This window comes from Dama dama, chromosome 21 (assembly GCF_033118175.1).
Source record: "Dama dama isolate Ldn47 chromosome 21, ASM3311817v1, whole genome shotgun sequence".
Taxonomy (NCBI): domain Eukaryota; kingdom Metazoa; phylum Chordata; class Mammalia; order Artiodactyla; family Cervidae; genus Dama; species Dama dama.
Window position 1 is genome coordinate 42,956,662 of NC_083701.1, and position 72,089 is coordinate 43,028,750.

At 38.2% G+C, this 72,089-nt stretch overlaps 1 protein-coding gene across 1 annotated transcript; it reads left to right on the forward strand.

Annotated features, from left to right (window-relative positions):
- Window positions 1–3,121: 3,121 nt before the first annotated feature.
- On the forward strand, window positions 3,122–34,757 carry ZBTB10 (zinc finger and BTB domain containing 10). The gene is made up of 6 exons (XM_061123548.1): window positions 3,122–4,072; window positions 13,621–14,509; window positions 25,867–25,965; window positions 29,040–29,216; window positions 29,417–29,589; window positions 29,834–34,757. Exons 1-6 carry the CDS (start codon window positions 3,122–3,124, stop codon window positions 30,137–30,139), a joined length of 2,595 nt encoding a protein of 864 aa, XP_060979531.1. The 3' UTR covers window positions 30,140–34,757.
- The last annotated feature ends 37,332 nt before the right edge of the window (window positions 34,758–72,089 follow it).

Below are 72,089 nucleotides of genomic sequence, written 5' to 3' on the forward strand. Positions count from 1 at the left end.
TGTTAAGTACTAGGCAAATAAGATGAAAACAACAACAAAGATATGAGTTTAACAGTTTGGGAATGGAAAAAATCTTTAAAGCCGAAATAAAAAATTCTTAAGAACATTTACTTCCCATCATCTTAACCCTGGATAGGCGATTAACTTCAGTAATTCTTCCCTCTTTTTCTGGAGAAGGGAGTGAGAGTTAAAACTGAATAAATAATGTATTTATTTGCAAGTGCCTGGAATTTTAAAAAAATGCATTAAGGACAAAGCACAGCATTATTATAACATTCTTCCATATAGTACATAATACATACAGCCAAGTGGGCAGAACCCTCTCATTTCTCCAACATACAAATTAGGTCATCAGAGATTCCACTGTCCTAAGTTTTCCAACAACTAAAACAAAGCAGGACACATTTTTTTTTTAATCCACAAACTCTACCAATCTAAGGACCTATATTGCAGTTTCAGGCTGTTTATCATTGGTGACCAGGTGACAACATGGATGTGTAGCAATCTGATCATTACTAACAAAATAACTAAAAGCCAAAATCTCTTTGTGGCAGGTTAGTACTATCATTCTTTACATTAAAATTACATTTCATCTATAAGGTAGAACTAACAATTTTTGTTTGACATACAACACTGTTCATTCATTACAGATACTAAAATTACAGTGAATTAAGTAAAAGTTGATATGAATAAATCTATACAATATATGGGTATGGCTGTGCATGAGTTTAGTCCATTCAAAAATATTAAGGCAAATAGTATTTTATAATATGTCTGGGATAACCTTTTTTTTAAGGTTAATCTTGAAAAAATACCATATTCCATATTCCACATGATATATTCAAAGTTTAAAATGCTGTTTATTTTAAAAATAGAAATTATTGAAGAGAACAGAATCATAAAACTAGAAAGCCTAAATATTGTAACACATGTTGTAACACATGTTCTTTATTAAATACATATAACTTTCCATTAATATATAACATAAAAGATTAAAGCCTTTAACACATGATAATCTATAACCTTGGAGTTGTGTTTTTCTCATTTTTCCCCATGCACATCCTGACATACATTAATGTAAAACGTAACATGTCCTTTTTTTCCCTACTCAATAATTATCTTGAACTTATTTTGAATGTTTGTGATTAACTTTTTAATATACAGTTTCAATTTCTGTAATTTACTGAGTTATTTATTTTTACGGTTACATATACTGTTTCATTTAGTCCTCTTAACATATTTATTAAAAGAGTAAAAAGCTCCTCCATAGTTTGAGAATATCTTTTTTTAATCCGAAATAACTTTGAATAAAAATGATTTGATTTGTTTCACATTACTTTTTTTAAACTTGTTTTTTAAATTTTATTTCACGTTTCAAAGAGTAAAATGAATCTCTACACTTCAGAATTTGCTAAATTTAGCATATTAAAAAATATTTTAAAATACGAGTATAAGGGCTCCAAATTGGAAAATCTTTTTCTGAACAAGTAGACTACGATTATTATTGTAAGAGTTTCATTTCCAGCTCCATCTGTTCTTCTAATCACTCTAAATTCCATGTGCAGTGTAAACAGTTAAAAAAAAAATAAAAAAACCCAAAGTCTTAAAAATCAATTCTTGCCTTAACACACACGCTCTTCAGAGTCGCACGCAGCGTCTGTGTGAGCCGACTCCTCCCCACTCTCGGGGAAAACCCTGCCTAATATTTATAACGTTCTGACACACTGTAATACTCACAAGGTGGTTGTAGAAGTATAAACACGACTGGAGCTCTCTGATTGGCTGCTGGTGATGTAACACCCATGTCAATACTTCCCACTGAACGCACGTGTTCGACCTTTTATTTAAATTTCCATTTCATCACAGCAATAAGACACTCGGGGCGGTGCATTTTCTGTGAAATGATTATCGCCCAGAGGTGCTGCATCGAATACACAATGCAGCAGAGGAGAAGGTGCCCGCGGTTGTAACCTCCTCGCGCGAAAGGTACAGCCTGGTCCAGTCTTTGTGAAGGAACAAAAATAAGTTCACTTCCTCGGGCACCGTTACCCCCCACCCCCACCCACCCCACCTCAGCAAATGACAAGGCTGGAGCGCAGCTCCCACCGCACAGTTATTTCTCAAAGTCCCAGGTGAACTCGTGGCGAGGGAAGGAAAATGTGCGTCCCGGGCGCGGGTAGGTGCGTGCGGGCAGCGGGGAGGCGGCCAGACCTGACACTCGCCAGCTGTTTGTCCTCCGCGGAGCCCGGCCCCGGCCGCACACGCCCGCCCCCTCCCCGAGACCCCCCAGCCCGCCGCCCGGCCTTTTGTCCCCCGCCCCTCGGCCGACTTCCTTCCCCCGCGGCCGCACCCCCGCCCCCAGGCCGGAGGCGCGGCCCGGCCCCTTTCCCGGTCCCCAGGCGCCCCCACCCCACCCCAGCCCAGCCCCAAGCCCAGCCCCCTCCCCCCGCCCGGCCCCCACCCTTTCCCCCTCCAGCGGTTACTGCTACCCCGGTGCATTGTGGGCGCACGGTCCGTTGTTCATTTGCCATTCGACCTCCGCCAGGGCCTGGTCGGACGGAAACGCTCCGCCGGCTTTATTGTCGGTTCGTTATGTGGCGGAGCCCGGCAGTTTAACGTGCCTCTCGCCCTCAGCGCTTCGGAAGCCGGCAGCCGCGTCGGGACTCCTCGGCGCGCCGGAGGAAGGATATCTTGTTTGGAGGGTCGGTGTGTGCGCGCGGCTTTAAAGAGGGGGCAGCGGAGGGTCTCCCCTCACTCCGCCTCTCAACTTCGAAGGCCCCACGCGCGCCGGCTCGCTGCTCACCTCTCCGCCGCCCGCCCCCCCCGTTCTCCGCGCGGGACGCTGCCCGGAGCGCCGCGGGGCGGGGGTGGAGGACGAGGAGGCGGCCGGAGGCGGCGGCCCGGCGGGCGGCGGCGGCGGCGGCGGCGGACGCGTGAGGCAGCCCCGGGGAGAGAGCGCGAGCCGGGCGTCCGGGCGGGAGGGTGAGGCCGAGCCCCGCGAGACCGGAACGCCCGCGGTGGGGGCGGGAGCAAAGCGGAGGGGGAGCGGCGGGGAGCGCGCGGGACGCGGCCCGAGGCCGGGCGCGAGCCGGGGCACCGGGCGGCGGCGGCGGCGCGCGCCATGTCGTTCAGTGAAATGAACCGCAGGACGCTGGCGTTCCGAGGAGGCGGGTTGGTCACCGCCAGCGGCGGCGGCGGCTCCGCGAACAATAACGTTGGCGGGGAGGCCTCGGCTTGGCCCCAGCAGCCCCAGCCAAGACAGCCCCCGCCGCCAGCGCCGCAGCCGCTCAATGGGCGGGGGGCCGACGAGGAAGTGGAATTGGAGGGCCTGGAGACCCAAGACCTGGAGGCCTCCGCCGAGGAAACCAAGGAGTTGCTGCTCCCCCAAGACGCGGGCGGCCCCACCTCGCTGGGCGGCGGTGGCGCCGGGGGCCCCCTGCTAGCGGAAAGGAACCGTCGGACTCTGGCCTTTCGAGGCGGCGGCGGCGGCGGGGGGCTCGGCAACAATGGCAGTAGCCGCGGCCGCCCCGAGACCTCGGCGTGGCCCCTGAGGCATTTCAATGGGCGAGGGCCGGCGGCCGTGGAGCTGGAGCTGGACGCGCTGGAGGGGAAGGAGTTGATGCCGGACGGCGCGTCCCTGAGCGACAGCACTGAAGACGAAGAGGAGGGGGCGAGCCTGGGCGACGGCAGCGGGGCGGAAGGAGGCAGCTGCGGCAGCAGCAGGCGGTCGGGCGGCGATGGCGGGGACGAAGCGGAGGGCAGCGGTGTGGGAGCTGGAGAAGGAGAGACTGTCCAGCACTTCCCGCTCGCGCGGCCCAAGTCCCTAATGCAGAAGCTCCACTGCTCCTTCCAGACCTCCTGGCTCAAAGATTTTCCCTGGCTGCGCTATTCCAAGGATACTGGCCTTATGTCTTGCGGCTGGTGCCAAAAGCCCCCCGAGGACGGAGGAAGCGGGGATCTGCCCCCAGTGGGGCACGACGAGCTTTCGCGAGGGACCCGCAACTACAAGAAAACCCTCCTTCTGAGGCACCACGTCTCTACCGAGCACAAACTCCACGAAGCCAACGCCCAGGTACGATATATGTTGCTCCTGCTTTTTCAGATCTTTGGGGGAAAGGTTTATCAGTTAAAACTCACTCTGCTGGGTGAAGACATCTTTTCTGTTGGGAGAGAGGTGTAGGGAGCTTAGGCGTGGGGGGTTCAAAAGCCTGGGAATAAGTTTTCAAAAGTTAACCGGGGGAGTTGGGGGGAGGGGAAGGAATGACAATTTTCTAATCGTAGCGCTGAATTTGATTTAATTTTTTTCATGACTCAGATTTTTTTGCCCGTCAGACTGAATCAGAAGGAAAGTTTAATAAGCGAGATTGAAGGTTTTAACCCTGTAAGATTGGCTTTGTGGTTAGAATGTTATTAGCTGTGATTTTAGAAAAGCTGCTTTAATGTTGGTAGTCTTTTAACGTGGTGTTGGAAGTCAAATCTGGTAACTTTGAAGAATTAAACTCTTTCCTTAACCTTTGACGCTACCCCTTTTAGGAGAACATCCAACCGAGAAAATTCTTTTTATCATGTCAGAATAACGTGAAATATGAGAGTAGTATGTAAATGTAGAGGAAACTCTTTGGATAAGACTTCGTGAATGATTATACTAAATTCATCTCCTTAAACTTTTTGTTGAACTTCTCTTTCCAAAGGTATGCTTTTGGTAAATTGTGGTAGTTTTTACTTGCTTCCTTCTCTCCAGATTTCTGTGCTGAGATTTTCTGTAATCCCCTTTTTCAAAGAGTTTTCATATAAATGTGGTTTACTTTAAACTTAGGATATTTGAAATGCTGAATGTAAAGTTATTTCTACCAACTAGTTGATTCGAACTGGTAGAGAATGTATTTACCAAAATCATAAGTTCTTAGTTATAAAACAGGTAAACGGTACTTCAGTTCTTAGATCTTGTCTTAGTATTTCTGGACTAAAGATAATAGTCTTATCATTTTGATAATCTCTTTTCAAGCCAAGCAGATGTTAATCAGTCCTCTTAAGACAACCTGTGGTTGTGGTTGGAATTCATTCTTTTGTATCGGTAGCCAGGCGTTGATTTCAGAAAGTCACCTTTGAGATACTAGTCCCTTTGTGTGTTGGAGTGATCTTGCTGTTTAGAACACTTTTAGTGGAATTAATTAGGCAGTATCTAATAACCCTGTAGCCCAGAAATTTCTCAGAAGTTGAGACTTTAACGTTAAAGCATAGGGTTGTTTTTCTCAGGTGGGTAATGGTAACAGTTTTTGCACAACTTTTAGTTGCCTAAGCCCTACAAGGAAGGTCATTTAAAGATGTAAGGCCCGGAAAGGTTAAGTAAATTGTCCCAAGTCTTACAGTTCTTGGTTATAAATGACACTAGCCTTTATAAGGAATGTTGCAATGGAGGAAGGAAAAAAAGATTTTGGGTTAAATCTAGGTTCACATCTCAGCTTTCTGCAATTACTAGCTTTGTGAGCTTGGGCATTGGAGTGCCAGACTTGTCTTCTGTATGCCAAACACAGATGTCCCTTATTTTGGCAAGTAATTATTCTGCTCCCATTTTACAGAAGAGAAGTCTAGAGGCTTCAACGCAGTATATATTCCTGAAGTTAAGTAGTGTGATGAGGTGGAGGGCTTGTGAAAATGAAAGTATGCTTTTCTAAGTGATGAGTTGGTTATTTAGAAAAATCTAAAACGACAATCAAACTGAGTTTTCTTAATTCGGTGGACCAGTTACTCCTCTTCTTTGTAGTCTATGTAGGCAGATCTGAATGGGAGTACAGATTATTACAATTAGCTGCTTAGTGAACCTGGAATCAGAGGAAGGGGGAATTAGTTGGATAACCTTATGATAGACTTAGCATGGTGTATTCCTCTCCCCTAGGCATATATCTGGATTAGGGAATTCATCCCTAGGTAAAACCTTTTCTAAACTTAATCCCTGAATTATCCCTCCCTTACCCTTTGCCCTCTTGAAACTCCCTTTTTACAATATAATCTGCAGACCAACTTCTTTCTCTTAGGACATTATTTCATTAGACTGAGAATAATACAATTTAGTAAGTCATTCCTGTTTGTCTAAGGCTATTTATTGGTTCCCTTGATTGGATTTTGGATGATTCCATCAGTTTCCATCAGTTCCACTCTGAACTGATTCTAATCATTTCTATTTTCATTCTAAGATTAGTTTGGGGTATTACCTTGTAATTGACCCCAGGTACCACCTATCGGATCTTTTTGTCTTGTTAATACATGAGTGACAGGTTCAAGAACTGACTTATTTCTTCCTATGCACAGTTAATCATTTTTTTTACATTGCCCTGCAGCTTTTGATTACCTGCAGGAGGCAGTATAACACAGTCTGTAAGACCATTCTTGAGCTTAAAAGTAGGGGGACCTGAGTCCTAATCCTCTTTCTTGACAAGCAAATGAGTTAATTTCCAGTCATGTATGCAAAGTGTATATGCCAGCACCTAGTCACTAAGTAAATGATAACCATTATTTATTATCACCATTACTTACTGTCTTTGGAAATAACTATAACTCTGCGGTGGGGGTAGCTGGTACCTCGTGTCTCAGTGTTACCAATTTTCTCAGTTTGCAAGCCACTTAATCTCATGGAATCACTCTTGATTCTAGAGAACAAACCAGTTTTTTCCATGCTTTTAGAGACTTTGGCCATTCAGGTTCTTTGAACATTCTCATCGCACTTGGAGTTTTTCTCATCTTCATGAAGAATATCTTGCATGAGCTTTCTCCTGCCTTAAAATTACTGAAATAGTTTTGTAGTTCCTCAGGCAAGAATTAAGTTTGAAGTTGGGACTTAGTTCACTCCCTTTATTCCCCCTCCCCACTTTTTTTCTTTAATTTTAAGGAGTCTGTTTTTTTGTGAGGAGTTTAGCCAAATCTTAGTATGTGAATAAGGGTTATTTTACTTTTTCTTGCGATTTCTGTAAGGGAAAAATCATGGTGGTGGCCAAGAGACTGGCAATTTTTGGGGTGAGAGGGCTGCCTTACTACTTGTGGTTGGGATCCCTGACTAGTGATGGAACCTGTGTCCCCTGCAGTGGAAGTAACCACTGGACTGCCAGGGAATTCCCAGTGGCCCATTCTTAAAACCTTTGATATTCAGTTATTTTGATGTTGATTGTTAAGGATTGCTCATGCAAGAGTCTACAGATGCTCTCAGAATCTGTTCTGTAGCGTTCTATTTCTGAAAAATCCTTGTAATTTATAAGGATGTAAGGGACAACATATAATTTCTATTTTGAGTAACAACTGACTATATATATCTGCTTCGGTGATTAGCTTATATAAGATTTGACCATCTGGCCCAGAGGACTTTAAAATTGCTTTAACAACACGGATTACCATTGTATCTTGGGTCAGATCACTTTCTACCCAGTTGGGAAATTTTCATTGCTTAAATCACACATTCTGTCAACTCTTTCCAGTTTAGTAAGCCTAAAACATGTGTTCAAGTGTGTTATTGTTATAAACTTAGTTAACCTTTCCAGAAAGTAAATACTTAATTCAGATCAGTGATCTGATTAAAATTACTAATTGGAATATGTTGGTGAGCAGCAAAAGCAAAGGTGAGGCAGCGCTCCCAGCCTTCATTGCATTTGGCAAAAATTAAATTGTTTTTTATGGATTTTGAAAGAAAGACTGAAAACCTTTCACTGGGAAGGAGAAATAGGTATTACAGACAACCACGGAGCCTACGGTCCATTGAATAACCGATTTGTATAATATTTATATAGGTTCTAGCAGTCATTCATTGTGTTTGTAAAAACTGATTCCTTTTCTCTTGTAGTTTTGACTATGCTTTATAATGTGTCTAGGGACTTCTTTATCTCTCTTAAAATATACCTATTAGGTAGATTCCAAGGCACTGAAGATAAACCTATGTAAATAAGACATTTTTCTGACCTCAAGAAACTTGTATTCTAGTAAGGAGAGAAAGACATTGCAGTAAAATGATAGCTACCATGTTAGAAATATATTCAAGTTACAGTTAAGACGCTAAAGGAAGTCATCATTCTATTTGTGAAGGTTGGGAGAAGCTTGTAGAATTGGCTCCTAACTTGTGTTAAATGAGTAAGTGTTGAAGAGGGGAGGGCATTCTAGGCATTGCAGTTGGAAACAGCTTGAGCATAATGGAAATTGATGTCTTGATGTGTCTGATAAGTAGATGATTTAATTCAGCAGGATGAAAAATTAAGTTTGAGTGGGTAGACTGCAGGTTATGGATGATCCTTTCATGTTGAAATGATTGTATTTTTTCTGTTGGGCAAACCATTTAGCAGTTTTAAGGAGAGGAGAACCACAATGAAATATGTGTAAGTTGATGTGTAGAAGCACCTGTTGGTATGTATGTGGTTTTTGAGGAGAGCTGGTAATAAAGCATATTTTTGGCACATAAGATTGGCTGAAAGTTGTAATCACCTGAAGACATCTACAATCCCAGACCTATAGATCTATAATTTCTGGGGATAGTATTAATAGTTAAATTGCAAGAGAAAATGTCATCACTCAAGAGAAGAGATATTGATTTCAAAGGAGATATTCCTTTCTTTGTCTACTGACTTACATAATTTGTCAGTACTACTGGCAGGCATTTATTTTGCATCATGCTCGCTATGGCCTTGTTTGTCCTCATACTAGAAATGGAGTTTGAGTTTTAGAATTTGGGTTTGTAAATGGACATTGATTTTTTTATTCTTTTAGTATACCATTCCAGTGGGTTGCTGCAACAAAAGATTTTTATGTTTTTAATGCTTTTATTTTATACTTTATGTTTGAAATATCTTTTTTTCCTACTTAGCCATTTATCAAAAGGGGACTGGAATTCTAGGTAGGGAAGTAAATACTAAGTACTTGATAAGCCAGTAACATTTTCTAATCGTTTGTGAATTGACTACAGATAGCTAACTGCAGCTGAATTTCTCTTTCCCCCTGTCCCTCTCAGAAGAATGGGGAGACTGGGTAGTGTGATCTTAGGTTCTCTACAGTAGCAGGTGTTATCCAGTTCTCCCAGCTGGAATGCTGTGAACACCCTATGATCTCCCTCCACACCTCTGCCTTGAAATCTGATTAATCACTCAAGTTTGGATTTTACTTGAGAAATTTTCTGGGCTCTGCCTCACTTCCCCTCCCCCCATGACTGTTACCTGTCTTACCCAGTTAAGGTCCTTGTTTGTTGTAGGTCTGCTGCACACCTAACAGGGGCTTGCCCTGGTCACAGTATTTCCAGTGTCATTCCCTAGTAATTATCCTCCACTTTGCTACCACAGTCATCTCTTTATCAGTTAATTCAGTCAGATCATTCTAAAGCTCTGTAGGCACCTATACCCTTGGTCTTTAATCTTGTGCAGGATTCAGATCTCTAGATAATCTGGTGCAAGTTATAGACACTTAGCTCCAAAAACATTAGGAGCATATTTGCATTTCTTGGGCTTTTTTTGGATCACCTTGAAGTTCTTCATAAATCTAGAATTGTGAGGATGCTGTAGACATCCTTGGTTTTTTCTCATGCTGTCTGATTTGCTTAGAATCTCATCCTCTCATTCCACTCTTGCATCCTTCAAGGCTCTGCTCAGATCTTTGTTTCAAAAAAAGATCTCACCCAAACCCCTCCAAAAACTGGATTAGGTGCACCACTTCTTTGCTCTCTTAAAGTTCTTGTTGTACTCTTCAGTATCTTAAGAATCCTGCTCAGTAGTAATAACTTCAGGCTGAGAACAAAATCATTTTGGGTTCCCACTATAGAACCTGTCTGATACAGACATTCATTTAATGCTTATTTAATAAGTGAGTAAAGTCAAGATTTTTCAAGCTTTTAGCAGCTTTTTCTCTGATAAAATATTTACTTTTGGCCTCTCTGGAAATAAATTTGAAGATAATAAACAGGATTTTAACCAAATGTATACTTCCATATTTTCTTAATTTTGGAAGAGTTAATTAAGGTCTCTAAAAATGATTTTACCTATGGGCATCTCCACAGATAAAAATAACAGGAGACTTTTCATATTTATAGAATCTCTGGTGTAACACATTGTCTTTTTTTTTTTTTTTTTTTTAATCTGAATGTCTGTTTCCTTAGTCTCTCCTTGTTTATCTAGTTTAGACTAATGTTTGGCTAAGTTGTGTTTTCCTTTTTGGGAAAGGGAATAGAAATTTTTCCAACTAGTCTTTAAAAAAATCAGTTCTGGAAATACTTAAACCTTTTTATCAGTGTATTTTTATCAGTGGTATCTCATGTTTATCAATATACTAAGAATGGACATAGAATGTTAAAGAGGGAACTGGAGAGACAGAGATGACTTGAGTTCTTAGGGACCTACTGTTATTTTTGTCTTTAGTTACTAGGAATTTATTTGGTTTAGCAAGTAATATTGGCAGTTTATTTTAGTGCTTATCTTGCTTTATTTTACCCATATCCTCAAATAGTACTCCCCTTGTAGAGTACATGTACCGTTGACTGGTAGACTCCTCCTTGTGGAGAGCATATGTAACATGTGCTACAGAAACATGGCACAGTGCTTTGATCAGTACTGAAGGAGAAATTGCTGGGGCTGTTTGTAGCATGTAACATTACTATTCTGTTTCAGTAGTAATGAAGAAAACTAGTTGTTGAATAGTGTGTTTGGCTTGTATACCTTGTGTCAAAAGTGGAATGGACAAATATTTTGGTGGATAGGCTTTTCTCTTTAAGCTATTTTTAAAAATTAGGACATTTGGTGTGATAATGGCAGAGAATTACAGAAATTGGGACTGGCCCAGAAATTTCAGAACACATGGCCTAAAATGATTGCTGTGACATAGCCACTTCCTTCTTAAAGTGTTTTGAACTGCTTAATGAATAAACTTAAAGCACTTCTTGACTTGTAAAGGCTAATTCACTGCTTCCACAGACACTTTACAATGTGTTGCCAAATATTTTGCTCTTACTGTTACTACAGTATCTGTTAGAACTTTGAACCAAATGAGCTTTGCTGGGCAGGTATGACATGCACAGCAAAGCTTACTTTTAAGCCTGCATCATAGAGCAATGTAGTTTGGAAATTTTCTGTAGTCAGTAGAGAGCATAAGCAAATTAATAATAAAAAGTCTTATTTAGATAGCCTCATAAACAGTATGATAAGTCTATAGAAAATTATAGCAGTAACAACTTTGGACATTTTTAGTATTCATTTAGTTCTTTATATAGAGTCCTAAACATTTCCCATCCCTTTACTAAGTAGTTGGAAACTTCACAGCATACTGGTTTTATATACAAGGTATAAAAGTTAAAATATCTTTTTACCTCACTTACTTTCTTCCAGCCCCTAGAAGCAAAAATTTAATCATGAATTACTTGATTACTTTTTCATCTGTGGCTGTTAGCAATTTTTGCTTACGATTGGGTGTCTTTAATAGGAGAAAATAACTGATTTAGAATATGGGCCATTTTGGTATGATAGAGCAAGAATGTGGGGGTGGGGTTAGAGTATAAATGTAATTAATGATGCACTCCCCTGGGAGGCAATAGGGATGCTGCCAAGGGTCAGTTGGAAGTGCAAAGGGAATTCTCTGCTTCCTGTGCTTCATTCTGTAGTGACCATATACTCCAGATTTGCAGGATTATCTGTAATGTTTCATTATTGCTGTGAAATACTGATGTGTCCTGAAATTCTGGCATTTTTATTCTGTTTCGGTTGACTTCTCATACCTGGAAACAGCACGAAAATTCTTAGATGGATCATGTGATCTGGTTTAGTTTCAGGATTATTATATGCCTGACCCACTGTATTCAGAATTCAGAATGGAACCTAATGTTTGTGTGATTAAGCTATACCCATGATGAGGTTGCTTCCCAGGTTATGCTAGTGGTAAATAATCTGCCTGTAGTGCAGGAGACCCAGGTGCAATCCGTGGGTCAGGAAGATCCCCTGGAGGAAGGCATGGCAACCCACTCCAGTATTCTTGCCTGGAGAATCCCACGGACAAGGGAGCCAGGTGGGCTACCCAGTCCATAAGGTAGAAAAGAGTCGGACGTGGAGAGAGTTGACACAGCTGAAGAACCTGAGCACAGAACAGCACACGTGGTGGGGTTGAATGGAGATGTGGGATTGCTTGGAATCTTACCACCATTTGCAATATTTTATGAGAATCTTTTTGCAGTCCTAACAACTTTGTTCCCTACACCCTTCTCCCTGCCCCCATTGTCTATTCCTCTCCAAGCATATCAGTCCTCCCAGCATCCAACAATCGAGTATGTATGTTTTCTCTGTTTTTCTCAGACTCTGTCTACTCCATAGACCTGTATATATGTGTCTTATTATTTTATAGTATCAACTTGTATTTAATATTTTGTGCCAAAGAAAATAATGAATCTTTAACACTTAATAATAGACACCTGCCTAACTTAGGGAGCTTATCCACCTAGTGCCTGGAGAAGGAAATGGCAACCCACTCCAGTATCCTTGCCTGGAGAATCCCATGGACAGAGAAGCTTGGCGGCCTACAATCAATGGGGTTACAAGAGTCAGACACAACTTAGCGACCAAACCACCACCACCCACCTAGTGACTGTGAGTAGGGCCTGAAGTTCTTATTTAGAAACACTCCTAGTACTTACTGCTTTATTAGTTTAAGAAGGGACACACAGTTAATAACTAGTGTAGGCAGCATTCCAAAATCTAGATCACATTCCTTTATTCTTGCTGTCAATACAGGAAATTACGGTAATGTAGTGATGCTAAACTGAGCTGTAATGAATAATTAAAAGATTGATAAGAGGGAAGATTATAAACATTAAGTATTTTGAGTTCAGGAATTTTACCTGATGGGTAGTATTTATGATCCTAAAGAGATAAGTCATTTTGAAAATTCATTGGGGATTTATATAACTGGGTATTCCTGTAGTTTGAAGCACATTTTTTTAAATTAGGGTCTTACCTTACTTTCTTTCAGTTCAGTCACTCAGTCATGTCCGACTCTTTGAGACCCCATGGACTGCATAGTTAGATATGATTAACTTTGTTGACCTAAATTGTCTGACTCAGTATTTGCCAAGACTTTTAAAATTCACTTTTTTAATAATGTTAAATAGAATGAGATACTCAGCATATTTTAATTGAAGTATTTTAAGTTCAACCAGAAAAACTACTGTGTTATTAGCAGTTACAGAGATAAGGCAGATTAATTTGATCACTTGACTTGTTTGATCTCAGTTCCCTGACCAGGGATTGAACTCAGGCAATGGCGGTGGAGTCCACCAGGGAATTCCCTGTTTTAATTTTGAATAATTCTCAATCCATGTCTTCAGCTATATTTGGAAAGATAGCATGATATGTGATACACAGTATTCTTTAAATGAAATTCTAGTCCTCAGGATGTTTCTATTTTTTTTGTATGATAGTGGATTGCAGCAAGCTGTTTACACCCTTTCTCTTAATACTTAGATTGTGAACACCTCGGTCTCAAAATATGTAATGATTACTAACAGATTAGTGTATTTGATAGTGCTTTTAAAAAGTTACATTGACAATGATTTGTTGTCTTTGATATGGAGGCTTTAAAAAGTAAATAAAATTTAATGTTAATGTTTTCCATCTATTGCAGGAGTCAGAAATACCATCAGAGGAGGGATACTGTGACTTTAATAGCAGGCCAAATGAGAACTCTTATTGCTATCAACTTCTTCGACAACTAAATGAACAGAGGAAGAAAGGTATTCTTTGTGATGTCAGCATCGTGGTGAGCGGAAAAATCTTTAAAGCTCATAAGAACATCCTGGTTGCAGGCAGCCGTTTCTTTAAGACATTATATTGCTTTTCAAACAAAGAAAGCCCTAACCAAAACAATACTACCCATTTAGATATTGCTGCAGTTCAAGGTTTTTCAGTCATCTTGGACTTCTTATATTCTGGTAACCTGGTGCTCACAAGCCAAAATGCCATTGAAGTAATGACAGTGGCCAGCTATCTTCAAATGAGTGAAGTTGTTCAAACTTGCCGAAATTTCATTAAAGATGCCTTAAATATAAGCATTAAATCAGAAGCTCCAGAGTCTGTAGTTGTGGACTATAATAATAGAAAACCAGTTAACAGAGATGGCCTGTCTTCATCACGGGATCAAAAAATTGCCAGTTTTTGGGCAACACGAAATCTTACCAATTTGGCAAGTAACGTAAAAATTGAAAATGATGGTTGTAATGTCGACGAGGGCCAAATAGAAAACTACCAAACGAATGACAGTAGTTGGGTCCAGGATGGTTCACCTGAATTGACAGAAAATGAGTCTCAAGGCCAAACAAAAGTGTTCATTTGGAATAATATGGGCTCCCAGGGGATTCAAGAGACTGGCAAAACAAGGAGAAAAACCCAAGCTACAAAGAGATTTGTTTATAACATACCACCTAATAATGAAACAAATTTAGAAGATTGCTCGGTGATGCAGCCACCTGTTGCCTATCCAGAGGAAGATTTGTCATTCATCAAGGAAGAACCAGGTAAATACTATATTGAATATATACAGAGGTGTGTCAGTTTTTATTCTCATTTTGTTTGGATATAATCTTGTGTGTATTATTAAAGTCATGTACATAAGAAATAGTAAATTTGAGTCTTTGTAATAGAAGGGAAAAAATGACTCGGACAATCACATATCTTATATAATCTTGTATCAAATGTAAGATTTGGTATATCTTAGTTTTTTCTCTACACATGTATGTTGTGGGTTTCTCAAAGGTTGTGTTAACAAATCAGGAATTTGCCCATATTTTATGGCATGTGGACTCTATGTGTAGTTCTTTGATTTTCCTGGTCTGTAGCCTCTGCTCACTTTTTGTACCCAGTGCTGGAAAAGATAAAATCTTTGGTTGTAATATGTGATTCGTTTGTCATTTCAGAACGTTTTTGAGATTTAGTTAGCATTCTTTACTCTCAATTTTTTGTAGTTAAATATTTGTCTTACAGAATTTTCCAAAAGTTAATGGGATTCTACTTTGTTTAGAACCACTCACTGTTCTGTTCTTCCCATAAATCTTACAGAAACTGGAATATTTTAAGTTTGTCTCACTGTTTCCTCATTTTCATTCTCATTTGCATTAGTTAAGTAAGAGAGGCCTCTGAGACCTTTCTCTTGACTATAAGAACCTTTACATATCACATCTTGTAGTTTTGTTTTTTTTTTTTTAAATGAAGTGAGGCGGACCATTGTTGAAGAGTGAAAATAGATTTGAAACTTTAACTTAATTGTCTGTGTGTAACTTACTTTTATTTGAAGTAGTCCAGTGGGTTTGAGGTTTTCCTTTGTGGACCCCAGATTTGACCATGTCCACCACTGTCATATATCATTTAGTGCTTGTGTTGCCTCAGAGATCTGTAACTGTTCAGTGTCTGATTTATGTGATGGTGATCACCTGGGGATGGAGTGCTTTCCGTTTAAAAGAATCATTGTTTTTAGTTCCCAAAGGGCAGAATGCCATAATCCTGTGAAATGGTTTCCCTGGCTGTTTAGCTTTGGGTTTAGTTTTCATTGGTAGAAATCATGTGGAAATCAGTATACATGTATAATGAATACTGTTTGCTGAGCTTTCCCCTCCAACTTGTCGAGTCTTTAGCAATAAAATCCCAGAGGTGGTTTCTTAAAAGTATTAATGATAGACTGAGCAGCACTTTGTTTTGGCTTAATTTTTAATGTAGAAGATATTGAGTCAGTTCTCAGAACTGCATTTTTTTTTCTACTGCATGAATTACTCAGTTAACAGTATGGTGGGAGACCCATAGTGCATTTTTTAAAAATATATATAGGTACATGGAATACAAGGAGTAAGATTTTTTTTGCATGGTAGTTGATTGACAAAACTAACTAAGCTAACCTCATTCTTAAAACTAATGCCACACATAATTGGAGTGATTCAAAGAGAAGAAAAGCAGTATTAATTAGAACCACAGTGAATACTTTAAAAAATAACATTACTGGTGATTATCATCTTAGCAAGCAACTCCTAGCTGAGGTTTTATCAATGCACTAGGTCTATCATAATTTTTGATAGTCTAATATGCTTTTATCTTTGATAGCTTATAAAAGATAATTCTATTATGTCATTGATGCCACCTTAATATCTGAACCTTGCTTAACTGAAATTTGATCATATCAGTGATGTGCTACATTCCTGCTGTTAAAACTTTAACAACTTTTTGGTGCCTCTGAATCCAACTTCATTCAGTGGCAGAAAATCCTATAAGAGCTAGAACATGATATGATACAGAGCTAGAAGATTTTTACTGTAAAGCGCCAAGCAGTAAATATTTTGGGATTTGTTGGTTGTGAAGTCAGTTACTTAACTGTCAGTGTAGTGTGAAAGCAGTTCTAGAAAGTATGTAAACAAATGAACGGGAGTGTGTTCAGGTAAAGCTTTATTGCCAGCCCTTGGTGTAGAGCAGTGGGTCTTAATCATGGCTGCATGTTGGCATTGCTTGGGAACTTTAGCCATCATGATGCCTGACTGTCCCTGCCAGGGATTTTGGTTTATTGGTCTGGGATATGGCCTGGTAGTTGAAATTTTTGTCAGCTCTACAGGTGATGGTGCTGTGAGTCACTGATAGAAGAAAGAGCCCAAATTGAATCAGGTTTTGTAAATGAGTTCTGCTATTTAACTATGTTACCATAAACAAATTAAGCTAAACACTGGCCCCCAGTTTCCTCCTTCTTAGACTATGCTACTTTTATAGGGTTATTTTGAAAAATGACAAAATATAAAAACATAGCTGTCGTGGTCATCTTAGTCCCCCTTAAAAATTAAGATTTTTTTGAAATCAGTTTTCCAGTGCAGTGTACTTTGTACCAGATTCTTGATAGGTGGTCTAATAGCCTCAGCTTGACCATTTGTTTTCATGTAGGATGAGTATGATTATAGGGAAGTTACCTTATATTAAGCTAGAATTTGCTTCTCTTTAACTTCCTAATTTTGCCATTTTTAGTAGTATAATCTGAGCCTAACCTGTAATCTCTGATACCTGATAACCTTACAGGTATTAACATTTAAAAATTTCCCCTGATGTCCCCTTCTTTTAGGCTAAGTGCTGTACCTCCCTCCCGCCTTGTGAATTCCAAACCCTTTTTACCACTTTCTTAATAGTCATAGGCAGTTTGTTGGTGCACAGAATTGACTAGAACTCTCCAGGCAGATTCTGAGCAAGAAAGAAAGAACATAGTGGGTCTGTATTTACCAAGGTCTTTCAGTTACTGAAAATAGAGGCAGGTTCCATCTTTAGGACTGCCCAACATTAAAACCTTGGCAATTTATAAACTAGTGACCCAGTCTTTTAAAAAATTGAGGCTCATTTAAAACTTCTAGAGGTCCACATTACTGGTTAAACTTTCATTTTTATTTATTGAAAAGATAGTGAAAACTTTCAGTGAAGTAATGCTTTTAAATGTTTAATTTAGAATTCTTTACCTAATCATCTGAAAAGTCATGGTGAATTATGCATTTAGTCTACAAGCAGTGCTTGACATGTTTGGATTTGTGGGTCTCTTATAGGAACTGTGATTTCCCAGATTCTTAAGCCTACTATTTGTAGGCTATAAATAATGTCTTCTTGCCATATACTGTTGAAGGTGGTATTTGGGTGCTTCATAAAGAAATGTAAGATACTGAGATAGGGTTTATCAGAGGTTATATTCATAATGGTATTTCTTTAAAAATCTTAGGCTAGTATACCTATTAGCTGACTCTGCTGGGATTCCCTTCAAATCATTTTTGATTTGTACATGTAAACCTAAGATTAGAAATTAAATTGTATAGTGGCAAAAAGTAACCAGTGCCTTAATTGTTTTACACAGTGTTTTCATCTATAGTGTAGGAACAAGTCAGGTGTTAATCCAATTTTTTATCTACTCTGGACTCATGGAACGTGGGCTTTCTGAATCTGTATTTTTGTATTGTTTATGCCAGTCACACTAGAAAGTTGCAGCCATTGTCTTCGTGTAATACATTTGTATGTATATGCATTCAATAAGATTTTGAAATTTCTGACAAGAAACAAATACAAATAAAATTTTTAGCAATAATAAAATGAGCTAGTCAAGAGTAATTAATATGGTTAGCCTAATTAAGCTTTTTATTGGCTCTAAGATAATAAGCAGCCCTTCAGAATGAGGAAACAGTGGTTCTACAGGATGACAAACTTTTCTGGTACTGAATTCTGAAAGGAATTCCTCCAGTCAGGTTTTATATAATTGACATCAAGACAGTTTTCTGAAAAGCATTTTCTAGTAAATACAGCAGTAGGTTATAAAATTGATTTTTGTCTTTAATAAAAGCTGGTAAAATTTCATATAGATTGAATTTTTCATAATAATGTACAAATACTCAGATGCACAGTGGTTTTATTTGATCAAAGGATATAATTTAGAGTTTGTAAACAATCTAAAAGCTCCTTTCTCTCATCTGTACTTTTTTTTTTGTTTTGTGGCATTTGTGAATTTTTATTGATCCTTACAAGTAGAGTTGAAATCAGGTTTAAGCTTTAACGTCTTCAATTTGTGTAATTGGGTTTTGATTGAAAAGCATATAATTCAAATGTATAGAAAACAATTTTGAGAGAAGAATGCTCAAACTATGTCTTTAAGATACCCTAATGAGTCATATTTGAAGTAGTGAATTATTACTTCTACTAAAGTTGTCTAGCAACCAGTACTTAGGCCCCTAATGTATTTTGAGTGACACTTGATACAGGGGATCCCTTCAGAGGTTCCAGAATCTTGAAATGCTTTCTTTCTTTATTTTACTTAATTTGGCTGAGTCAGTCTTAGTTGTGTGGGACCCGACTAGGCATGAGGGCTTCAGAACATGACGGGTTAGTAGCCCTGCAGCATTGGGATCTTAGTTCCCCAACCAGGGATCAAGCTGGTGTCCCCAGGTTATCTGCAAGACAGACACTTTGCTGGACCACCAGGGAAGTTACCTTGAAATGCTTTCTTAATGATCGGGGGTTTTTTGTTTGTTTGAATTTAAAATATTTTTACAGCTTTGAACATTGGCCATCTGATTTGAGACTTTTCCATATTTTGGCCATGCCATATAAAGTTACTGTATGAACTACTTAAAATGTTTAAAAACCATGGAACCTAGACTTAGTAAAGAAGATTTGGACTTGGTTCTGCCACTTAACTTGCCTTAAGTTTATCATACAGAATGTCTCTATAATTAGAAGGAAAGAAAATTTTATAATTATGAAATCTTGAAGGCTGTAAAAATTAACCAAAGCTTTTAAAAAATCATTTTGGCAACAAAACCTGATATTCAATTGGCAGCAAAACCAGTTTGTATGTTTTCCTTCTTTCCTTAAATGTGAACATCCATATGTTTTGTTGCAGAAATATGTTTTGATTACAGGATGCCACCCTTGGAGCCCTCTGGGGGTATATCATAGTTATTACTTTTCCTAAAATCTGAAAATGTATGTATCCTACATCTTAACCCAAACGTTCCATATAGCAGGTTTATGGGCCTGGATTTAGTTCTTTCTTAAGGGATTCCAAGATGTACTACCCTATCTTTTAGGCATCCTTTTGAGTATATTATGAAGAACGAGTTAGGAGTGATTTAAGTCACTTTTCTTTAGAAACTGTTACAGTTGGGTAGTCAGTAGTTTGAAGGGCTGGTGCTCATTTTAAAAAATAAATGTCCACCGTTAGCTAATGGACTGTCAGTTACACTAATGTGTAACACTTCAATATTTAATCTTAAAGGATAATAATAAGTAACTGTATGGTAGTAGGAATATTCTGCCATCTTTTTTTCCTTCTCTTTTATTTTCCTCTGCCTAGTGTTCCTTTCCATCCCACTCTGCCATACTTGATCCACGGGGTGGCTGCATTAGTGATTATTATTTTCAAGTTATCAGCATTAAGGAAACAATTTGTATGGTCAGACTGAAACTGCATGTTGAAGAAGCCTTTTGTGGATCAGTTTTAATGCTGTCTACCTGCTGAGGATGTTAAGTTTTCTAAAGCTTGTTAATGTCAGCTCTTGAGAATTTTTTAAGACTGAATTTTTTATTTCTGATGTAGCCTTAATATTCTGGGGTGACCAGAAGTGTCATAACCAAATACTACTTTTCTGGGACCCCAAAATGACTTTCCACTTCATAAGAGGAAATTTGGTAGTAAAATTTTTGAGTCCACACGAAACTAAGCAAACAGGGTAAATGATATTGCTGTTAAGATTGAGAACTTGTTCACATTAGGATGGCTGTGAGGTAGAAACGTGTCAGTGTAATGTGATAAATGTTAAAATCAGAAGTATGGCAGAGTGCAGTGGGGGAGGTTCCTGATTTCTCATTAAGAGTTGAAGAAAGCTTCACAGAGTTGGATCTTCCTTTGTGTAGGAGTTTGCCAGGAGAGGGTGCAAAGTGGCAAGAAATTGAAGGGAGTAAGTGAATAGAAAGGGGAGTGTAGTAGGGATAGTGAGGTGGGGTCAGTAGGTTAGGGCCAGGTTGTAATTCTCTGACATGGTAATAAATTGTGAATTTTATTTCACAGACTGTGAGCAATGAGAGGTTCTCAATTAGAGGTGCAATCTTGTTTATTTATTTGCCTTTAACATAAAAGCATTTGGAAGGTGTTATTCGTGGATTGAAGTGGAATAAGTTCTGAAGAGACCTGTTAAGGCCTGGTCATGAAAGAAATAACAACCTTGTTTGAATAGGAGCAAAGAAGAAACAGTGAAACCTAGTCTGTCACTTGAATCATCACTGAGTTTGGGGGTAAAGGGAGACTACAGTTTGAGGCTCAGCTGCCATAGAACTGTCAAGGGTGCTTTATATAATACGTTTGCAACTGAATTTACTCATCACTGAAAAATGAAAAAAATCTTGACTGCAATGAACAAAGGGGGAAAAAAATCTGTAACAGTTTATGAAATAAAATTAGACTTAGTCCTCAGAAGCTGTCTTCAGAGAAATTTATTTGCTAGTATATATTTACAAGAAAACAAAAATTGAATAGATCTTATTGAGTTTTTGTAGGACGGAGCTGTCATTGTTTCTATAACCTCTATTTCTGATGTGCTCTCGTATGTCATTCTTTTCAAGAATATTTGTGTTTTAAGAAAATCTGGATTAGTCTGCACCTGCCTCATGTGTGGAATTTTGAGAACCAAAAACAAGCGGTCAGGAAGACCTCCTTCCCAACATAGTTTTGTTGAGCACTTACAGGCAGGTGCTGTGCAAAGCACTAGATGCTTCGGAAGTGACGCTTGTGCCCTCTGTGGTCCAAGAGAAACCTATAACCACATGCCCCAAGATTAACCTCATTTAATGACATCATGATTTATGTTCCACTTTATAATTTGTACGTTATTTTTGTTTACTGATGTTACTTTTCATAGCAACCTTGTGAAGTAGGTAGATACTGCTATTTCCTTGTGGAGAAAATAAAGTTATGATTGTTAAAATTTTAGGAGAAGGTAAAGGTTGAGGTTTCTACTATGTCATCCTTTCCATTGGTTGATAATCAGGTTTTTAAAAACCCATGAATGAGATGTCAGAGAAGAATGAAAAATGAATTCAGAGGTGGAAGTTGCTTCAAAGAGACAAAAATGTATGTAAAGGACAATGACAGCTTATGGCTAGGTACACTTAAAATTCTGGAGATTTTTTTTTTTTGAGGGAGGGTTACATTGGATCTTAATTGGTGTGTGCGATTGTAAGCAAGGATTGAACTCCAGGCCTCCTGCACTGGGAGTATGGAGTCTTAGTCTTTGGACCAGCAGGGAAATACCCAGAGATGTTTGTATTAAATAAAGAGATTAATAAAGTGAAGGCTGGTTTGCTGCAGAATGTTGATAGTTTGTTTTTTTATTTTTTATTTTCTAAATTACAAAAAAAATTTTTTTGGACGTGCCACATGGCATATGGGATCTTTGTTCCCTGACCAGAATCGAAGCTGTTTCCCTTCTTCCCTTGCATTGGAAACACAGTCTTAACCCCCGAGCCACGGGGGACGTCTAGTCCCTGTAGATAGGTTTATTTATTTTGCCTTAGCAGTATCACTGAATGGTATTAGTATCACTGGAAAAGTGAGTGAGTATAATTTAAGATGGGTATACTTCTGCACTCTCTCATTTCCAGCATTGCAGTTGTACCTTTTTTAATTGCCTGCTTTCGTGCCAGGTTTGGTGCTCATGTTGTCAGGAGGCAGTGTAATACTGTTAAAGAACAGTGCAGCACTCTGCAGTAGCTTTAGTTTCCTCTTAAGGTTGAGGATAAGCATATTCTTACTGCATAAATATGTAGTGAAATTTAATGTGTTATATAGGAAGATTGCATAAAATCAGGGGTGTGTGCATAAAATCATTATGACTTTAGGCATAAAATCAGGGGTGTATTTTTTGTTTGTTTTGTTTAGGGGGAGGATCACCTATTCACTGGCAAAAATGCATTTGAGAAGGATTTCCATGGGAAGGTCATGGATGTCGTTTATCAGGCTTTATTTTTTAATGTACTTGTTTATGTGTGGCTGCGCTGGGTCTTTGTTGCTGTGCAGGCTTCTCTCTAGTTGCAGGGAGCAGGGGCTCCTCACCCCAGTATGAGGGCGGCTTGTTGCAGAGCGCTGGCTTTAGAGCACACGTCGGTAGTTATGGTGCACAGGCGTAGTTGCTCGGTGACATGTGGGATCTTCCTGGACCAGGGATCAAACTCATGTTCCTTGCATTGGCAGGTGGATTCTTTACCACTGAGCCACCAGGGAGTTTATTTTTTAACCCTATGCTTTTTTGAGAAAATGATGAATACAAAGAGTTCCTGGCAAAGCAGAATATGATTTCTTACATCAAATGAAAGGTTGGTTGCCTGGTTTCTGTCTTATTCACATCAACTCAGCTGATTACAAATAAGGTTCCAGATGGTTTGAGATAAGATACAGCAGTGATAGCATATATTGATTCCTGAGTTAGGTGTGCTTTTATGAAAGCTATTGTCAACCTGGAGGAGCTCACTTGTTTTGAGATTTATTTTTGATGTCAAGAACCAAGTAGTTGATGCCTTTCAAAAGGGTTTTAATATCTGTAGTATGGATATTACTTGTTCTTGTACACAGAAAGAGTTTGTTCAGTCACTAAGTTGTCCCCAACTCTTTGTGACCCATTGGACTGCAGCACGCCAGGCCTCCCTGTCCCTCACCATCTCCCGGAGTTTGCTCAAACTTGTGTCCGTTTTGAGTCAGTGATGCTATCTAACCATCTCATCCTCTGCTGCCCACTTCTCCTCTTGTCGTCAGTCTTTCGCAGCCTCAGGATCTTTTCCAGTGAATTGGCTTTTCACATCAGGTGGCCAGAGGACTGGAGCTTCAACTTCAGCATCAGTCCTTCCAATGAATATTCAGGGTTGATTTTCTTTAGGATTGACTGGTTTGATCTCCTTGCTGTTCAAGGGATCCCCAAGAGTTTTGAGAGAGTACCACAATCCGAAAGAAAGCATCGATTGTTAGTGTTCAGCCTTCTTTATGGTCCAACTCTCACATTCATACATAACTATTGGAAAGACCTCAGAAAGAATTTATTAGCCATCTAGTAAGGTTTTAGGTTGAGGTGAACATTGTGTATTAGTGCCCCTGTAGGATTAAAGATCACAAACTAAATCCTAATACTTCATAGATAGGGTAGGAGACAGGAAGTGTCCATTAAGAACTAGCTGAGGAAAGTCTTCAACAATTAACTATAGAATGTTATATATATTTACACCCTATATTTACAAACCTACTTGGCAGAATTTTAAGAAACGCCCTGTACACACTTTAGAGTGACTTTTTTTGAAAGATATTGGGAAGAGTAACATTGTTTGAATGATTTTCAAATTTTTTTGAAGTTTTTTTAGTATGTATTTTTGGCTATTCTGGGTCTCCCTTGCTGTGTGCAGGCCTCCTCTAGTTGCGGTGAGCTGGGGCTATTCTTTCATGTGGTTTGTGGATTTCTCATTGATTGTTGAAATACATTTAACTTAATCAAAGGGAAGCAGAGTCATTAGATTTCAATTAATTTGTGGTTTATGGATGTTTTAGTATTATTATATACCAGAAAATTGACAAAATTATTCTTTTCTTCCCCTTATATTTTTGCTGTACCATGCAGCTTGTGGAATATTAGTTCTGTGACCAGGGATTGAACCCAGGCCATGGCAGTGAAAGGGCTGAGTTCTATCCACTGGTCTGCCAGGGAGCTCCCGAGATATGTGAAGTTAAAACTTAATAACAGGTTGCAAAGGTCAGACTATTCAAGCCAACAATTAACAGCACCTATTGAAAAAGCCTTTTAAAGTCATGCATTATGATAAATACTGGGAAAATAAAATCCTAGTTAGTATCCCTGCTATCAAGGAACAGGAAAGGATGAGTGTCTGTTTACTGTTCCTTCTTTACACATGAACTACTTGTTTATTCTCCTGACTTCCAACCCTTTTACTCTAGGGAGTAACTTCACATTCTACCTTTAATGTTAGAGAAAATAAAAGCCAATAGACATGTAGTTTTTAAGTGTCTGTCCTCAAACCTCTCTGTGTATGTGTACTGATTGTCTAATGCTTCTGGATCCCAGACTTTCTAAGAATCTTACAAATTTGATAATTCCTTCTCTTTGCAATCTTTCTCTTTGCAGTGTCCTCTCTTTTTCTTAATGACTTCTTCAACATTTAAACATGTTTTAATTTTCACCTTAAAAAACCCAAACTCTTAACCTGTATCTCACTCTATCCCTTTACAGCCAGATTTTTCATTGTCTGTCTTGTGTCTCTAATTCATCTTCTATTCATAACACAAGAGTAGACTGTAGCAGTGGGATGATGCTAGATTCATAAATTATTGTTGTTTAGTCACTAAGTCGTGAGTGACCGACTCTTTTGCTGTCCCATGAACTGTAGCCTGCCAGACTTCTCTGTCTGTGGGATTTTCCAGGCAAGAATACTGGAGTGGGTTGCCATTTCCTTCTCCAGGGAATCTTCCCAACCCAGGGATCAAACCTGAATCTCCTGCGTTGGCAAAATAGGAACCTGAATATTAGGAAACTTGTATTGTAAATTAAAGAATTTTGAAGATTATCCTAAAAACTGGTCAACCATTGAAGATTTTTAAGTAAAGGAGCACCATAAAACTTGTGTTTTAGGAAGATCTTTCTGGCAATGTTGTGGGAAATGAAGAAAGTATTGTATCTTGGAGCAAGGAGACCAAGAAACTGTTGAAAAGAACTGTTGAAAGAAATCCAGAAAAAAAAAAAAAAAAGAAAGAAATCCAGGAGAGTAATGATGAGTTCCTGAATTAAGGCAGTGGTAGAAAAAAAGAGATAAAACAGATTCAAGGGAAATAATTACATCTTCCTTTTACAAATGTAGGAATTAATCTTCCTTTACAAATCTAGTATTAATTGATCTTTCCAATTCTGAACCAGTGCAGAAACAGTAATATTTTATACATCTAGCACTTAGTACTAGCAGCTGCAGCTATCTTTTGGATATCATACACCATACTTGGCTTGCGTTAACTGATTAAATTTCTGTATCAGATCTATGATACAGGTGGATGCATATGAGGCTATTGAGGCATGTGGTCATACAGATGGAGCTAGAGTACCTAATTCACCTTAGCTCTAAGGCTCATTCTAATCCAGTGTGCTGTTATTCCTGTGGCTGAAAAACATGTCTTATGTATGCTTTTATGCCTTGTAGTGTTAAGCACATAGTAGTTACTCAGTACTTGCAAATAGCCTCTATTTAGTCTGCATAAGAAACATTTCCAAGAAGAGAGGGGTGTTTTGGGTGGTGGCTGTGGTGTGGTTATAAATAACATACTTCTGTATCTCCTTTTCAGATCTGGATGGTGCTCTGCTCTCAGGGCCAGATTGTGATAGGAATGTCAGTGCAAATTTATTGACTGAAGCCAGCTCTGGTCAAGAAGGAGGTGATGCTGGTAGGTACAGTAGAATTTTAGCAGGAGTACCTTTAAGAGGATTTGAAGTTTGGGAATGTGTATGTGTTTGTCAAGGACCTGCAGCAGTTTCTTTTCCTTAAAGGAAAGTGTTAGGTATTAATATAAGCACTTTGAATCTGTGGCAGCTAATGTTGATTATAGAATTTAGAAGACTGGTAAATATATGAATAGGTGTTTCTTTTTCTTTGAAGGAGACATGTTAAAGCTCTTAAATATCAAAAGCAATTAAGTTAATAGATTGTGGCTTCTAGTTAGTGTATAGATGGCGTGAGAATGGTAATTATCAGAATGGTTGACTAGTGTATTTTAACTAACTTTGATGTAAAATAATAGTTTGGTTGTTGATGACTATAGAAAATACCAATTCTAAATAGTGATATTTATAACTGCTTTGTGGAAAGTGTCCTGCACAAGAAGGCAAAGAATCCATGAGTATTCCAAAGAATAATATAGGTACATTAAAAAGGGAGAAAGCTTTCTTTATAGAATGTCATGCTAATAAATACAGAAGAATGATAAAATACATTTTTTTGCAACCTCCAGGGAAGTAGTTCAAAATCATCATTAGATAGTGAGCCACTATTGCTAGGTTCATCCCGTGATGCCTTGGTGAAGGTCTGTAACAGTATATTATTCCATGGTCTCAGTATCATCTATCTTGATTATATCATTGATCCAAAAACAGAGATATTTGCTTGGAGATAGTTGGAAAAGTGAATATGTAGTATGGTTTAAATGATATTCCTAAAAAATTCTTGGATGTGATAAAGGCACTATAGTTTATGTAAGAGAAAGTTCTAAAAGATACTGTGTTGAGGGGTAAAGTGATGAAGCACGCAAGTTGTTTTCAAATAGTACATAAAAGGTGTACATGTGCATCCATAGAGAGAAAGCATTTGGCAAAACTAACATTTGTTGAAGAAAGTGATAAAATTTCTATAGCTTTAGAAGTCTTTTAAGCAATTGGGACAACAGTGGTACTCCTTACAGAAAGCTCTCAGGGGCTTTTGAATGTACAGTGTGCACGGACCAAAATTAAGCTATAATTCTGAAGAAACTGCCTTAAGGTGGTTTCTCTTAACTGTTGAAAGAAGTTATAAAAAAAAGTCTGTTTTTTTTTTTAATTGGCTGCTCTGGGCCTTCTTTCATGTGCACAGGCTTTCTCTAGCTGCTGAAAGTGGGGGCTTCTCATTTTCGTGGCTTCTCTCGTTACGGAGCAGAGGCTCTGGGTGCATGCTGTGGTGCAGGGGCTTAGCTGCCCCGAGGCATGTGGGGTCTTCTCAGATGAGGGGTCAAACCTGTGTCCCCTGCATTGGCAGGCGGATTCTTAACCAGTGAACCACTGGGGAAGTCACTGAATGGTGTATGTCTTGGACATTAAGAAACACGGAGATGAGTACACAAGCAGAGTCCTTGCTCTTAGTGCTTGCTTTGTTTTGCTCTGATTTGGACAAGAGCTCTGAGTCATAAAACTCATGATTTTATTTAGAAGTGTGAAACTGAAAATTGATTAACCTTCACAGGCTACTACTCCTAACCTTCCTCCTCCTCACACACACAAATGTGGTGTCTCACTTTACCCCAAAGCAGTGTTACATTACAATTAAAATATGTAATTATGGGTTCAGAGGACTTTCCTAACATTAAAAAACAGTAAGTGAAAGTAGTCCCAGTACAAAACAGTTTACAGTAGTAGTAATGAATCACAATTTTTAAATACATTAGAGATTTTTTTGTATTGTGGATATTAATACTTTCACTTTTTCCTTAAGAGGGAAATCTTTAAATTCTTTTAATTTTTATAAAAGGTAATGTATTTGGCAAATAGATACAGAAAATTGTATTTTCTATATTTTCTATAAATTCTTAGAAAACCCATTTGGCAGGCATTCTTTTATAAAATTGTGTGTATGGGAGAAAAATTGCTAAATTCCTACACAAGTGTGCTATGCATATATCCTAGAAGGAGTGTTCAGGCAGAGGACAGAGTAAGTGCAAAGTGCAAAGGCTTTGAAGTAGTAGCCATTTTACAAACATGGAATAACACAGAGGCTAGTGTGGTTGGAATAGAATAACCAAGGGAGTAGTTTGGAAGCAAGGGCTAGATCAGTTAAGGCTTTGTAGTATATTGGTAGTCTTTGGCTTGTACTGTGAGTAAGGTTGTTAGTCTTAGCAGACTTTTTAGTTGGAGTAGTATCTGGTTCTGATTTAAAGTTTGTTTGGTTTTTTTTTTTTTTACTTTTTAAAAAATTTTTATCATTTATTTGTATTAGTTGGAGGCTAATTACTTTACAATATTGTAGTTTAAAAAATCTGACTGCTGTATTGAGAATGAGCTCTCTAGGAATGCACCATGGTGTGAGCTTGGAGACAAACTGATGGCTATTGAAAATAATCCAGAGGCAACAATTGATAATGAGTTAGGATAGGGTGGCAGTAGTTATGGGGGATTCTGGATACGTTTACATTGCCAAAGGAGTACTTTCCAAATTTTTATTTAAGGATGAAGTTAGAGAGATTTTGGTAAACTCCCAAATTCATTGTTACCTTGCCCTCCAATGTGTTTGAAACAACAAACAGGGGTCTAATAATATAAGAATTTAACTTTCATAATTACCCTATGTTTATACTCATCATCCTTAGCCCACCTTTTGTGTACTGATAGAAGACTATCCCATCCCACAGCTGGACTTCAGGGTGGTATAAGTCTTCAGTGGGAGAAACAGCAACAAGTAAAAGGGTAGTTTCATGTAGTCTCAACATACCATTAAATGGTATTTTTACTCTACTGAATTTTTTTTTCCTGTGTTTAAATTGTATTTTAAACTTTAGTTTGTTATTTATTCTAATACCAGGATATTGTAAATTAGGATAATAAGGTATGAGGCCATCTCAGTTTTAAACTAAAATAGTTTTTTAATATATCTATTTTATATTAGGCTGTTGCTCATATCATGATGCTCATAAAATAGTTTTATATCCATCTTTTTAATTCCAGTAAGAGTCATCTTAATTACCATCATTATATCAAAATCACTTTTTAATTGTATTAGGTCCTTCACATGATTTCAAGTATGGCCTGATGCCTGGCCCTTCTAGCGATTTCAAGTATGGATTGATACCAGGTACTTCAAACGATTACAAGTATGGATTGATACCAGGTGCTTCTAACGATTTCAAGTATGGATTATTGCCTGAATCTTGGCCAAAACAAGAAACTTGGGAAAATGGCAAGTATTAGTCAAAACATCTACAGAGTTCTTAATACTGTTTTTATCAATTAATTAAAAGCTTCCACATTCTGGGTTTTAAAAACTCAGATGGTAGTAGCCGTATAATAATCCCTATTCTCAGGAATAGGCAAGCTTTTGACGAGTTTTGTATAATGTATAATAATGAGTGCTTTTTTTGTTGTTTTTAATTCTCAAAGGTGAATCATCTCTAATCATGAACAAGTTAAAATGCCCTCATTGTAGCTATGTAGCCAAATACAGACGAACACTAAAAAGGCATTTGCTCATTCATACGGGAGTCAGATCATTTAGCTGTGATATTTGTGGAAAACTGTTTACTCGAAGAGAACATGTAAAAAGACATTCCCTGGTAAGTAACTTTAAGTGATCATTGAGAATAAACTGTGTTTGTTTAAGGTATTTTAACACTATTACCTGCAAATTTTTGCTTTAAACAATGAATGTTATTTGTGAAACCAGTACTGAACTTCATACAGAAAGATAATAGTATATTACTCTTTGTTAAATGGGAGGTTTAATTTGAGTGGTTCAAATGTATTATATTGTCTATACTGTCCTAACATTGGATTTTTTTTTTTCACCTTTTCAATTAGGTGCATAAAAAGGATAAAAAATACAAATGTATGGTGTGTAAGAAGATCTTCATGTTAGCAGCCAGTGTTGGAATAAGACATGGATCTCGGCGCTATGGTGTTTGTGTAGACTGTGCAGATAAGTCACAACCAGGAGGACAAGAAGGTGTAGATCAGGGACAGGATACAGATTTCCCTCGGGATGAAGAATATGAGGGGAATGGTGGAGGAGAAGCTGATGAAGAGCTGGTTGATGATGGAGAAGATCAGAATGATGCATCTCGATGGGATGAATCAGGAGATGTTTGTATGTCTCTTGATGACTAACTGACCTACTATACTCCTCAAGGATGCTGCATTTGGACATAATATGAATCAACAATTTGGATTGTTGAACTTGAAGGCTTGCAAAATATGGTACATGCTGGATGGTAGTTACATTGCTGTGAAAACTGTAGGGTCAAAGCCTTATAGCAAAAAAAAATTTTTTTTTATATTTGCACAGGACTGTACAGCAAACAACCTTGTGGGTGAATCACATGGAGTTCACACATCTTCAGTCAGTTATCAGAGTAAAAGTATTTTTTATTTATAGGGTATACAGTAAGTATTTGGATCCTCTGAAAATATAGTACCTGTCCTTTTTAAAAAGCTTACATTCATGTGCCACTTTAACATGAATGAAGAAAATTCGTTTATTAAGAGTACAGTGACAGCTGACCTAATTACTCTGTCCATCAAACCACTCAGGCTAGTTTGTACTAGTAGAGTTTTGTTTCTATTTTTATTTTTATTAATTTTATTTTTTTTAATACAGATTTTCAGTGAGGGGCCTTTTCAACCCCATTGGTTCTACTTTTCTGTATTTTTCACTTTATTTTGCTTCATAACTTAAACCAAGTCTCTTCTAGTCTTAGGTATTATTTCTCAATTTTGTGCTGATGGGCATGTTTATAAGAACTGGAGAGGTAATTTATTGGAATGAACTAACTGACTTCCTCCATTCCCCCTTTCCTTTCTGACATGAATTTTACTACTTTACAAATGAAGAATGATGTTGCAAAGTACCATGGCGAGGTTGACAAATACCACTAAAATGATTATGATTTAAAAGTAACTTTCTTCTGCTGCTCTAATCTGATACTATATGACGTTTTCTGACAAGGCATTTGGTTTTGGGTATCTGTTACTTTGGCACTACTCCTGTTTGCTTCTTTTTATTTTTGCCAGTGTACTATACCTCAGTCCTATTTCAAAAGACAGAAGTCTAATTGAAAGAAAAGTCATAGAAATAATAAGTAAAATGATTTGTTTTATAATTTATCCTCCATGTCCAGTTTGGTTAGCTTGTTATGCAATATAAGTGAAATATCAGGTTTTTACTCCTGTGCCCTTTTATCATTAAAATGAACACAAAAAGTGCGTTCTCTTTTGTTTCATACTTATGGGGTATTCAGGGTTTGAAATTATGATAGATAACTAATTTATTTTTCAATTCCTTGAAATCACTACATCTTGATATATATATATATAGTCTTCTTAGTAGTCACCATGATTCAACAAATCTGAAAAAGTCTTAGAAATAAAATATTACGAGGCTTTACAATTTATTATTCTGTTCACTAAATTCTTCAGGATACAAGGGATGATGTATTAAGTTGAAATCACCAGATTTATTTAGTCTGACAGATGAATTAACTGATTGACTCACAGCAGCATTTCACATAATTGATATGAATATGCACAATGTTTATCAGGAACATACTGTATATTATATAAGATTGAGGGATATCATATTTTCAGCTTTCTTTTAAATAGAAATTGAGTATATTTTCCTATTTTATATCAGGTAACTAAATTATGCTAGTCGTCTGGAAAAAGTACACTTTGACAGACATAATCCTTTTGGTGCTCTATCTGATCAAAGTTGAAAAGACTGGGTTTTTTAAGAGACTTTCTTACTGTCTCTGATTTCAGTAGAAAGATGGTTTAACATTAGACATTGATGCTTCTGCTTGGATAAATCAAAGATAGAGTACAGTTACATGATGAGATGCATCATTTGTCACCTATACTTTATCATAGTTTCTATAAAACTGAAAAACTGACATGAATAGTTTTGGTTTGGTTTTTGTTTAAGACTGAAGAGTACATCTTTTTCTCAGTGTTCTGGACAAATGAGTAAAATGTAATTCTGGTGGGGTCCAAAGTAGACGTTAGTTGGGCAAAGATACTATGAATGGAAAAGTATTTTAAACGTAAAATGTTCTGCTTTGTGAATATGTAAGTATAGTATAAAGATTTCTTTCATCCCATTTATCCCTCTCCTTTAAAATAAACCATAGTTTACAATTGGTAGATCTGTCTATATATAAATATATATTAAAGAGAAAAGATATATATCTGAAAATCACCTAAGTCTGCTTTATTAGACTACAGTTCACTTATTGCATAGAAACTGGACTTGGCTTTACATTCTTAATGTACTTTTACTTTTCCTTAAGATATGAACTTAACTCTCTTTAAACTGAATTTTCTTTACTACTTAAATTGTTTATGTATATCTGGTAAATTATGACCAAATTTTTGTTAGATTGCATACAGTAAATTGAAAATACACACTTGGTACACTACGGATTGTTGTGCTTTTGTTTTGGTTTTAGTTGGAAACAAGGTTTGATGTAGATGGCTTGTTACTGTTAATTTAAAATATTCTATAATTATTGTCCATTACCTTCTGTGTTGTGTTGTGACAGATTTGGCTATATTTTTAGTCAACTGAAATAATGATACTTTAAGAATTTGATTTTAGAAAGGTAATCCAAAGGAAAAATGTTTATACTCTTGAATATATTAGCCTCAGCCTATATAAAAATTTCTTCTTTTAAAGTAAACATTTTACCAGAAACAGAATTGACAGATTTTTCTACTTGCTGACTGCCTAACTTATTTTGTTTCGTGATCTTGAAGGGACTGCCTTTTCCCTTCTAGGTCTTTTTTAAAAAAAATAGTTTAGTACTAAGGTATACTACTGGATGTTTCTATTTTTTTAAGTATATTCTTTTTCTGACTTACAGTACAATTTCAGGAAGTTGATAGATACTAAGAACTCATGATTGGTCTCAGAGAAGTAACAGTGGAATACTCATAATTTTGTCTGTGGTGCCCTGGCGGAATTATGTGTTACACACTTGCTGAATTTTTCTCTTGTAACTTATATTTTAAATGAAAAATATTTTAGATCTTTTATTTAATGAAGGGGGAGAGTATAAACTGTTGATTTCCTATTCATTTTGTAGTAACAGACCCTCATATAAATCAAGATATCATGTATTATTTCTTAGGAATTTCAGAGGCAGTTATTTCCATACAGCCCCGGCTTTTTCATTGTTATTGGCCCTTATTTTTCACATTCACTAGATATTTTGCTAAATTTCAGCACCCTCGTAATTAAGAGCTAAAAAAGAAAAGCATTATAAGGGAAAGCAGAACAGTAATGAATAGTTTTGAAATTTGGGGGAAAGCATGAGCTGGTTTTTTGGTAGAGCCATCCTGCTGAAGAAAAGATGAAGAAGTCTATTCATATATGTAAAGCACTTAGAACACTGCCAGGTGCATAATAGTGACATGACACATCTTAGTTGTTTAAATAATACATGGGAACCAAGGGGGAAAGGGGTGGAGGAATAGAGAATGGGAATGAAAAAATTGGGACTTAGAAATTTGTATTAATACAATGTTTTATAAAAGGCCTGAGGATGACTAGTATAATATTGGGGAAAGTCTGATGGAAGAAGGGTCTTAAAAACCATAAAATTTAAAACCAGTAAGCTTTATTTACATTTTTAGGGTGTTGTCAGCATAGGATGAAAGTTATTTTTCTGAATAATTCCAAAAGCTAGCTTGTTTTTAGTGCCTGCACATGCCATTGCGCTTTACCTTATCAAATCCCCTATAAGTAGGTGCTATTGTCTCCATTTTATAGACAAGGAAAGGCTCCATGAAATTGCCTAATTGAACTAATGTAACAGTCACTACAAGGTAGAGCTGGGTTTTGACCAGGTCTGATTCTGAAGCCCATGCTCTTTTTAGGGGGCTCTCTTGCCCCTACTTCTGTAGGATTTTAGCTCTTTAAAGTGGTCTGTCTATGGAGACATATTTTCCGTATAAAACAGCTATGTTAGGAATTTGAGTGTCTGTCTAATCCCTCCTCCCCCAAATGTCCTTAACTACTCTTGCCTCTTAATACAGCAATTGTTATACCACATGACTGTAAACAAGATACCTTTCAGTGTAGCCCGTGCTATTAATTGGCTGTAGCATTTTCATTTTAAAAGGATGATTTGTAACTGAAGAATTAGACATGAATCCCAGTTTTTGTGCCGTTCAGTCACCCAGATCCTTAAACTTAACTATGGTACATAATATACATGCTTAGAACTAACAGGTATTTTTTCTTAGTCACTTTAGGATTTTAAATGGAAACGTTTTTTTTCCCTGCTGTATCCCTACTTTCAAGTGAAGTTGAGCCATTCAAGGTATTTAGTTTAAAATGTTTTAGGGATAAGCACATTTTAAAAGATGTTTTGTAGCCCTGAATTTTATGACATTGGGTACTTAAAATTTGTGGAGTATGCTGCCTATTAAGAACAAAGTTGGATTAAGGAGAGGGTTGGTTGAGGCCATTATGAGATGGGAGAATCAGCATTTTAAAAACACTGTAAACAAAAGAACACTTTCTGCCTGCTGTTTGTAAAAGCTCTTTGGGAAGATCTTTTACGAAGACCAATTTTTAATGTAATTTACCTACCTAGTATAAGTGTCCTAAGACATGTATGTAAACTTCCACAATGTTTTTTGTTTTTGTTTTTTTTTTGGTCTGTGTATTTAGAAAATACACAAGAATCTTTATCAAACCTAAAAATATAAACTTGTGAGCACTGAACTGCTTCTGGCTTTGTGAATTTTGTTGACTCATATTTAATCCAGATTGCTTTTAACAATAATAATTTAGACTAACTGGGTGTGAGAACTCCTTTATAAACTTTAGCTTATGTATAATTCAGATTCCTTTGTATTGTAGAATATTAAGGTTTATCTCTTTTTATGTGAAGTGCATAAAAGACTCAAACTACCTCTTAGTAGTAATTGTTGGAGAGCTGCTTTAATGAATAGAAAGCAGTGATTTATAATTAGCATATCATTTGTCTTTTATCTTTATTACTTTGGAATTCTCTCCAGGTTGTAGAAAACATTGAAATATTTTCCCTGAAAGTACATACTTTTGGACATGGGTTGAAAAGCAAAGGTAAACTGCTTCACTTCTATTTATTGCATATATAGCAGATGAATGGGTTAACAACTTTGAAGTCTTTGAAACTTTAATAATTCAGAAAAGAACATTTTTTTGTGTGTGTGGTGATGGTGGTAAAGTAATAGAACAAAGGAAATCATAGAATGACTGGATACCCAGACTTTTAATTATTAAATGACAGTTTTGATTTAGTTTGGAAAATGAAGAGGGGATGCCCATATTGCATACAATTCCTAGTGTCTTTTAAAGTTCTAAAAGAACTCTCGTGTGGCAGTAAGATACATTCTAATGGTTTGTGTAGATAATCTCTGTGGTTCCAAGGGGTTAAGATTGGGACAAAAGATGAAGTAGGGATTGAGGGAAAAAACCAACCCCTTCACCCCAAATTTCAATTTCAAAATGAATTTTTTGGTTGTGATTTTTCTAGACCATTGTAGTTATCAACTTCTTGTTTTGCTTACAACATTGTTAAAAATTATGTATAAATATCTCATGAAGGACATTTTGACACCAAAATGGAACACAGCTGAAACGTAGAAAATCATGTTTAGTTTTATGGAAAAAATTGTTACTTGAACTTTTTTCTTTTTCACGAAAAATCCAGACCAATATTTGGAAGATGGTGTAGGAAATTCAATGATTGGATCTGTAATTGGATAAGAAAATTAAAGCTCTTTCGAATTTTAATAACTATCTGAAATAAAGGAAATTTAAAAATGGAATACAGGAAAGTTAAAGTGAATAAAAAATAGGTTCTGTAGTTGCATGGTGCCTTAATGCTATTAATATTACCTTTTGAATTTTTCCCCCATCTAACAGTTTGGCAATAAAGTACTACTCTTCCAAGCATAATTAGGTATGTTTTAGTCTTAGTGAAAGATATGCAAAAGACAGTCTTCTTGAAACATATCCCCAACAGTTGTTGAGAGGACAGTATATAAGATGGTCTCATTAATTATTAAAAAGATTCTTAGAAGTAAAGACACTTTATAAAGTTAACCAATACAGAATCGATTCCCAGGGAGGTCACTACAATGAGTCAGTTTTAGATCAGGGCTCTTCAACTTTCAGTATCTTACCTGTAACCAATTCATTCAATAAATATTTAACATTTGGGGAAACTTTTGAAATTAAAGACTACAAATTATATTCAAATAACAGTCCTGGCACTTAGAGCTCAAAGTTATTTCCCAAGTGAATGATTAAAGATGTAAGAAACATTTCTAAGGCTTTTGCCTGCAGGTATCTCATGGCATACAGCTTCCAAGTCAACTTTCTTTGATGGTTTGTGTTGTGCCGTGTGTGGGATACATGAAGTCACACTGGGCCCTAGGAGCCCTTCAATACCACCACCGGTGTCTCTACCCAAAGACAACCCAACCTTTGGCAAATACTACCATAGAGATCTCAATACAAATAGTGATTTTTTTTTTAAAGCTACACCATCTCTATAACTTGAGCGACAAGATTAGACACTTGCTGCAAAATTTTAATGACTGGCATAGCCACCACTAACATCTAAATATCTTAATAGTGTATATAAGGAAGATGTGAAGAAACTAGAAAGAAAACCCTATTGGAATTTTTCCTTCGTGTAATGTAGGCTGCAACAGTGGTATAGATGTGTGGACCTGATGTTTTAGTTACTGATAGAATTTTTTGTATTTGTGAAGAGGCATATTGGGTGTTAGCATTTGTATTTTACAGTGGGAAAGACAAATATGTTTATCTGTCCCTTGTTCTTAGTTATTTACTTGAATTTTGGTAGCTCCTGGATTCCTAAACAGAGATGGTAGTATTTACATGGTAGTATTTACATAGAGACATAAGTGATTCCCCAAAGCAGGTTTTACCACACTAAATTTTCAAGTAATTGCCATTTAAATCATTAAGACAATTAGCTCATTCCAAAGAATGACAGTGGAATTGGATCAGCCTCCAAGAGTTCTAACCCAAGGTCTTAGACTTCTCTTCTATGGCAAAGAAAGTGCGAAGAACTTATTTTAAGAATTACTTTGTGTGTTTTAGTTGTTCAGTCATGTCTGACTCCGACCCAGTGGACTGTAGCCTGCCATGCTCCTCCATCCTTGGGATTTTCCAGGCAAGAATACTGGAGTGGATTGCCATTTCCTTCTCCTGGTTGGGATCTTGACAACCCAGGGACTGAACCGGGGTCTCCTGCATTGCAGGCAGACTCTTTACTGTCTGAGCCACCAAGGAAGCCCAAGAATTACTTTAGTTCTAGGTGAGCAACTAGAGTTTTATATGTGTAGGTATAATTCAGTTGGTAGTCTTAAATTTGCTTCCTTATAAGATTTTATTATTTCATAGGCTTCGGGGCATTTACCTTGGAGTCCTGCCTTAGACTTCAGGCCGTTTTTTTGAGCCATTAATCGTCCTAAACTTTTGCTGTGTTCCTGCCTTCTGAACTCACTTCTGGGCACCCTAGTTTGTTTGCTGGCCTTTGTTACTAGTGGTAACCTATATCACACTCACAATATAAGTTCCCATTTCAGTCAATGGACTGTGTTGTTCTTTGGTCACACACATGTTCAGCAGATATATTCAATACCAGTTTGTGAGAAAATGATTACCTATGATGGATAATGGGGTCACACTGCATTCAGTATTTTACTCTAAACGATTTGGGATGGGAAAAGATGCAAAGTTAGACAATCAGGGAACTTTATCAAAGAGGCCTTTAATTTCAGTGATTTTTAAAAAGTGATTTAGTGGAAGGGTCGAATGGCTGAAAATAGAAAATGGTGCAGATAAAGTTAGTAATGCATACACAGCACTTTGCCTTGTTCCTCTTCAATGTAATAAAACGCTGAATATTTTCACCTTGAAAATTCACTACTTTCTACGTGCCTCCCAGTTCTGTGTCAGCTTACTGGACAAGTGTATAGTATTAGACAGGTTCTTCTTTTTTTCAGAAGACCTGACTGTACTCAGGGAAATGGACACCTTAGTGTAGAGTTCCCATACTGTTAGGGGGACCTAGATGATGAAATGACTTGACCTAGAGCTTTCTTAACCAATAAAAGTAGTTCACTCATATGCAGGAATTTGGGGCTGATGTTCATTCCACATTTTTTGAATAGGGAAAGAGCATCACCTTTCCTCAAAGGGTGAAATCACTAGCTTCTGTATTCCTCCACGCCCTCCACCCCAAGTTATTCTTAAAGTAGTAATACCCTAAGATTTTTACTCAATTTTGATGTACCTTTTTTTTAAGCATGGCATATTTAAGTGAAGTAAAGTTGCTCACTCATGTCCGACTCTCTGCGACCCTGTGGACTGTAGCCTGCCAGGCTCCTCCATCCATGGGATTTTCCAGGCAAGAGTACTGGAGTGGGTTGCCATTTCCTTCTCCAGTGGAATCTTCCCAACCCAGGGAAGATTCTGGGTCTCCCACATTGTAGGCAGATGCTTTACCTTCTGAGCCACCAGGGTAGTCTGGCATATTTATGCATCACTAAAGTTAATCTCACCTCATTCAAAATTCCAATCATCTAATTCATATTGCATGTCTATGTGTGTGGTGTATTTTACGGTTTGCTTTTCAGTCAGGATTCTGATAATCTATAATAGGGGTCAGCAAATATTTTCTGTATAGGGCCAAACAGTAAATCCATCAATATATATACTAAGGAAGGATGTGCCTCCTTAACATCAATGAATTATTTCCTTTCTAGGATTACAAATCTGGGGTAACAAACAGGATATAACACTTTGATGGCACCATTTTATTTTACAGGTTTTTTTGATGTGGACCTTTTAAAAAAATTTTTGTTTACTGTGTTTTATTTTCTATTTATTTGTCTTTGGCCGTATTGGGTCTTTGTTGCTTTGCACAGGCTTTCTGTGGTTGCAGCAAACAGGGGCTACTCTTAATTGCAGTGCATGGCTTCTCCTTGTGGTAGCTTCTTGTTACAGAGCACAGGGCGTAGGCATGCCAGCTTCATTAGTTGGGCACACAGGCTCAGTAGTTGTGGCTCATGGCCCTGGAGCACAGAGGCTTGGTAGTTGGAATCTTCCCAGACCCAGGATCTAACGTGCATTCCCTGCATTGACAGGTGGATTCTTATCCACTGGGCCACCAGGGAAGTCACAGTGTGGACCATTTTTAAAGTCTTGATTAAATGTGTTACAATATTGCTTATGTTTTCACGTTTTAGCTTTTTTGGCTACTAGGCATGTGGGATCTTAGATCCCCAACTAAGCACTTGAACCCACCCTCCGTGCATTGTAAGACAGTCTTAACCTCTGGACTGCCAGTAAAGTCCTCCTGTGCCACAGTTTTAGGTGCCACCTTGGCTGTGATGAAACCAAAAGATTTTAACAGGAAATCAGATAAATATATCCCAGTATACAGTGTCCCCTCCCATTCCCTAGGTGCTAAATGAGAGAAAAGTGAAAGTCGCTCAGTTGTGTCCTACTCTTTGTGACCCCATGGACTGTACAGTCAAGTCTATGGAATTCTCCAGGCCAGAATACTGGAGTAGGTAGCCATTCCCTTCTCCAGGGGATCTTCCCAACCCAGGGATCAAACCCAGGTCTCCCACATTGCAGGCTGATTCATTGTTACCCAAATAAGAGAGAATATGTCAAATTCAGAAATGTATTCAGAGCTTTAGGAAGAGATTTTAACTTGCTGATAAAAGTATGTACACTTCTAATTTAGACTTTTTTATTGCCACTTAATCCTACCCTTACCCTTTGTTATAAGATTCTTTAAGTCAGACTTCAACCTTAGTTGAGTACTATGACATTGAGTTTCCATAGCCTTTAGAATGTAAGCTAGGAGTCTTTCATTAATATCTACACTTTAAAAAGGTGTACTTGAATCAGACTTGTGAGTCATTTGGACACAGTTTGAAAATACTAAGCTTGTAAGTAACTGAGCCAAGATATGTGACCTGAAAAACACATTTCTGTCAAGCTGAAGAAGAAAATTTCCCAAACTAAAGACTCAAACTGAACCAGAAGCCTGTGTCATTGTTTCAAACACATTTAATTCCCCATTATGAGCCCCATTGAGGATGCTTCTCTTTGTGTTGCTCGGTCTCTTGTAGTAGACTCAAGTACGTGGCAAATGAACAAATACTGAGCACAATTATTAGTCAAAATTTCTCTTCAAGCACATTTTCAACATTGGTCTAAAGTAGTTCTAAGAGTCTTTCCTCAAGGTTAAAATTAATCACAACAGATGGTCCTATTTTAAGAGATTTGGGGAAAGTTTTGTTGCTCTGTTAATGTGGCACTGTCCCATCAAGTGTGTCAGTAGATCTAGAAAGGGCACAGTGATGGAAACTCTGAGAAGAACATAGTCACTTGAGATGACAGCAAGGGTTCTTATCTGGGCATCCCATCCACTCTTCAGCTCATTGCAACCTAGAATGCAAATTCAGTATTTAAAACTACTTTCTTAAAGGCCACTAATGAAGTTGCCAGAGCCCCACCTCTGCATCATTTCACACTGTTAGTGACTAATTTCCTTCCCACACCTGTCCTCTTACTTGACCCTGTACGCATCAGTGTTCTTTTCTTCGCAGGGCACTCTCTCTGTTCTTTCCCATGGGGGGTGTGTGTGTGTGCGTGCTCAATTGCTCAGGCATGTCCAACTCTTTGCAGCCCCACGGACTGGAGCCTGCCATGCTCCTCTGCCCATGGTGTTCTTAATTACAGATGATCACAGTGACTTAAACCTTAGTTGACCTCTGTCTAGAGCTTACAAGTATTTGTTGAAATGACACTGCATTGTTTGATGCACAAGATTTTCAATCACATTCTAATTTGGATCACTGTTCTTCAGTTTCTAGTGGATGACCTCAAGGGTCTTTAGATTTACATTTTTGGTGTATGGAGTCTCATCATGATCATAGCAAAGTTACTTTTAGAAAAATTAACAGCCTTAATTTTTTTTGAAGCTATTCAATGTATGCTAGCCATGTAAACACAATTTGATGAGGTGATGTCTAGCTGACTTGATCATGTCATATCAATATGTATGTATCTCTGTTAACTATGCAGACTAATAAAACCTTCAAACTGAAGGGACCTGAGAAAAACTGTACACGTTTGTTATCCAGTCTCTGCTTGAACTCCTGCCATCAGTGTTCGTCTCCAGCTCATAGAGCATCTGTGTTAGGTTGAGATCCTTCTCTTCTCTAAACTGAGTTGAGCTGAAATTTGCTTATTCCATCTCCCAGTGCCACATGAAATCTACATAATGCTCTATATAACTGTGGAAACTGAAAAGCAAAAGTACGTTATATTTTAGGACTACTTAGGGCCTTAAATTTTTTCTCCTAGAAAACAGTATATTTTCTGTCCTGTAAGTATAAAGTCAAAAATCCATACTGTTCATTCTTTTCCAGTTTAATGTTTCATTCTTTATTTTTAGAGCTTCAAATATTTAGTATGAAAAACCAATGCCCAAAAAAAGATTTTAAAGTACCCAGAAATATTTCTTGTAAAGTAGAATATTAATTTGCTGGCACTGGTATATAACACTTAAGATTAAACTTGCTTCTCCAAGATAAGATCAAGTTTGCAGCTTGATATAAAAATTTAAATGTTACTTAATCCTAGGCTTTCAAGAATTCATAATTAATTGATTTCTTAATACAGTACAATTTTAATGTATAAATTTAATGATTCAACTCCCTTTAGAAAATGTATTACAAGGGAGATATGAGTTATTTTTTCCTTTAATTGCATTTCAGATCATATTCTAAAAACAGTGAGAAATATTTTTATTAAATTTTTATAAAACTACAGGTCCTTCAGGTCCAAGCCATCCCTCTCCCTAAGCAGCAGGACAGATTTACAATTATGGCTAATTTGTTATTTTTACTCTTAGTTTGAAAAATATTATGAATACAGTCCTGGTGCATTTATGTCACGAAGATGGAAGACTGGGAATATTGCCTTTATTAGGTAGCCAGTTTAAGTCCCAAAATTATTGAATGCTCATTGGCATAATACTTCTTCTCAACGTTTGAACCCTAAAAATATATGAGTTGGGAATATCCATAAAAATAGTTATCCAGAATGCATTTTGTGAGGTTTACTGCATGCTCTTTGAAAGTTACCATGTATCCATGTCCGAGCACAAAATACAGGAATATAAGCTGAGGATCTGAGGACATTTTGCCTGTGTAGGTAATTAATTTCTTTGCAATTTTTCACCATTTATGGATATGAGAAAGAAAAGGAGGGGGGCATGTTTTCACCTTTTAAGCATTTCTCACTAACAAACATCGTGACAGTTTGTTATAAACTTTTGTGTTTCATAATGTGAGCAATTTCTTTATAATATCGTAACTCTAATCTAGACCTCAGAATGGCAGGAGCTTTTTAGTTTTTTTTGTAAACTAACCTTAAATGATGCAGATGTAATTTGCCAGCAAAAATGAATAAATTTGCATTGGATAGTTTGCCACTGTAAAGGTCCATTTTCTGCATATAATGAAAGTGAAGAGACTTGAAAAATCAGATTTGAGAATGTTTCCAACATATCATATTGCCATCAATGCCCTGCTTTTTAAATAGAATCTTTTTAAAACATGTTCATTGATTCATTCATTCATCTTCGGCTGTGCTGGGTCTTCGTTGCGGCACGTGTGCTTTCTCTAGCTTCGGTGAAGGGGCTCCTCTCTGTTGCGTTGTGGTGGCTTCTCTTGTGGAGCTTGGATTTGGGGAGTGAGGGCTCCCGTAGTTGCAGCTCCCAGGCTCTAGAGCCATAGGCTCAGTAGTTGCGGCACACTCGTTTAGTTGCACTGTGGCATGTGGTATCTTCCTGGCTCTGGGATTGAACCCATGTCTTCTGCATTGGCAGAAGATTCTTTACCACTGAGCCATAGAATAAGTCATCAACCATCTTATATTTCCACCTTTATTAGTATATTAGTATAATTAATTGTTGGAGATGAATAATGAGGCAACTGCAAAATCTCGCATTTTGTATTTTCTAAGGACTGTCGGGCCTCCCTAATGGCTTGGATGGTAAAGAATCTGCCTGTATTGGGGGGAGACCTGGATTTTACCCCGGGGCTGGGAAGATCCCCTGGAGGAGGGCATAGCAACCCGCACCAGTATTCTTGCCTGGAGAATCAGAGGAGCCTGACAGGATACAGTCCGTTGGGTCACAAAGAGTCGGACACAACTGAGCGACTTAACACACACACACAGAAAGCAAAACTTATGTTGTTATAGGAAATTGTAAGCACTTGAAATTGTACTATGTAATTGAGTCCCATCATAATAATTTAAGTATGTTCAAAGTATTTTCATTGTAGGATTAATAATTAGAATATGGTATATATTTAAGACCTTTTATAGTTTAGTTTCAGAGTTGAAAGCTTTCCAGAGCTTCTAAAAAGTAAGGGTATAACTCATTTATGTGGCTCTCATTTATGGACATTAGAGAAGGGACGTTTATATAAATCTTATGAAGCAAAATGTATTGAAAAAGAGTATTCCTTAACAAAAGATTTCATGATCTGTAGACATGATGTAGAAAGGTTTCAGAATAAACTATAGGATTTCATAGGAACTTCACTTGTTTGAGCAGGTAAATTTGGAAACTAAAGAGTGTCTTTCTTTAATAAATCCAGTCTACTTGGTATATTAGATAATTATTATCATTCAGTTCATGTCTGTTTCTTTAGCTCTATTAGAGACCCTTTGTTCTTTCTTTAGTCAACAGTGATCTAAATTATCATATATGCTGCTGTATTCTACAGTGATTAATTAGCATAAACTATTCAAACACACAAAGGCATTTCTATTTTAAAATCCATCCTTGAAGAGAAAATAACACTTTATAAGATAATTGCTAGTAACAGTATTCATTTTCTATATATCTATTTAACTTATTTACAATGTGAATTTTAAAAGTGAGTATTTTGTTTGCACATTTCTTTCCCTGTTTGCATTTTTACTCCACAGTCTCAACTCACTCTTTCCAGTTCCTGCTTTAAGTCCTTGCTTACGTTCATCTGATCTTCATCTGACTCTTAGGAGTTATTTTTCTCTAGCTAAGTTCTTTTAAGTAAATCTAGCCATGTTTTAGATATAAATACGAAACTATTCAAATTTGAATTTGAATCCTTTTTTTTTTCCAAAATCCAATTTAAAAAAATTTTTATTCTAATGGACAATTTAAAGTTACTGCTTGATTCTGAGTACTTCATCTCGAGGAACCGTTTCTTCTTAGTGAATTTCTCTCTGCCTTAAATTTGGCTATTTTGCCCTGACTATGACCTTTCTTCTTTCAGCCTAACTGGCTAACAAATGCAAAGCAAATCTCAAAAGAGGACCATTGTTTTCACTTCTAAGTAACCACCTTCAGGGGTTTTCAAGCTATGCTCTGGGATCCTAAGAGTCTTTGAAGATGCCTTCCTGGGAGTGGGGTTAGAGTAGGTGGGAGCCTTGGTCCTTCTGCCAAATAGCTTCACTTTTATCCTGCTATGTTTTCAGGGCCCAGTAATTAAAAAAGAAAAAACAACTTTTTTTTAACCAACAACTTAATTTAAAAACATTCATGAATGATTCATATTATTAGTAATTAGTAATAGTAGCTTTTGTTTATAGAGGCTTGTCATGTGCCAGACTCCCAAGTATTTTCTAACGTTAATCTATTAATCCTTAAAACAACCCTATAAGATTAAGCATTTTTGCTATTCCTATTTTACAAAAGAGGAAACTGAGATTTAAGGGTATCAAATAACTTTCCCAAGGAACCACAGCTACTAAGTGATACTCTGACTCAAATCTGGGTGTGCCAGTTAACATCTTAGTTTAAGTCAAGAGTGGCGAATACTAGGTAAGTATGCTCCCACCCTGTGATCCCACACTTGAGGCAGACAGAACTAATAGCTGAAAAGAGTGTTTACTGATCACCAACACAGCCTTAGAATCCTTCTCCACAAGGTACTGTGGGCAGTCACTCCTAACCCATTGGTGTTGGCCTTCAAGAGGAGACCCATCTTCTTACCCTATTTTAAGGTATTGGTTGTAGAAAAACACCAAATTATCTTTGATTCTAGATGAAACTATTTGATGAACAAAAATCTGTAATGGTACCATCATCATTCTTGCTAACTTCTAATAGAGGCTGTTTGTAACTTGTATAAATTCATAAGTTAGTTATAAACACTATATAACCCTCAAAATCAGGATACTTAAGGTTCTTTAAGGTCCTCTTTGCCTGCCTGAGGGAACAAACACCTAAAGTAAATTTATATTCTTAACCTAATATTTTAGATGTGAGGTGGAGGTGGTGAGGGAGAGGGTGGAGAACTTAATGATTGAGGTAAGTCTGCCAGTTTCCATATTGTAGAGTGGAGAATTCAGTGGTTTGAATAACTTTCACTATTTCCACTACCAGCATGCCCTGCCCAGGAATGTCAGAGCCACAGGATTGGGTGAATGCCCAAACATTTATAAAAGGAATACCCATGCCCAACCCCCAGCTGAGTTTTCAGTTGTTCTTGCCAGGAGGTAACCAGTAGTTCCTGTGCTGTGTCCATTCTTACCAGAGAAAGCTAGGTGCAATTTAACTTTTTCCTTTTAGGTCCAAGACTTTTAAAATGACTCATAGTAGTTTCTGCTCAAGACACATCAAGAGAGATCCAAGACTATATTTAGGAACTTGCTACGAAATTACCTGTCAGTTGCAACCAATTTTTCTAATACAGTATATATAGAGAGTCAGTAGCAAGTAATTTATAATTTTCAATACACAAAAATAACTTGTCATTTTTTGTTGTTAACTGGTATCAAAATCTAGATTTCCTTAAATGGATGGACATCCCTTCAGTGAAATTATATAACATTTGTTTAGCATACACATTAGTGTACTGGAATGACCTTCATGTGACCATTACCATGGAACCCATTAACTCCTTGTTCATAAGAATGTTTGAATATGTCTTAAAAATGTTCTCTATTTGAATAAAGTTTCTTCCTAAAAGCTATTTTTGATGCATTCTCTAATTATTTGTAAAATTATAAATTGCCAGGCAGTGATAAGGAGAGTAAATCACAGTGACCAGGTTTGATTTGACACTTGGATAAAGTGTAAGTGTTAGTCACTCAGTTGAGTCCAGCTCTTTGTTACTCCATGGACTGTAGCCCACCAGGCTCCCCCGTCCGTGGAACTTTCCAAGCAAGAATACTGGAGTGGATTGCCATTTCCTTCTCCAGGGGATCTTTCCAACCCAGGGATCGAACCGGGGTCTCCTGAATTGCAAGCAGACTCTATGTCTGAGTCACCAGGGAAGCCCTATGTTTACTAACTAGGAAGTTATCTGGACTTTAAAAAATCAACCTCCTGCTGATGAGGATGTTGGAAAATTCTGTGCGGGTGGTGTATGGTGAGCTCCACGTACCTGGCTTTTACTTTTGTTAAATGAGAGAATAAAGCAGCCAATTGTAAACTGTCCTATTCCTAGGTGATCAGGACTTGCTAAAAAAATAAAAAAGACAACCAAAGCCATTGATTGAATTATGCAAGAGAGTTTTACTTAGGATTAGTAGCCCACATGAAGTGGAGATAGGAAAACTGACCTAAGAATTGTGTGATGCTAAGATTAAGATTTCCAGAAAGGAACATTTTAATTAAGACTAGAGATGATAATAGGGTTATATTAAATGGTGATTGGAAGTAGTTAAGGTTTGGTGAGAAAGGTTTAGCTATGTGTATTTCTTTGAAAATCTTCTTCCACTTCATATTTCTAAGTCATTGTGTATTAAAGCATCAAAGCCTAAACATTAAAAGTTGAATTTTTTTTAAGTGAAAAAACATGCCACTGCAGTCACCCGATGCTACCACATACTAACTGCATGAAAAATATTCTACAGAGATTAAAAACCCTTTTGAATGTTAATTTACAAACATGTATCAGTGGCAAATACCATGAGCTATAAACTGACCAGACAAGAATAATGGAGTGGGTTGCCATTTCCCTCTCCAGGTTTTTAGTGATATATGCTGATAAATAACCATATCAGTAATTTACAAATGGTGTTTTGGTGGTTCTGTGTTTATACCTACAGGTGGCAAAATATGTAGACTATCACCCTTTTCCAATCTTTTATCAATCCATCAATCTATTGGTTTGATATACATATATATACAAATTGATATAAAATATTTCTATATTTTTAAACGTGCAGTCATATTATGTGTTCTGTTTTACAATCTGCCCTTGTTTTATTTAACAATATAGTGACTCAGTGGTAAAGAATCCACCTGCCAATGCAGGAGACAGACCCAGGTTTGAACCCTGGGTCCAGAAGATCTCCTAGGGAAGGAAATGGCAACCCACTCCAATATCCTTGCCTGGAGAATCCTATGGACAGAAGAGCCTTGTGAGCAACAGTCCATGGGGTTGCGAAAGAGTCAGACACAACTTTGTGACTAAACAACAATAAACATCTTTTTATGTTAATAAACATGTGGGTCTACATCGTTTTAACAACCGAATTGTTTTTGATTGTGTGCTTAGCCAAACTTTCTCCACTTCAAAAACATTAAACTATCCATCCACCCTGCTTTCTGTTTAAGCTTATCTCAAGCACAGTAGTCAGCAAACTTTTTCTATAAAGGGTCAGATAGTAAATATTTTTGATTTTGTGAGCCATACAGAAGGTCTCTACCACAACTACTCAACTCTGCCATTGTAGTGGGAGAGCAGACACTGACAATACTTAAAACTAATGAGTATAGCTATGTTCCACTGAAATTTTATTTGTGCACACTGCAATCTGATTTCACATAATTGTATATGTCCCCTCCCCCAAATAGTTTTCAACCATTTAGAAACGTAAAACCATCCTGCCTCCTCTTAGTCTGCCAGTTCTACAGAAACAGGTGGCATGTCAGCTCTGGGCCGCAGGTGCCTTCCTTCACAGGTTTCGTCTCCTGCCATGAAGTATATCAGTGTCACACCAAAATTTCTTTCAGTTAGATACTAGCCTTCTTTGAAAGTGTTCTCTTGATGGTACCGAGAATCCCTAAGGAATAAAGTGAAACCACCATAGCTCTGACTTAGCTGCCTGTTTCTGTTCAAAGGGGTTCCCTGGTGGCTTAGATGGTAAAGAATCCTCCTGTAATGTGGGAGACCTGGGTTTGATCCCCAGGTTGGGAAGATCCCCTGGAGAAGGGAATGGCTACCTGCTTCAGTATTCTGGCCTGGAGAATTCCATGGACCGTACAGTCCATGGGGTCGCAAAGAGTTGGACACGACTGAGTGACTTTGACTTCTGTGCAAAATCTAAAGTCATAAAATTCTGAGGTAAGATGAACACCTTCATTTCTATTTTAGAATAACAACTATTTCACTTTCTCCAGAAACTGTTCATTGAATGTACTAATATATTTTATAAATTCTCTTTCTTTCCTTGTAAAAGTTTCCTATTGCTTTATAGATTTACTGAGACAAAATTGACTTGATAGTGAAGATCTTATGTGCGTGTTGTCCTGTGGAAGCCATACTCCATTATATATGCTTCTTTTTTATAATTTGTTTTTTAATTGACTGCCACAAAGAAATACTGCATATTAGTAATGACCACGTATTTAGAAATGTTTTGTTTGCCATGTACTCTCTCAAGGACCAAATACAAACATTATCTCATTTAATCACCATAGAAACCTTTGTGTAGTAGGTGTTTATGTCATTTCACAGATTTAAAAAATATGGGTCACCCATTTCTCCAAAGAAAACACACAGATGGCTAACAGGCACATGAAAAGATATTCAACATTACTGTTAGAGAAATGCAAATCAAAACTATAATGAAAAAAACTATAATGAGATTTCACCTCATACTGGTCAAAATGGCTATCAAAAAAAGTCCTCAAACAATAAATGCTGGAGAGGTGTGGAGAGAAGGGACCCCTCCTGGTGGGAATGTGTTAATAAATTGGTACAGCTACTATGGAGAACAGTATGGAGGTTCCTTGAAAAACTAAAAATAGAGATATCATATGACCCTGCAATCCCACTCCTGGACGTATATCTGGGAAAAAACAAAACAAAAAACCTTGTTTGAAAGGATACACGCACCCCAATGTTAATTGCAGCACTATTTACAATAGCCAATACATGGAAGCAACCTAAATGTCCATCGACAGAGGAATGGATAAAGAAGATGTGGTACATATATACAATGGAATATTACTCAGCTATTAGAATGAAATAAAGTCATTTGCAGCAACATTGATGGACCTAGAAATTGTCATCCTGAATGAAGGAAGTCAGGGAAAGAGAAATATCCTATGACATGGCTTATGTTCTGAAATCTTAAAAAAAAAAAAAAATTGATACAAATGAACTTATTTGCAAAACAGAAATAGACTCGAAGACCCAAAGAAAGAACTCATGGTTACCATAGGGGAAGGAAAGGGAGAAGGGATAGTTAGGGAGTTTGGGATGAACATGTACACACTGCTATATTTAAAATGGATAACCAAAAAATAAATAAATAAATAAAATGGATAACCAACAAGGACCTACTATATAGCATGGGGAACGCTGCTCAATGTGATATGGCAGCTAGGATGGGAGGGGAGTTTAGGGGAGAATGGATGCATGTATATGTATGGCTAAGTCCCTCTGCTGTCCACCTGAAACTATCACAACATTGTTAGTTTGCCATACTCCAATATAAAACAAAAAGTTAAAAACAACAGCAACGAAAACTATGGGTCAGAAAGGTAAATAACCTGTCAGCACGTGCAAGATCAGAACTTAAATCTAGTTTTGTGAGTCTTTAAAGCCATGAATGCCCTTGAGCAGTGCTAGCCTGCATCCTTACAGTTTATTTGCCACCCTGATGAAGTATAATTTTTGATACAAATAAATAAAAATTATTTTAAATATTAAGCCCAACAAACTGAATATTCAAAAAGCCTCTCCCTGAAAAGAGGTATGTTTCTGTTTTACAATAAATATATAAAAACTTTTAAACATTTATTTTATTATCTTACCTGTTTGGTAGATTTTAAAATTTAAATGTATAGATCATTTTTTAACATGGTCAAATAGATCATTTCTGTTTTCTTTATGGTTTCTACCTTCCCCAACTCAAATTTATTAAAATAGTCTCCTGGGACTTCCCTGGTGATCCAGTGGTTAAGACTCCACACTCCCAATGCCGGGTGCATAGGTTCAATCCCTGGTCAGGGAACTAGGATCCTGAATTGCCCTGAAGCACAGCTAAAGGAAAAAAAAATAGACTCCTATTTTCCTTTCAATATTTTTCATAAAGTAAACCAATCTCCAAGCCATTTATAAGATTGCTTAGAGAGTTATTTAGAAGAAATCTATGTCAAAGGATCAAATTTATTATGCTTTTGCCTTTATTTCAGTCCCAATAATTTAGATAATTTTACAGTGACAGTCTTTTCCCCATTACAAGTCTTGATACCTGAATTTATTATGCTCAAATTTTTAACTTCACTTTTGAACAGATTCAATTACTTTTGAAACTATGTTTCATGCTTATCAGTTGCAGAGAAACCCATGAACTGTGAAAGAGAGCTCCTTTTCCTAGAGATTAAGCTTAGATTACTATCTAAATTCTTAGCTCATATCTTAAATGATTTCTTAAATATTCTTATTAATTCCCCATAAGAGACTAAACTTAATTCAGAAATTGTATCACTTCTCTGACAATGGATGATCCATATGTTGTGAAGGAACTGGCTAAAATTAGTTCTTTAGGTATTACTGTAATTGAAATTTATAATCACCAAGTGAGCTTTTTTGGTTTGTAGCTAGGAGCTGGCCATTAGGACTTAATAGTATCTTTTTTTTTTCCTTCTTTAAATATTTCTTGATTCCACACAGATCCTCTGATTCCACAGCCTTCCTTGTCTCAAGGTGGAATACTACTGAATAATGCATACATTTAATTTTACTTATATTTCTCATGTGTTTTTATGACTAGAAGTACAAAACTGTAAGATTTTAAAGTAAGTGAGAAAGAGGCAGTATATGTAACTATAACTGAGTTTAGGGATTTTGTGGGGAAAAGTATACATTATATATATATAGTTATGACAAACCTAGACAATGTATTAAAAAGCAGAGACATCACTTTGCCAACAAAGGTCTGTATAGTCAAAGCTATGGTTTTTCCAGTAGTCATGTACAGATGTGTGAGTTGGATCATAAAGAAAGCTGAGCGCCAAAGACTTGGATGTTTTCAAATCGTGGTGCTGGAGAAGACTCTTAAGAGTCCCTTGGACTTTAAGGAGATCAAACCAGTCAATCCTAAAGGAAATCAACCCTAAACATTCGCTGGAAGGACTGATGCTGAAGCTGACGCTCCACTATTTCGGCCACCTGATGTGAAGAGTCAACTCATTGGAAAGACCCTGATTCTGGGGAAGATTGAAGGCAGGAGAAGAGGACGACAGAGGACGAGATGGTTGAATGGCATCACCAACTCAACGGACATGAGTTTGAGCAAGCTCCGGGAGATGGTGAAGGACAGGGAAGCCTGGCATGCTGCAGTCCATGGGGCAATGTCAGACACAAGTTAGCAACTGGACTGAATTGAACTGATATATATATAGTTAGTTAAGTCACTCAGTCGTGTCCAACTCTTTGCGACCCCGTGGACTGTAGCCCACCAGCCTCCTCCGTCCATGGGATTCTCCAGGCAAGAATACTGGAGTGGGTTGCCATTTCCTTCTCCAGGGGATCTTCCCTACCCAGGGATCAAACCGAGGTCTCTCACATTGCAGGCAGACGCTACTGGAAAGATCATAAAGTTTGAAGTGGTTATTCCTATGTGGTGGGATTAATGTTTATCACTTTCTTTATACTTACCTTTGTGGTTTCAAACTTTTAACATGAATATTTATTATATTAGAAAATAATTACAGGGTTACCTGTAATCATTTTATTGTACTTCATAGATACTGCATTTTTTGCAAATTGAAGGTTTGTAGCAACCCTGAGTCAAGCAAGTCTGTCAGCACCATTCTTCCAATGGCATTTGGTCACTTCAAGTCTCTGTGTCACATGTGGGTAATTCTTGAAAGAATTCAAACTTTTTCATTATTACTATATTCCTCACAGTGATCTGGGATGGTGATGTTTGATGTTACTGAAAGTCTGGATGATGGTTAGCATTTTTAAGCAATAAAGTAGTTTCAAATTAAGGTATGTAGTACACTGCTTTCTGGGCTTCCCAGGTAGTGCAGTGGTGAAGAATCTGTCTGCCAATTCAGGAGTCGCAGGAGACTGGGGTTTCATCCCTGGGTTGGGAAGATCTCCTGGAGTAGGAAATGGAAAACCACTCCAGTATTCTTGCTTGGGAAATCCCAAGTACAGAGGAGCCAGGTGGGCTACAGTCCACGAGGTCACAGAGTCGGACACAATTGAGCACACATACACACACACACACTGTTTTTTAAGACATAATGCTATTACACACTTAATAGGCTACAGAATAGTGTAAATATAAGTTATATATGAACTGGAAAACCACAAAATTTAAATGCCACCCACTTTGTTTTGATATTCATATTTGTTTATTGCATGGTCTGGAACTGAACAAGCAGTATTTCTGAGATATGCTTATATTTGGGGGAAAAAAACAACAACATAGGTCTATTACCTTTTACTTAAACACACAGATATTACTTGGCATAGATATTACTTGGTATAATTCTAAAAACTTTGCTTCTGACTAAAAACATATATGTAAAAAAAATACAGCAAAATATAAATAATTACTAAGCCATTGACCTTATTCTATAGCATTGTAGAAAATAAGGACACAAAGAAAACTCCAAAACGTGGGAACTGAAAGCAGGCAGCTGATGGACCAACGGTGGGAAGACATAAAGATTTTGAGGATTCCTTCATATCCTTTTTCTTCTTTTTTCTTTTTCTGAAGGAATATTTCCTAGAATGAGAGAAAAATCATGAAAAGCAAAAGATTTCTACATTTATTATTTAGAAGATTAAATGAACTCTTTAATTACAAGCACTGGTGATTATGATTTATCCATTTTGAGCAAACATTATTGAGTAAGGATATGTAGAAATGAAGAACGTGCCTGCCAGTGAAAGAGACATAAGAGACATGGGTTCAGTCCCTGGGTTGGCAAGATCCCCTGGAGAAGGGCATGGCAATCCTCTCCAGTATTCTTGCCTCCAGAATCCCATGGACAGAGCAACCTGGCAGCCTGCAGTCCATGGGGTCGCACAGAGTCAGACATGACTGAAGTGACTTAGCATACACGTACACATATATAGAAAGAGGCCCTAAAAGGGGCTCAACAAAGCCAATCAAGACCTAAGTGAACAAATACAAAATTCAAACCTTATATTTCATTTCTTGACCTTGGTGATAGTTACATGGGTGTTTCCACTTGGTAAACATCCATCGAACTCTGTATTGGGGTTAAAATGTGTGTGTTTTCCTATATGTGTTACAATTCAATTAAAAATTTTCTACTTAAAACAAATAAACCAACCAACCAACACTTCGCCATAGCTCTGCTTCTGCCTTTCTGAGGTGCATTACTGTGACCCCCGTGCTCGGCTCCCCAGAACGTTTCCTCCACACCCCAGCTCTGGGCCCGGCCAGTCACCACCGCCCATTTCCTGGGCTCAGTGATGGTGGGGATGGCAAGCAGGGCCACAGGTGCCCTTCCTAGGCCGCTCTCTGCAAGTTAGGGGATTGTTTTAAAATATGGAGATAGGGTTGGTATATTTTAATATTTCCCTAGATTTTAAAAATTTATTCAGTCTTTTAAGGATTGGTCTATGTACAAATTTAGCCAGTCTGAGTCAGAACATCATTCCTCACTTTCTCAATCCCTCCTTTTCTCAGTCCTCCTTGGGGTGCAAAGGAAAGCCTTTCATATCCTCACGTTATCAGCATCTTTTCTTGGTTAAAATGTTAGGTTATTTATTTAACCTGAGAAAAAAGGAAAAGGTCCTCCATGATACCTTTTACTTTATGGGATCCATGTGACACAGGAGTCTTGGACCTCTACAATGCAAAAAAAGGGCAAGACTAAAAAAAGAACACTTTTTTTTCTACTCCTGCATTATCAAGCACTCAAATAACAAACACTATTAGCTATATGTCATCTGTGTTTGTAGGATCATTTGCCTTAGGCAGAATGAAATTAAATAATAGGTCTGAGCCAGTTCTGAAGCCTTAGTCCCTCCAACCCAGGCTTTAACCTTTCTGAAGCTTTCATTTCTAACCTTTTAATCCTCTTCACCCTGGGAATGATTTATTCGAGGAGCCCACTGGTCAGGACCATTCAGCTGTGGCACTACCTTCAGGCCTAGAAATAAACTAATTCGTCTATGTTGTTCTTTTGTGTTTTTCTGGATCCTCTTTATATGATCCATACCACATTTAACAATATATGTATCAACCAACACAACACTGTAAAGTAACTATATTCCAATTAATTTTTTATATATGTTTACTGATATATATATATATACATACATATAGATAGATATATATCAAACAACACATTATTTACTCAGTTCTGATTGCTATAAGCCAGAGGGCTTAAAGGAGAATAAGAAAAGAAAATAATAGACACAGTGCTACATGTGCCTAATTTTAGTTATCTCAATTGCATTTAATATTATTTCTTCTACACATAAGCACCCTATCTGATATTGGAAAAAATTTTTCATACATTTCTTAATCTTCATTCATATTTCCCTTGTTGTGGTACCTTGAATAAATCATGCAATATTTGTTGATATATTGTGTATTTGCTAGTTCCAGGGAAAAGAACATTACATCATCTCTGTGAAAAAGAACTGGTTTATTTACGTATTTAAACACCAGAATAGCTGATACATGTAAATAAAAGCAAATTAATAAGTTGAAATTACTAAAAAAACAAGAATTGGGTTGATTTATATATCAGCCTCTACATTAAACATTGAATCCTATAACCAAATATATGGGTGACTTCCTTCATTTCTAGTTTTTCTATACGCTATACTTCTATAATACCTGTACATGAACCCTCCATGGATAAGGGTCCAAAGTAATTGTGTGTAATATAAATGCTCCCCCCAAATCATTAGGAATGCATGCTGTAAGCATCATTCAAAGAGTATCAGAAATTATTCCATTCACATAAAACTTCTAAATATAAAAGGTCACCATAAAAATAAAAAGGCATCAACATCAAAAAATGGGCCAAAGAACTAAACAGACATTTCTCCAAAGAAGACATACAGATGGCTAACAAACACATGAAAAGATGCTCAACATCACTCATTATCAGAGAAATGCAAATCAAAACCACAATGAGGTACCATTACACGCCAGTCAGGATGGCTGCTATCCAAAAGTCTACAAGCAATAAATGCTGGAGAGGGTGTGGAGAAAAGGGAACCCTCTTACACTGTTGGTGGGAATGCAAACTAGTACAACTGCTATGGAAAACAGTGTGGAGATTTCTTAAAAAACTGGAACTAGAACTGCCGTATGACCCAGCAATCCCACTTCTGGGCATACACACTGAGGAAACCAGATCTGAAAGAGACACGTGCACCCCAATGTTCATCGCGGCACTGTTTATAATAGCCAGGACATGGAAGCAACCTAGATGCCCATCAGCAGATGAATGGATAAGGAAGCTGTGGTACATATACACCATGGAATATTACTCAGCCGTTAAAAAGAATTCATTTGAACCAGTCCTAATAAGATGGATGAAACTGGAGCCCCTTATACAGAGTGAAGTAAGCCAGAAAGATAAAGAACATTACAGCATACTAACACATATATATGGAATTTAGAAAGATGGCAACGATAACCCTATATGCAAAACAGAAAAAGAGACACAGAAATACAGAACAGACTTTTGAACTCTGTGGGAGAAGGTGAGGGTGGGATATTTCAAAAGAACAGCATGTATACTATCTATGGTGAAACAGATCACCAGCCCAGGTGGGATGCATGAGACAAGTGCTCGGGCCTGGTACACTGGGAAGACCCAGGGGAATCGGGTGGAGAGGGAGGTTGGAGGGGGGATCGGGATGGGGAATACGTGTAAATCTATGGCTGATTCATATCAATGTATGACAAAACCCACTGAAATGTTGTGAAGTAATTAGCCTCCAACTAATAAAAAAAATAAAAATAAAAAAAAAAAAATAAAAAGGCAATGATTGCAAATTTATGACATAAAAATTTACTCTTGTTTGTGTGTAAAGAATTCTTTTAAAACCATACGGAAAATACAAACAGAAAATAGGTATGGGCCATAAACTGGCAATTCACAACAAAAGACGAAAAATATAAATGACCAATAAATGTGTGGAAAATATTCAGCTTCATTAGTGGTTGCAGCATTGCCACATAACAATAGGATGCATTTTTCATGTAAAATCAATGAAATCAAGATTTTTTTTATTAACGAACTACCCATGATATGTAAGGGGCTTCCCTCATGGCTCAGATGGTACAGAATTTGCCTGCAATGCAGGAGACCCAGATTTGATCCTTGGGTTGGGAAGATCTCCTGGAGAAGGAAATGGCAGCCCACTCCAGTATTCTTGCCTGGAGAATCCCATGGACAGAGGAGCCTGGCAGGCTACAGTCCATGGGGTCCAAAGAGTCAGACACAACTGAGTGACTAACATATGATATCTAGGATGCTGGGAAATGAGCACTCCCATATACTGTTAATGTAAGTAAAATGCTGGAAACTGTCAGGAAAACAATTTGACCATGTGCATTGAATTCATACCTTTGACCAAGTGATGAGGCTTCTAGGAATCTCTTCTAAATTATCATAGATTAATTCAAGGATGTATGTACAGATAGAGATCGCAGTATTGTACACAGTTGTGAAAAATAAAAACAACCTCAATGTCCAACAATTGCAAATAAAGAAAACTCGGGCTAAGAAAGTATTTAAGCAAAATTTCCAAACTCACAGGAAATAAAGTGCAGGGCTGAACTCAAACACAGGTCTATCTGCCTCTAGCTCTCCACCCTGATGTTCCTCAAGCTTGTGGTTTCCCTGAAACTTTCTTTTTTTTTTTCTTTCCATTTATTTTTATTAGTTGGAGGCTAATTACTTTACAATATTGTAGTGGTTTTTGCCATACATTGACATGAATCAGCCATGGACCCTGAAACTTTCTTGAGGTGTCTCTCAGATCCTGGCATTTCTATTTTTTCTGAGCTCAGGATTAGATAGTGGTTTCCTGCCTCTCCTGTGGCCCAGCCTCAGTGCTCTGGGGTCCAAGTAAGATTTCTTGGGGTGGGTGTGGGAGGGACGCAGAGTGGAATAATGCTGCTGCTTTGACACCCTCCATCACATTGGGTTGAGTCCCATTCTGCACCAGTATGAGAGGCAGAGGGAACCTCTGTCTCTTCAGACCACGCGGCGGCGGAGTCCCAGTGCTGGCAGGCTGGCAGGAAGACGCCCTAACCCGGGACTGTGTCATCAAGATGGCACACCTCAGGACATTTACTGCTTTTAGATTGCGATTATCACTCCCCTGCCCCAGGAACCAAGAGCCCCTGCCAGCCTGCCCTGTCCCTCTTTTCTGTTTTATTAACAACAGTGTTTTCTCACTGCAGAAGCAGTACTTCTAAAAGCCTCTACTGTAGTTCCTTTGACAAACACCCTGACAAGGAAAGACCATGGCTAAGGTGCTTCTCACAGTCAAGAATGCACAGGCGGAACTGTCATCTCTAAGTTGGATTTCTGGGTTCCTCAATACCTGAATCAGCTGTTGTAACTGAAAATGCCAAATGTCTTATTCTCCCTGCCCTGATTTAAATGCCAACTAAATTTAATTATCCTAAGCCAGTGATTTTCAAAGATGGCAAGATCACCTGAAACTTGTTAGATATGCAGATTTTGGGGCCCTACTCAGAACCCACTGGGTCCTCTGGGGGGAGTGAGTACAGGAGGGTGGGGTGCCTAAATACAGGTGGTAACAGACCCTCCAGCGGATTCTGATTTCCTCAGGTCAGAACCATTGCTCAAAGCTTCCACCCCTTCCATTCCTCACACCGCTGGACAACTTTAATCACCCCATTCTATGTGGCTCCATTGCATTGTTATATTACGTTATGATATTCAGTTGTGAGTCTGCATTCCCCCGCCCCCGCCATTGTGAACTCCTTAAATAACAGAACCTAGGTTTTTCGGTGTTCATATTTCTAGGGCAAGCACAGCACCTGGCACTTACTGCTGCATCACTTCAGTCGTGTCCGACTCTGCGCAACCCCACAGACGGCAGCCCATCAGGCTCCCCGGTCCCTGGGATTCTCCAGGCAAGAACACTGGAGTGGGTTGCCATTTCCTTCTCCCAGCACTTATTAAATGTGTGTTAAATGAATATTGAGTAAATTGAGGCATTAACAAAAGGAATCTCCTGGTGGCTCAGACAGTAAAGAACCCGCCTGCAATGCGGGAGACCTGGGTTCGATCCCTGGGTTGGGAAGATCCCCTGGAGAAGGGAAAGGCTACCCACTCCAGTATTCTTGCCTGGGAAATTCCATGCACAGAGCAGCCTGGTGGGCTACAGTCTGTGGGGTTGCATAGAGTCAGACATGACCGAGCAACTAACACTCCAGTTACCATAGACAAGAGAAAGTCTGAAGCCCGCAGGCGTTAGTGGGAGAAGACTATCCATCCACATAGTGTACAACCACCTACAGTCATGTTCTCAGGTTACCAAAAGCTGCTTCCCCTATATCATCTTTCATAGGTTTCACTGTATTTCTTACTGCATCTGAATTTTTAGCAACAGTTCCCGTCTGCACAATATCTTGAGCTGAAATTAGTTCCAGTTTTGTCATCTTGATCACATCTTTCACAGAGAGCTATTTTTTTTTTTTTCATGTTGGAAATCTAAGACATTGTTGAATGTGAAAGTGAAGTGAAAGTGTTTAGTCGTTCAATGTGTCCAACTCTTTGCAACCCCAAGGACTGTAGCTCACCAGGCTCCTCTGTCCATGGAATTCTCAGGCAAGAATACTGGAGTGGGTTGCCATTCCCTTCTTCAGGGGATCTTCCCCACTCAGGGATCAAACGTGGGTCTCCTGCATTGCAGGCAGATTCTTTACCGTCGGAGGTTAGCTAGCATTTTCCTTGGTGGCTCAGAGGGTAAAGCGTCTGCCTGCAGTGCGGGAGACCCAAGTTCGATCCCTGGTCCGGGAAGATCCCCTGGAGAAGGAAATGGCAACCCACTCCAGTATTATTGCCTGGAGAATCCCATGGATGGAGGAGCCTGGTAGGCTACAGCCCACAGGGTCGCAAAAAGTCGGACACGACTGAGCAACTTCACTTCACTTCACTCATTTATTTAAGAAATATGTATTGAGTGTCTACTACATGCCAAGCATTGTTCCAGGTACACTATGAAATAGAAGAGACAAAAACCTGTGCTCTGTGTCTGGCTCTGGGCTGGGTGTTTTCTACATATATCTTGTTAAATCCCACGTTGTGAAAATTAACTTGCCAAGTGTCATGATGCGCTTTAGCTTAGTGGGGGAAAACGTCTGATTTACATTCACCTCTTTTAACTCTATTTTGAATGGCAAAAGGGGCCATCATATTATCACTAACTATGCCATATCCCTGTATAGATTATAAAATTTACCAAACCCCTTTTGTGGCTCTCAGCTCTTCATTATCGAGCATGGAGTAGGCTCTCATGAAAACTGCACCCTAACCCATGGATTTCATCCAACTCTCCCTGTTTATTGAGTGAGGTGACTAATAGTCTTTTGTGCCCGGGCAGCAACTTGAATAAGACCGTTAAAGGTCCTGGGTGCCTGGGTTCTTGTAACTCTTGTTGTTGTTAAGATGACAACCACATGGCATAGGACTTCAAGACTCTTCAATTTGATTTCTAATCCCTGTTTACTCTGGGAACTACTGAAGAGTAATGATGAAATTTTAAATCTAAAAATTTTCCTACTTAAATAGTATTTTTAAAAACACACAGTAAGATATTGTTTTTCTGTGGTTTAAAAAAACAGATAACATAAAATTTACCATCTGAACCATCTGAAAGTATTCAGTTCAGTAGGGTTGAGAAAAGGTTGTGAAATAGATCTCTGGGACTTTATCATCTTGCAAATCTGAAACTCTTGTACCCATTAAGCAACTCCCCTTAACCTCCCTCCCCGGAATATTCTTACAGGGCTTTCAGATACACAGTTTATAGAGTTTGACCCTTTTTTCTTGTACAGGTCTCTAAAAGCCCAAGGAGAAAATAGCATAGGCAAAACACTTCTGTGTTTCTCTGTGAGTTATCTCACTCATCTGTAAAAATCAGTGGCTGTTGGAGAGCCCCCTGAATGCCTTCAGGTCTTTAACAGATAACTCTGCCTTTAGTCATGCCAGGAAGTTGAAAAGTCTTTTGCCTGTTTGTGAGTTTTGGAAGAACATCTAGAAACAGGTTCTAGGAGACAAAAGGGCCTTGCAGCTGTGGGCTCACCCACTGCCTCCCAGTGCTGGTGCTCTCACCCTCACACTGCAGACTACAGCACGTGGCTTGCACTTACATAGTTCCAGTGGCAGAAGTCTCACACCTGAGGCCAGCGCTCCTTCCTTGCCTTTCCTTTACGGTTGCTATAGACTCTGAGAAAATGTCACAAAACTGCTTTCCCACATGCCTGAAAGTATTTGGAATTACCTGTCTGGTCTGATTCTGTGTCTTAACTGCTTCAGGCTTGCTTTCTTTTCTCCTAGATGCAATCAGAAAATACTGAATTTAGGAAATAGTAAAAGAAAATATTTCCAATGAGCAGAATATTAATATGTGACAACTGAGCTTTCCCTATCGGTAGGGTTCATTCATGCATTCGACAGACAGCAATACAAGTAACAGCTTGATGCGGGATAGAACCTAAAAGCTGGGAGACCTACTAGTGGGATACATTTCTTTGTTTGGCTTGGGTTTTTTTAATTTATTATCTTATTTATTTAATTTTCGGCTGCACTGGGTCTTCATTGCTGCATGCAGGCTTTCTCCAGTTGAGGCAAGAGGGGGCTTACTCTCTAGTTGCAGTGCTTGCTCGGGCTTCTCTTTGCAGTGGCTTCTCTTGTTGCTGAGCACCGGCTCTAGGGCTCTTGGGCTTCAGTAGTTGCAGCTTGTGGGATTTAGAGTGCGGGCTAGGTGCTCTGCAGCATGTGGAATCTTGCCAGACCAGGGATCGAACCTGTGTCCCCAGCATTGGCAGGTGAATTCTCAACCACTGAACCACCAGGGAAGTCCTGGTTTGGTTTCTTGTCTTCTCAAAATCTCCAATGACATCCTCCCTCCCATTCTTAGTCCATATGATTCAGGTAAAGTTGCCCCACAACTGCCTTTATAGGCAAGGATGTCATCCCCACCATGGTACTGATGGAAGCCACCACATTACCCCTCATCCTTGGCTAAGGCTTTGGGAATTGCCTCTTGCGAGACATGGGTTTCCAGAGAAAGACCCAATAATAGGTGCCAGAATGTAAATTTTAAATACAGGATCATGGTCAAAGAGAATCAAAGTGAACAGGTTGCAATGAAGGTCACTGGCTCAATCTGATTGGAAGGATAGCTGGGAAATAATTAGATATACTAAGTAGTATAAAAATAAAAGTGAGATTTTATTAAGAAACTACTAATGGATAAAGAAAATATAAAGGCAGACCTAACCCAGAAAACATTTGTAAAGAATTAAGAGTCAAATAGAAGTCTTATATATCTGAAATGTATTGAAACTTTATTTTTTCACACAAGAATGTAACATGCTATTTCCATATTGAGCCCCGTGTGTGTGTTTTGTCTTTTTTTTTTTTTTTTTGCAGTGTTGCTACAGTAATACCTTCTATACAGACAGTTGATGTATCCATCGCCTATTTCAAAAATATTTGTGGACATTTCAAAGTGAACGGTGCCTCTGAGCTGAAGATTAACTTGTTTAGAAGACTATGTGCTGCCAAAAATACCAAACCAAAAATAATTAAAAAAAAATAAGCAGCTCAAACTTTGCTGATCTTTACGCTAACCTAATCTTTCTTACGGCTATCTACTTTTGAAGCTTCATTAACTCTATCCTGCACAGGCTACTAGGGAAGTAGCTTTCCAGTTTTTTGACCCTGACACACATACAAAATACTTTATATGGAAGTTTAGAATAGACATTTACATGTATACATATGACAGAGAAAAAGTGTTATGAAATACTGCTTTCCTTTACTACTTGCAAGTCACTAATATTTTCTATTCCATTCCCTTCTACTTCATCCTCTTCTATTCCCTCTATTTGTTTTGGTCTAACCTATTTCACTTTAAAATGTCATTTGGGGGGCTTCCTTGGTGGCTCAGTGGATAAGAATCTGCCTGCCAATGCAGGAAACATGGGTTCAATCCCTGATCCAGAAAGATCCCACATGTGCTGAAACTCCTGAAGTCTGAGTACCTGAAAGCCGGTGCTCCACCAGAGAAGCCACCACACTGAGTAGCCCGTTAACCACAACAGAGAAAAGCCCTGTGCAGCAAGAAATGCCCAGCACAGCCAAAAATATAAATGAATGAAAATTAGTTTTTCATGTCATTTTTGACTCACGAAGCTGATTTCACAACTTACTAGTGGATCTTCATGAATAGTTTGAAAAATACTGCCCTAGTCTATGGTGCAGCAAAGGATGAAAACCAGAAAGGTTTTCTTTCTGGACCTGGCTCAAGAACTTTGCCAATATATTTCAGATTATTTCCATACTTCTTTTTCATTCATTCACTTATTCCCTCATTTCACTTATTAGAGGAATAGCTATGAAGTCCCTACCATGAGTTGGGCACTTGAGTCCATTATTAGGAAAACAGTGATGGGCAGGCTAGATTCCAGAGCTCACAGAACTAACCAATTCTAAGGAAACTCGAGTCAGAGGAGATCTAAACCCCAAGAGAGGTGCAGTGGTGGTGTGAGGAAGGAGGTCAAATGTGCCCTTACATCACGGCACTGGGGGAATCACTTACTCAACAGTTTCTTGGTGGTAACAATGAATGCAATTTTCAGAAAAGAATGCAAATACAGAAAGCTGTATTTGGTTCTGCTAATAGACGAGGAATGAACACAGTCTCCTCACTGCTGCTAATCTGAAAATGTTGGGTGGGGAACACAAATGATTACAATAGTGCAACAGATTCACATAACTATTTTGAGATGTAGAGAGTTAAGGGATAGTTACAGAGAAGGCAATGGCAACCCACTCCAGTACTTGCCTGGAAAATCCCATGGACGGAGGAGCCTGGTAGGCTGCAGTCCACGGGGTCACAAAGTGTCGGACACGACTGAGCGACTTCCCTTTCACTTTTCACTTTCATGCATTGGAGAAGGAAATGGCAACCCACTCCAGTGTTCTTGCCTGGAGAATCCCAGGGACGGGGGAGCCTGGTGGGCTGCCGTCTGTGGGGTCGCACAGAGCTGGACACGACTGAAGCGACCTAGCAGCAGCAGCAAGGGATAGTTAAATACAGGGGAAATGGAGACTGTAAGGAGGAGGAAACGGCAGAAAATGAGGGCAAACATTGGGGAAGGAGCCTGGTTTTTGCAGACTAGGAAGAGATTTGAGTATTTTTATCAGGTTGAGGGAAAGGAACCTGTGGAGAGGTCAAGATAGGTTATGATTAATTGATGTAGTAAGGCGTTGGTGGATTTGGGGATAAGGTGAGGAAATGAAAGAGTTCATCTGGGAAAGAGTAACTAGCCTGCTGACCATTTTATGGGTAAAACAAAGCATTAACAGTCAAAGTCTGCAATAGTATTAAATTTATTACAAAAAGCAAAAGAATATTATTTGATATGGTGGGCATGTTTTCATTAGCTACCTTTTCTCATTTTCTTGAATGACATAGCGGTAGCAAGTTGTCCTGAAATTACGTCTTCAGTTATAAGTCCTCCTGCCTCATCCCTTTATTTCATTGATTTTTTTTTCCTTTGGGCCTGCCAAAATGACATCATCTTTCACGCGTAGCCCTTTATTTTTAAACTTGTACTTGAAGAATAATATATACATAGCAATGTAAAGGAAACAAAAGTGTACAGCTTGATGAATTGTTCACAAAATGAGTACATCTGTGTGCAGCATGTAGCCCTTTTAAGAAACAACATTACCAGCACTCCAGAAGATTGACATCTCCAGACCCCTACCAGTTATTCTCTCTCCATCCAAGGGTAACCACTACCCTGACTTCCAACAAGGGGTACACTTCTTTTTAAAGTCTTTATTGAATTTGTTACAATACTGTTTCTGTTATTTATGTTTTGGTCTTTTTTAGCTCCCGGACCAGGGGTCCAACCTGCAACCGCCTGCATCAGAAGACAGAATCTTAACCACTAGACTGCCGGTTAAGTCCCAAGGGGCACACGTTTAGACAAGAAAATAATCTAAGCTCTCTAACAGATAAATAAATCCACGTGCATGAAGGTATTTCTTTAAAAGTTGTCCAAACAAGGAAACTATTTCCAATCTGTTCTTAGTTGTTTACTCAAATGCTTCCCTCACTCCTATATTGTTTGCCCAGTTGGAGTAAAAGTGAAGAGTAGACCAATCAGAAGGCTTTTTCCTGGAAGACTCCCCTTAGAAACAAACATTTTGAAATGCAATGGGAGATAGAATTGAAACCAAATGTGAACCACCTTTTATATAATAAGTAACCTGTATCTGGCTATCATATACATCTGCATTTTGGTATCTTTTTCTAAAGCCCAGGATATATTTTCATATTACTTCCAAAATGAAACTCTAAAAACTACAGAAAAGTCAAAACAATCCACAGTTACTACCTAGAGAAACCACTGTTTATAACAGTGAAATACAGGAAACATCTTAATGTCCATGAACAGTAACATTTCAATGCCCATCAATTTGTAAGTGAAAAAAGTGTCAGAACTATTAGGATAAAACTATTTCACTCATGTTAAAAACGCACAGGTGAAAAAAAATTTGGACATTTATTTTTTAATCCAAAACCACCTTCTTTGATCTCACATAGACATGATTTAAATGTTTTTTTCAGAGTAATTAAGAACACTTTAATACTTTGAGAGACAATGCTATTTGAGAACAATGACAAAGGCTTATTTTTCATTTATTCAATGCATATGTATTAGTAAATAATGCTTTGGAAGCCAATACTCAAATGTCTTGTGGAAACATCAGGTATTTAGATATTACATATAAAATATATTATGCACTAATTCATAATTTTCAGCATGTCATTCTCTTTTGTCATTAAAGTGTTACCAAGCCAAGTGTGACTTATTCAGATATATTATATGAGAAGCTGACCTGGAGATTCAACTAGAGTAGTTACCAGTGAGGAGAAGGGAGTGAAGAAGGGCGGGGGGGAGAGGAGAAAGAGAGGGGAGGTTCAAGAATGAGATGAAATTTTCTTTCCACATACGTATCAATATTTACCTGTATTATTGCATTTACACATATAACTGTAATTATTTACTTCAGGTCTCTTCCACTAGATTACACACTCTTTAAAGGTAAGGATAATGCCTTACTCCCTACCTTCTAGGATACTGCTCAGCACTATACCTGAGCCAACATTTACATAATGGTTCCTAGAAACCCATAGTAGTACCTGAATATTTTCAAAAGCAGGTCCTTTTTTTAAATGGATATTTCCATCTGAATGATTTATTTAGCAACTGTGGAAGATTTTCTTTTCCAAAGATGACCACCAAGATATGTTCCATCCCTCACATCTCCTTGTTTGGTAAGGTGACACTCCTCCCATCAAATAGTGTGGCCAGTGTCCCCACCTCTCAAACCTGGGCCAACCTCTGTGATGGCCTCAATCAATACAATCCAGTGGCGAGTGGTGCCATATGATTTCCAAAGATAGGTCAGAAAACGCCTTGGACTTCTGCCTTGTCCTCTTGGGACACTTGCTCTTGGAAGCCGGCCGTTGTGCAAGGAAGCCAAGCTGGCTTACAGAGAGGCCACATGCAGGTGTTCCAGCCAACAGCCCGAGCTGAAGTCCCAGTTTTAGCCAGCATCCACTGCTAGACGTGGGAGTGAATCTCTGGATGACACTCCTGACCCCAAGCTGCTCTCAGCTGATGCTGCGAGGAGAAGGAAAAGGGTATCCTCCCTGTGCCCTATCCAAATTGTAGATTCAGGAGCATAATAATTGTTTTAAGCCACCTATACATACCTATGGGCTTCCCAGGTGGCGCAGTGGTAAAGAATTCACCTGCCAACGCAGGAGACACAAGAGATGTGGGTTCAATCTCTGGGTCAGAAAGATGCCCTGGAGAAAGAAATGGCAACCCACTTCGGTATTCTTGCCTGAAGAATCCCATGAACAGAGGAGCCTGGCGGGCTACAGTCCACGGGGTCATAAAGAATCAGACACCACTGAACATGCACGCACTACACCCTATACTTCCCTGTACTAACAGGTAGCTCGCTGTGCCGCAGTAAGTGAGCAGAACAGATCCCACTAGTTCACACGCCAATGGAAACGGAGGGAAGGCTCAGGGCCTTCAGAATCCCCCCCAATTCCTTCTATTTCCTGTTCTTAATCCAGGTGTATTGAGGAGCATCATGGAAATGGAAGTAGGATTAGAAACAGCAGGATGAGCCAAAACTAGGACAAACAGTCCCTGGAAAATTAATTAGAGCCCATTAAATTTCAAACAGAAACACTAAAAATGCATTTGTGATGCCTGGATTTTTTTTCTTTTTTTCCTGAGGGAGGAGGCAGAAAGCAGTATTTTCAGTGATCACCAAATGATTGTGACAACCTCTTCTAATGTCTTATTGATATGTTAAGAAACATGTTATAGGTATGGGAAGTTTAATTGTCTAATGCTGGTATTCTGTGATCTTGTAATGAAGGACCTGTTGACTTGCTGTGGGGCGATTTGCCTAAACTAACTGAATAATCAGTGTGGACAGAATGTGGTTACTGACCTCATCAACACCTTTGACACAGTAAATCATATTGTGCTGAAAAAATGATATAGGAGTGAAATGTGCGACACAAGCACGGATGAGTTAACTGGCTGGTTCACGGACATAGGCTGCTTTCTTTCCTGGGAAATTACGTGTGACAGTTAAATTAACCTTAAGGGACTTGGAGGCTGGCAGAGATTTGCATATTTTTTTCCTATTCTTTATTTATGAACTGCCAAGTTCTTTCTAGAGTACAACAGTGGACTTTTATATTAACAATGAAATACATTATTTGGGAGGAAGCACTGAAAAATGAGATTGAAGAAACCAACTTGGGTCTTATCAACCATTTCAATCTGTGAAAATACCGCAGGGTTTAACCTTGGGTGGAACTGCTTTGGCTTTTCAGTGAAGATAAAATGTAAGCTATTTTTTTTTAATTAAGAACAAAAGGTCTAAATTAGATCCTAATTTTCCTTTTATTCCCATTTAAGTCAAACTACCTATTTTTGACTTTGAAAATGGCAGCTGTCAAGTTCACAAGTAGTCTGACTTTGGCCAACAGGGGTGTACTTTAGTTATCCAACTGAACAAACGTGAGCCTTTCTACTTACTCTCTGGAAGTGGGATACCCGTTCTGATAAAGTTGGAAGAATTGGACATTGAGACCCTCTGCTCCTCCCTCTAATGTTTCCTTCCTGTTTTCTGTCTTCAACTCTGAGTGCAAGCTAATTTAAACAAACTACAATTCTGAATCCTAATCACATTTTTAAAAAGAATGTCAAGAATATTGCATTATGTGGCACTTATATATTATGGTTATAAAGAACATTTAGCAACTAGGGAGATCTTATTGTATAGAACAGTACCCCAAACTGTAAGTACTTGTGATTACAACTATGCAAAGAAGTTGATTGGAAAAGGAAGGAAACATTTTAAAATGCTAACAATGATTGCATTATGATAGTATATTAATTTTTCCTTATTTTTCTCTACGTTCTGTATATATATACATGATAACGTAATTGCTAAGTTAACTGTACCTGTTAATAAAACTGAAAGAAAAGGAAAGGTGGGGGGAACCAATTGGTAAGTACTTAATGCTTAAATCCAGCAGGAGAGAATAGAGACCGTTTTGAGCTACAGGCTAAAATTAAGTGACACACCAGGATGGAGAAAGTCTTGACAGAGGTCGTTCCCGTGTCGTATCACTCAGATTCAACAGGCACACACACACAGAGACGACTTCCATCGTAACAGTGGGCACATTCCCCTTACAGATAAACTACTCCCAATCCTAATTTTCCTCAAAAGAGTCTTTGCCTGACTTCTCCAGCTAATACCTCCACATTTTCAACCCTTCACACAAAGTGGAGTTTTAAAAAGGCATTCTGTTTATAAGGAGGTATGAATGATATCCTACTTTTTCATTTAGAAAAGGGTAAATGCAGGGATTGCAAGGCTGTTTTTGAGGAAATGAGAATCAGTCTACATGAAGAGCAATGAAGAATAAATGAAGATGTGATACTGTCAGAGCTAAGTTTGGTTTTGAGAGAAAAAAAAACTAAAACTAGCATAGGAAAGCCAGTAAGTGGCAGAAGTGGAATTTGCAAAATAGATGTAATTGAACCACAAATTTTAGAGACAAGAGTTGATACAAACAAAAGTTAGGCTTTGAACAAAAATCAAATTAACCTGAAGTGGTTGGGAGAAAGGGGGTATTCTGTGTTTCCCAAGTGGTCTGGAGCTAGGTATCTGCAGCCTTTATGATCTGCTCTTCTCTCACAACAAACTGTGGAAAATTCTTAAAGGGACGGGAATACCAGACTACCCTACCTGCTCCTGAGAAATCTGTATGCAGGTCAAGAAGCAACAGTTAGAACTGGACATGGAACAATGGATTGGTTCCAAATTGGGAAAAGAATATGTCAAGGCTGTATATTGTCACCCTGCTTATTTAACTTACATGCAGAGTACATCATGTGAAATGCCAGGCTGGATGAAGCACAAGCTGAAATCAAGACTGCAGAGGCTAGTACAGCCACCATGGAGAATTGTGTGAAGATTCCTTAAAAAACTGGAACTAGAACTGCCATACGACCCAGCAATCCTACTGCTGGGCATACACACCAAGGAAACCAGAACTGAGAGAGACATGTGTACCCCAACGTTCATCACAGCACTGTTTACAATAGCTAAGAAATGGAAGCAACCTAGATGTCCATTGGCAAACAAATGGATAAGAAAGCTGTGGTACATATACACAATGGAATATTACTCAGCTATTAAAAAGAATGCATTTGAATCAGTTCTAATGAGGTAGGTGAAACTGGAGCCTACTATACAGAGTGAAGTAAGTCAGAAAGAAAAACACCAATACAGTATATTAATGCATATATATGGAATTTAGAAAGATGGTAACAATGACCCTATATGCGAGACAGCAAAAGAGACACAGATATAAAGAACAGACTTTTGGACTCTGTAGGAGAAGGCAAGGGTGGGATGGCTTGAGAGAATAGCATTGAAACATGTATATTACCATATGTGAAACAGATCGCCAGTCCAGCTTTGATGCATGAGACAGGGTGCTCAGGGCTGGAGCACTGGGATGACGCTGAGGGATGGGATGGGGAGGGAGGTGGGAGAGGGGTTCAGGATGAGGTATACATGTACACCCATGGCTGATTCATGTCAATGTATGCAAAAACCACTACAGTATTGTAAAGTAATTAGCCTCCAATTAAATAAATTAATTAAGAAAAAAAAGATTTCAGGGGAAATATCAATAACCTCAGATATGCAGATGACACCACCCTTATGGCAGAAAGTGAAGAAGAACTAAAGAGTCTCTTAATGAAAGTGAGACACAAGAGTGAAAAAGCTGGCTTTAAACTCAGCATTCAAAAAACAAAGACCACGGCATCCAGTCCCATCACTTCATGGCAAACAGATGGGAAAACAATGGAAACAGTGACAAACTTTATTTTCTTGAGCTCCAAAATCACTGCAGATGGTGACTACAGCCATAAAATTAAAAGACGTTTGCTCCTTGGAAGAAAAGCTACGACCAACCTAGATAGTATATTAAAAAGCAGAGATATCACTCTGTCGACAAAGATCCGTCTAGTCAAAGCTATGGTTTTTCCAATAGTCATGTATGGATGTGAGAGTTGGACCATAAAGAAAGCTGAGCACCAAAGAAGTGATGTTTTTGAACTGTGGTGCTGGAGAAGACTCTTGAGAGTCCCTTAGACTGCAACTAGATCAAACCAGTCCATCCTAAAGGAAATCAGTCCTGAATATTCATTGGAAGGACTGACGCTGAAGCTGCAGCTCCAATACTTTGGCCACCTGATGTGAAGAACTGACTCATTGGAAAAGACCCTGATGCTGGGAAACATTGAAGGCTGGAGGAGAAGGGGACAACAGAGGATGAGATGGTTGGATGGCATCACCGACTCAATGGACATGAGTTTGATCAAGCTCCAGGAGTTGGTGATGGAGAGGGAAGCCTGGTGTGCTGCAGTCCATGGGGTTGCAAAGAGTCAGACATGACTAAACGACTGAACTGAACTTCTCTCATAAGCATGTTATGAAACTGTAATTTATATGTGTACTTGGAATACAAATTCAGATTTTAGAGATTATCAAAAAGAAGTTCTTTCTCTCCTTGCTTAAGTAAGTTTAATCTTGGATGATTATGGTTTTCCTGTTCAGTATACACTTGCTGAAAAAGATTATTCTGGTTACAAGTAACTAATAATAGGTTAACACAAAATTTATATACAGTGTTGTTTTAAAATGTTCATTTTGCCTCCTACCCTGCATGAATTCAAAATAATTCCATCAAAATCATATTCACTTTCAAATATGAAACCCAGTATTCCTGAAATTCTAGCTGACATCTTTTAAACTCATCGGTATCATTATTTTGGGCATACATTTACTATAAAAACAAAGGACAAATCACACTATCAAGCAATGCCTTGCATGAAGCCATTTTTTTCCCTGAAAAGTATCATTAAAAAGTATTTTTTTCTTAGCAAATCCATTTCATAGTCCTGATATGTGGCTGTACTAGTTCTTTGTTAATATCAACTGGGTATAACAAATTGTTTATCCATTTCTCATCCCACAGTCATTTCTCTCTGACAAAAAAGTATGGGATAATTGTTTGCAGAATACACCCTGTTAACGCTTTTTAAAAAATGTCCTCTTCTCCTTCTTTAAGTAAACAGTTCTAATCAAATTTTCCTCACTTTCTATGCAACAGTCATTCTTTCCCCTTCAGAAACAGCAGACGTGTTCATCCAGAACTTCCAGTTTTTCCCCATGGAAGTTCCAGGCTCAGGACTCTATATGTACATGCGTGCATGCTAAGTTGATTCAGTTGTCTCTCTCTCTGCTACCTCATGGACTGTAGCCCACCAGGCTCCTCTGTCCATGGGATTCTCCAGGCAAGAATACCGGAATGGGTTGCCATGCTCTCCTCCAGGGGATCGTCCCGACCCAGGGATCAAACCTGCATCTCTTAAGTCTCCTGCATTGGCAGGCGGGTTCTTTACCACTAGCACCAGCTGGGAAGCCCGGAGATGTACAGTTTACACCAATTATTTAACGAAGGACTACAGAGAATCTACTGAGTGCATGTTTGTCATTCAACTGTTACACACATTTCAAACACGAGCCAAGTATTTTGGAGATAAATCACACATGAGTCAGGTACTTGACTCACACTTACTTTTGACAGTAATCCTTCTTAATGCTCTAATTTTATGATGTAATTTTAGTGGTGGAATTAACTTGGAACAACTCAAAATTATGTAATTAATTGCATTCAGCTTCAATTGTAATTACTGTTTGATCTCAGCCTGACACCCCAGCAGAAAGCCAGTACACACAGTGGCAGTCATGGTGGAGGGTGGAGGCCTTTCCAGGGGCTGGTTTGTATGGACTCACTAATTATATAAACTATATTTATTTTTGCTAAAAAAAAAATC

What these genes read in the sequence shown, in the direction of transcription:
- ZBTB10 (XM_061123548.1), top strand. Translation starts at nt 3,122, where the DNA reads ATGTCGTTCAGTGAAATGAACCGCAGGACGCTGGCGTTCCGAGGAGGC. An exon ending in TCCACGAAGCCAACGCCCAG is followed by an intron (nt 4,073 to 13,620) that starts GTACGATATATG and finishes CATCTATTGCAG; the next exon opens with GAGTCAGAAATACCATCAGA. An exon ending in TCAAGAAGGAGGTGATGCTG is followed by an intron (nt 25,966 to 29,039) that starts GTAGGTACAGTA and finishes TAATTGTATTAG; the next exon opens with GTCCTTCACATGATTTCAAG.